The sequence below is a fragment of the Malus sylvestris genome, chromosome 8 (assembly GCF_916048215.2).
Source record: "Malus sylvestris chromosome 8, drMalSylv7.2, whole genome shotgun sequence".
Classification (NCBI taxonomy): domain Eukaryota; kingdom Viridiplantae; phylum Streptophyta; class Magnoliopsida; order Rosales; family Rosaceae; genus Malus; species Malus sylvestris.
The window spans coordinates 16,607,307-16,679,395 of record NC_062267.1 but is presented as its reverse complement, the minus strand read 5'-3'; the positions used below and the strand labels follow the sequence as shown (position 1 = coordinate 16,679,395).

At 36.9% G+C, this 72,089-nt stretch overlaps 2 pseudogenes; one reads left to right on the top strand and one right to left on the bottom strand.

The window, feature by feature from the left end:
* Positions 1-12,657: 12,657 nt before the first annotated feature.
* LOC126631406 (protein translocase subunit SECA2, chloroplastic-like) lies at positions 12,658-26,876 on the top strand (annotated as a pseudogene).
* Positions 26,877-31,304: 4,428 nt separating this feature from the next.
* On the bottom strand, positions 31,305-40,007 carry LOC126631405 (nuclear pore complex protein NUP160-like; annotated as a pseudogene).
* Positions 40,008-72,089: the final 32,082 nt, after the last annotated feature.

Sequence of the window (72,089 nt, the reverse complement as noted above, 5' to 3'; positions counted from 1 at the left end):
GTGCATCCAGATTTAACGCTTCAGCAGAAAAAGAAGTTTTTATCTGATGTCAAGCATTATTTCTAGGATGAGCCATACCTATTTAAGTATTGCCCAGACCAGATTATTCGCAGGTGTATTCCTGAAGCCGAACAGGAAAGTGTTTTAAAGTTTGCTCATCATTTTGCTTGCGGGGGACATTTTGGGCAGAAAAGGACAGCAGAGAAGATTTTTCAAAGTGGGTTATTTTGGCCTATACTTTTTCAAGATGCACATAATTGGTGCAAGGCTTGTGATAGGTGTCAAAGAGTCGGCAACCAGTCCAAAAGGAATGAGATGCCCCAGCAAAGTATTTTAATTGTTGAATTATTTGATGTTTGGGGTATTGATTTCATGGGACCATTTCCATCTTCCCATGGGAACCACTATATTTTAGTTGCTGTGGAATATGTTTCTAAGTGGGTCGAGGCCATTGCAGCACCAACTAATCAAGGATCAATGGTCCTGAAGTTCCTCCAAGGGGTTATATTTCTGTGTTTTGGAATTCCACGCGTTATTCTTAGTGATGGGGGGAAGCATTTTATTAATAAACCGTTTGCTAATTTGTTGGCAAAATATGGGATTAATCATCCACAGACATCTGGTCAAGTGGAAGTTTCAAACAGAGAATTAAAACGCATTTTGGAGAAAACAGTTGGTTCAACACGTAAAGATTGGAGTTCAAAATTAAATGATGCATTGTGGGCCTACAGGACAGCTTATAAGACTCCTATTGGGATGTCACCATTTCGACTCGTTTATGGGAAAGCATGTCATCTACCTATGGAGCTTGAGCATAAGGCTTACTGGGCAATTAAAGAGTTAAATTTTTCGTATAACTCAGCTGGGGAACAACGTAAATTACAGCTCAATGAGCTGGAGGAAATTCGTCAGGGTGCTTATGAAAGTTCTCGCATCTACAAGGAAAGAACTAAGGCATTTCATGATAGTCAAATTTTACGGAAAGAATTTTAGCCAGGGCAAAAGGTGTTGCTATTCAGTTCATGGCGAAAGTTGTTTCCAGGGAAATTGAAATCTCGCTGGACTGGGCCATATCTGGTTACTAAAGTCTTTTCTCATGGGGCAGTTGAAATAACTAATGAAGCTCAAGGTGAATGGGCACAGGCTGAAACCATACGTGGAGTCACCCTTTGATACTGCATACGAGTCTTTGACTCTGAAGGAACCAGTGATCTAGCCACCGGACTTCCGTAACGTCTAGCTACAGACTTAAAATAAAGCGCTAATTGGGAGGCAACCCAACTTTTCTAAACTTTTTCCTAATTTTAATTTTCGTTTGATTTTCTCTTTAATATAAACAAACAAACAAACAAAAAAAAAAAAAAAAAGACGAAAATGCAAAAATGGAAAATTGCAGGTTGATTTTATTTACCGATTTTTTTTTTTTTTTTAACCCATATTGGTTAATTGTAGGTTGCAAACATGGAAAAATAAAACGCGTCCTATGCTGGAATCCTGCACCCGGCAGCAAGTCTAACATTCACATCAACCACATCTACCCTATGCTGGAAATTTAAAGCAGTCAACATAAAGTCATTCACAGATGCAAGTTTGGGGGTGATTGTTGCAGATCCAGCACAGAAACAAAATTTAGAGCAGTTAATTTTCTGCAGCTCAGTTTTGCGATGCATGGAGGAAGCACAATTAAATCACAGATCCATACATCACAGAACTGAGTACAGCTATTATTACCAGATCTATAACAACTACACTTGCAGGGATTCGAAGTTTACCTCCCAAATGCACCGATCTGGGTCATGCGGCCTGTGCTGTTTTCATCCGTTGAGCTTGTGTGTTTACTTCTGTTTCCTTGGCTCTATCATGGATCCGTATACCCCTACATAAAGAGCAAAAATATGAGTACATACAGGTTAAATATGGCATTATAATGAACTGTCGTTGAACATGTAAATGTTGAGTTTAGCAACTGCAGAAGAACGAGATCTTTACCTTCATGATTTGCAGCAGCCGACACATTTGCCGTTTATTTTGCCGTCTGGGACCATTAGACCGGCAACTTAAGCTTGTTTTCTCTCGGTTATACGCTGGATTTGAGTGTCATTTTTCAGTCCCAGTGGTGGTTATATTATTCAAATATCAGATCATCGTCAATCTATCAAAAGGGTTATGGGTTTTACCTCAAAATTTGCAGATCCGTGAGTTTGGGAATTTTTTTTTTGAGTTAGTCTCTTCAGTATCTTTCTAAATCTCGGGTACCTACTACAGAAGAACATCACTGTAAGCTGTTGGAAATGTGCCCTAAAACCAATCATATGATGATACTTTACGGACATTTCACAAGTTAAACTAATGTAGTTTAAATATAAAGGGCAAAGATTATTGTTTTAAGCCGTCTCATATAAATGTTATATGCTTAAACGATAAGTCCAAGGAATATGTGATTGGGAGAATGCAATCTAAAGAAGTTAGATTCATGAGACCATTCTTTCGTATACATATCCTAAACGTTCCTGATCATAGGATTGCCAATTGGGCATTGACAGTCCGTTAAGATCAGTACGTGTTGTGTCTTCTCTCAGGGAGAGTGACTAGTCTCGAGTCATTGGTGTGTGTGACATCAAGACAAGTACGTAGGTGCTCAATAGAGAATGAGTTCACTGAACACGATCAACGAAGAGTTCTCATATTCATGTCACATGAGAACTCATGGTTGGGATAATGCAAAGTAGTCCTTTGACCTAAGGCATCATAGTTGTCTTGTGGTTAAGTCCTTGATCTTTGATTATGTCAAAAGTCACTCCAAAATGAGGGTGTCCACGGCATAGTTGGGGTTAAGCCACTTAGTCATTGAGGCAAGTGAATGCGCAACAAGGGATCTTTAACCTTCAAACTGTTTGAGGGAGAATACTGTATGATATGATTAAGAATCTCTGGCCAGAGTATGAATGAGATTTAGGAAGTCGTTCCAAATCACAATCAAGGTAATCATATAAGCACACGAATCACATTGGATAGTAGACATGAATAAACTATCAAACCAACCAATGTGGTCAAGAGTATTGTATTAGAGAAAGACTGTATTGCATTTGTAATCCTAAATTGAATAGGTTCTCCACCTCTTCTGATTAGCTTGGGTAACCATGATATGCTGCTAGGTGTCACTCATGGTTTGTGGAAGCCCTAAACGCGTATAATCACTAAAGGGAGAATTGAAAGTAAGTTTCAATTCACAATCGATTTGAAATGGTTTTAATCGCCCACTGCCTCGGTAAAATGAACCTAATAGATCGTACACCGTGTAAGGTAGAGATTGAAGAAACAATGGAGATGAGTAAGAATAATTAAATGGTTTAATTATTTATGGCAAGGATTAATTAATATGTTAATTAATCAAACGAATAAGTTCGTTAAAAGACCACGGGTTAGTTTTGGGCCTCAAGGCCCAATGGGCTTCGAACGTTAAGCCCATTGACTTAAGTTGTAAGACAACTTAATGACAAATAATTCACAAAGGCCTTAAAAGCCCAATGAAACCCTATGGCCGGCCATTTAGTTAAAGGAGTGGGTTTTGGACTTATTTACAAGTTTGCCACTCCAATAAATTAAGGTATAAATATGACTTTATAGCCAAAATTCATTTAGGGTTTCTTTTAGGAAATTTGAGAGAACACAAAGCTCTCCTTTCTCTCTAAAGTGGCCGGCCCCCTTGGAGGGATTAGCTAGCAATCCTACTACTCCAAGGTCACTCATTTCTACCTAAATCTAACCTTGGTGTGGAGACTTAGAGGTTCTCTATTTTGAGAACTTGGAGAACCATTTCATCCATCCAAATCCATAGATCTAAGATGCAAGGAATGAAGGCCCTCTCTTTGGGTGATTAGCCTTTGCTTATGCAAAGAGGAATCTACAAAGGTATAATTTCTCAACTCACTTTGATTTGAGTTGAGTCTTGGTTCACCAATCTACTAGGCTTTGAATTTCATGGTTAATGTTTTGTTTTTAAGTGCATGCAAGCATGATTCCGCCTTTAATTGTTAATTGCATGCTTATAGATGTTGCTTAAATGAACATGTTTTTCACAAATCATCCTTCATAAGCTTCTACGTAGACTCACCACGACAATATAGCTTTGAGAGATTTTTCGCAAGCTGAGAGACATGTATATTGAACCAAGTGGGAGATGATTACCGTTGCATATGCGAAATGGTCTCGATCTGCATGCTTAGAACTCGAATCCGTGATGGCGACTTGGGGTATTTTCCTTGTGTTGTCTATCTCGGATTTGCAACGATTGAGGGTCTTCACACAGATAACACCACATGCATGTGTTAGATTTTGTACAGTTTCCTCAAATAAATGAATCTGAGAAATGAAAACAAAAGATTGGAGGATGATTTTACCTTTGGCTGTTAGTTTTTCCGATTTCTACCACGGATGGGCTATTCAACACTGCGGGGCAGTACGTTGTTCAGTTGCAGGCAGAGAAGATTCGAGAAATGAAAGGGTTGCGAGGGTTGAGAGAAATGAAAAAAACAAAAAACAAAAAACGAGAGAGGAGGAGGCTGAATTTCTAAGAGACAGAAGGATCTTGTGTTTCTGAGAGCAATGAAGAAGAGACAGAGAGGTCTTTTTCATTTTCACGAAAAATGGGGTCACAAGAGAGAGTGGGTTGAGGAAAATGGAAGGTTTGTATGCAGAGGGGTGCCAAACTGAGAAGGATTAAAAGCATTTTTAGATTTTCTAGAGAGAGAGAGATGGGCCAATGGATTGATCTTAACCCTTGATTTTGAATCCTATGCAGCTACCCTTCTTGATGCATGACACGGATGCGCATCATCAATTTTTTTTATGCTTCCCTAGGACACGGTTTGAAGAAAGAGGAGAGAGCCGTTTGGGCTCTGTGTTTGCTGACTGACAAAGACAGAAGACTGATGCCTGACGCCAATTTCAACACGGCATGCCAGCTGCATGCCTTTCAAAGAAGGGCATCCAATGTTTTAAAATGTTGGTGCACGCCTGCTGTACACATGGATTTGGTAATATCTCAATCAAGTGGGCGCCATGACTGAAATTTTTTTTTTAACAATTGCATGCCAGCTGCATGCCTTTCAGAGCAAGGAATCCAATGTTTCAAATGTTGGTGCACATGTGCCCTGTACATGGAATTGGCGTGTGGGCCGGTGATGCGAAAATTTACTTGACACACAAATTAAACCCTCTTTTTGACAATTGTAGTATAGATGTAAGTAGGGTATCGTTCTAGGCCGGGGATTAGGAGGGATTGCTAATCTATTCTAAATTAATTTAAAAATATTAAACAAGACTCAAAGACACAAAATTAGGCTAAAAACTCTAATAACTCGAAACACACTTAGAATGACTCAAAATAATGAAAACAATCAAATTAAACACTAGGAACTGAAATGGACGGAAATTAAATTAAAAGACTAACAATAAAGAAAACTAACTAAATAATATAATTTAATAATAGATGGGTGTTTGGTTTTGATGAAAAGTACAGAATTGATAAAAACATAAAATTAAGGTAAAATGATAAATGACGGACTAGCTAGGGGGTTCTTCTCCACACATGACACACTTGTACATGAATTGATTTCCAATTGCTTTTCAATAGATTATGAAACTCAACACCCCAGATTAACCGTGATGCACTAATTAATCCTCAGATTTTCCTTGATTTATTGAATTGGATGAATGCATACGACAATTCAAATTATTCTCCAAAAGTCCTCTACATGAATGCATAATAGAGATACAATCAAAGATCATTACGTTCTATGAAAATCATAAGTGTTAACGAGGCATTCGTAACTATGAATGCATGATACGTTTGCCAAGAATTCAATTAACGCGATTGTGACTAGCAACCTTCACTACCAATGAATATAAACTTGTAACGATTAGGTGAAACTCATTTATATCCTAGCATCAAATTCATGCATGAAAATTAAGTATGCATCCTTAATCAACATACAAGAATTAGTTTTGAAGAAAGTAGTTAATTGAATTGCATTCACAACTTATTAAATCACAACTGAAGGTAATCAATTCATATTACAAATATATTCATGGTTTCGAATTAACCTCTAGCCAAAATAAAATTAATTACACATTATTAAAACACAAATAAAATATGAGTTCGGAAAGATTAAACCGAAAGAGGATCTGCTGCGTTCGTGCCCACTTCTCTCTCCCCCTGCTCGCGTCAGACTTCCTTGCGTCAGTCTCAGCTGCAAGGGCAGCTTCCCCCGTGCTCACCTCTCTCCATACTCACCATGCCGTGCTCTCCTTTGGACTCTCCCCGCTTCACTCTTCTGACCGTCCTTCCTTCACGCTGCCCAAAGGCAGCTCTCTGCCTCCTGCTCTATTTGCGCTGCCTTGTTTCCGCTCCAAGACCTGCGTCTCTGCGAGCTGCCCAAAGGGCAGCTCCCCCCCGCTAAGCTGCCTGTCTTTCCTTCTGCTTTTATTCTTTTTTCTACGCCAGGCAGCCAAATGCTGCTTTTCCTCCACTAGCTGCTGCGCTGGCCTGACTTCTTCTTTCCCGCAGCTTCACGCTGCTCCCGTCTCACCCCTTCTGCTTTCCACGCTAGTCCCCACCTGCCTTCAATTTCCTTTCCGCCTTTTCTATTCTTTTATTCTTTCTTTTCTGCTGTCCTCCTGCCTTTCTTCTTATTTTATATTTTCTTTTCCTTGCTGGTTTCATGCTTTGCAAACATCATAATAATGAGAGGGACAAACATTGTTTATAAAATGTAAATTAGTATTATCATGTGACAATAAAAGGTAAATTTGCATAACAGATCCTATAAACACAAAAATAACGTAAATAGCTCAAAAATATAAGGAACTAACTAAGAAAAGACGAGTGAATTCAAAGTAAAAATATATATAAATATGATCCGATCAGCCGGTTCTCAATGCATGGGCTTTGCGTGGCTTTTGTTCGGCCAACCATTTATCAAACAACAAGTTTCTACTTCCAGCCCAGGATTTGCTAAGTGGGTCTACTCAGCCACATGGGTTGTTTGTCAAGGCCCAACGTCAACATGCCATGCTGGTTTCCTATCAAAAGCCAGGTGTCTTTCTCACTTTTATTTTTGTTTTATTTTATATTTTCATTTTATTTTCTTCTTTTAGTTTTGTCGGTTCTTTTTAGTGATAGGTTTTTTTTTTTTTGTGTTTTATTTTATTGTTCTCTTAGTTTTCTTTTATTTCCCACACCTTAAGGACAAAGTGTGCAATAAGTTTGGGGGTGGGAAATAACATTTTAGGTTTTTAATTTTTGTGTCAGGTTAAAATTTTCATTCTTCTTAAGTTAATATTCATATATTATTTTAAACGTTAGAACAAATGGACATGGTGAAGATTAATCCCACATTAGAGTTTTTGCTATTTATCATTGCTTAGACACTAATTCATGAATTATACTTTGAACTTTGCACATCACACCAACATGGTTTGTGGGAAGTGAGATTGAAACACTTGCTTTTAGTCTAAGTTTATTTTTAATTTTTGTAAAGTCAGTTATTATTGTGAATAAAGTAATAATTGTCTCACTCGAGGTTTTGCCTAGTAACCGGGCCAGTCCTGCCTAATCAGCAATGATTCTCGTGTCAAACGGTAGAGTTTTGGCATGGGGCAGGGTGGTTAGTTGGTTTCGTAGCCTTTTCAGCTCGGGTTAATAAGTCCTTAGGGGTGTTCTACACCTAGTGCCCTAAAGCCCTAGTGGTTTGGGAGTCATTGACCGAAAGCTCGCTACATGGGTTGGATTGAAAGTTTAAGTGAACCGACATTGCACGACCACTACTGTTACTGAAAAAATAAAAAAAAATAAAAAAAATTGAAAAGAAAAAGAAAAAGAAAAAGAAAAATAGTTATATTTAAAGTTAGTATGTGTGAAATAAAGAAGGACGAGAGGTAAGGGTTTTAGTCGAGTCTCCTTAACTATGTGGTTCACTGTACACCAAAGGGAGTTTGTGAATTCTTTTCTAATTGATTCTAAATGGCTTAGACTCTGTGGTGGGATTAGTTGGAACTTTTGAAAAGATGTTCTAGTTTTTAAAATTTGCTATGGATTGCAACTTGAAGGTGGAAGTTTTGTCTTGGTTGAGTTTTAGCTAGTTGTCTAGTTTGTTAAGTTTTTATTTTTGTTTGAGTCTTGTTTTGCTTGAAGACAAGCAAAAAGTTAAGTTTGGGGGTATTTGATGAGTAGATTTTATATTATATATTTTACCCTAATCTTAATATATTTTGGTTAATATATTGGAAAAATTTTGATACTTTGAATTGTATTTTCAATATAGGACTTTCGAATTCCTCTGGAGCAAAACAGGACCAAATGGACGAATTTTGGAGTAATTCCAATTGGAGGACGTTCGTTAGTCACTTAGCGTAATCGTATCAAAATTTGGGATTTTTCCACCAAGCGGTTATTTTCTGGCGATAAAATAAAGAAGCAGTGCGCAGTGTTGGAAAATGACGTTTTTGGGCTTAAATTGCGTTTTTGGAGCCCAAGATGACCTCGGATGGGTTCGTGGCCTTCTGGAAAAGTGTTCAGAATATCCCAAAAATTAAATCCAGCTATATTGGGCCAGTTTTGGAGCAGCTTATGGGTCAAAACGTGGCTGTTCAGATTTTAGACGAATTTTATCATTTAATTTAGGGTTATGTTTCCTAAGTTTTTGGGGGATTTGGATTAATTTTAGTTTCCTAGGGTTTGTGTGGAGGCTTAGCAGATATATTGCTTGGCCGTCTACCATTTTTCTTTACGCTTTCTTTTATGCAATTTTGGAGACAGAGAATTGTTAGGGTTTTGAAGACTTTTTACTTGAAGGTGATTTCAATCCTTTTCTTGAATATATTTTCTATGATTTCAATTATGAATATGTGGAACTAATTTCTTTTGCTAGGGCGAAACCTTGAGCCTTAGCATGAATATGTGATTTTTATTTAATTGCTTATGATTGATTGCATGCATACTTTGAATTGTTAATCACCGGGATAAAAACTATCTAATTGTCTTAATGCCTGATCACCATTAGGATCTTTAGAAAAGTAATTTGATGCAATTTTGGTCGGAAGGTTCCCTGAAATTGACGCTAGCTTCTTGTGATTAATAATTGTAATTTCACTTAGGATGAATATCATGTCTTAAGGATTGCATGGTTTTTCAAAGGATTTTCATAAAGCATAATGAGTCTTTCATGTTCAGATTTGATCCGAACGTCCGGATGGGTTACATGTTAGATATACGTTCTATGTTGGAGGTTCCAAGTAGAATATGAATTAGGAAAATCTAACCTTCAAAGTGGCATGTGTAGATCATAAGTAATTGGTAAAAATTCATAGGATTGCTAGGTGATGGTGGAACCCAGTGCTTTCTTAATTTGATTCTCCCAACACTGTTTTCTTTTCTCTCTAGTTCTAATATTGCAGATTGTTTATTTTAAGTCATTAATTTCGTTTTATTTTAATTAGGTTATAAAATCAATCACCTCAATTTCTACTTTACAATAATTAAATGGAATCTGATTAGTTTCAAATTATTTAATAATCCCTGTGGAGACGACCTTGCGATATCCGTTTATACTACAATAACCTTGTGATTCTTGCAAGTAAAATAGGAGATTTAAGCCCGTTCACATGAGTAGTAAAAATCCTATCAACGGGTAACGGGTCGGGTCATATTAACGGATAATATTAATGGGTCAATTTCGAGTCGAGTCATATTACCTGTTTATTTTAACGGGTGTTACATGACACGACCTGTTAAGTTATTGGTTATGACACGAAAATGACACAAATGAGAGAAACACGACACGAATGCCAGGTTTACGAAATTGTACCTACAAAACAAATAAACACCTTTAATCAAACCACACGCGCCCATGAGGAGATGGAGGCAGGCCCCAGGGTGTGTTGGCCAATGGATCTCCAATGCTTAAATCAGTTTCTCTTAAAAGAGAGAGCGAGTTTAGGGCTTAAGTGTGTAGCAAAAGCTTACCAAAAATTGGTATATATGTGGTATTTATGGAGTTAGGGCCACATGTGTAGGGTTTTGCACTGACATGTGTGGGCATCCGATTGGATAAGGTGAGTCATCTGTAGGATGGATGAGGAAAGAATAATCTCAAAGATATTATTTAGTAAACAATATCGGGGGATTATATTGGAAGTATCATTAATTAGATATGATTGTGATTCCTTGCCTGTTTGAGTTGATCTTCAATTAGGAGAGTATTAAAGATAGAACTTAGTAATTAATCCTATCTTTAATGCCTTTGACTTTTCTCCTTGACATGGGCAAGGGAACTTGATGATGTTGTAATCAGTTGCTCATGCCTTCAAGGATCGTGGACTACACATGGAAAATCTTGTGGACTTCGTCAAATTAGTAACGGCAATCTTGTGTTCTTCGTGAAAAAAACCCACAAGTTAGTTTCAATGTTTTTCGAATTATTTTTTTATTCTACAAATGCCCCAACACCTACTGGGCTGCTCGCAGAAAAGGGCAAAAGGTGTGGAAATCCCAAGTTGAGTGGATAAGCCAAAAGTTGTTTCCTTATTGGCTTTAGATTCTGAGCTTTGACTTGAATTTACAGTCTTTTAGGAAAGAGAAACAAACTGCATCTAGTACTTATTTAAGTGTACCTTAAGTGGAGAATTAAATTAATTCAAAGAACAATTGTTCTCCCCATAAGAAAGAGAGAAAACAAGAGGAAATTGTAGCCCTCCCTTAGTCAAATTATGGGGAATACTAAAAAATAAACTGCTAACCTAGGTGAAATCAACATCTCTAGAAGCTTCCAATGAGCTCATCAAATTATGAAACTCCAACTTCAAAACTTCTTTAAACTCAACATTTTCAATAATTAACCCAAATCACATATCAACATTTTTTGGAACCACACAAGAACTTTTATAGCAAACCTGACAAGTATCATCTGGACAACGATCAAACACGGGAGGAAGATCATGATTTAAGCAATAATCACCTAAAGAAATTTCAAGACATATTGGACCTAAACTATCCAAGCAAGGATCAAATATTGATGAAGATTTATATTTAGACCTTAAGTTATGGATAGCTGCGACATATTGATGTTGTTACCCTTGATATGGTGTCACCATTGGATCAAGCTAACACTCTGATACCAACCGATGCATGGCTCACCGTGGTGAAAAATAAATTGAAAATAAAACGAAAAGTATATGGTAGATAGATAGGGTCTGCTATTTCCTAGTGAAAAGAGAGACCTGAAACCTTTAGAATTTTGCTTCTAGTACTAGCCTACGACGTAGACAACTAAAAGAACAAAGCAACAAACTCTTAAACAAGAGCAAGACACTTAAAAATGAGTTTACAACTCAAATTTGAATATAATAATTCAAACAACTTCTCCTCTTTTTCTGCCTTACAAATATTTGTGTTTATAGGCTTACAATTTGAATTGACAAATATGAAAAGACAAATAAAAAGCTTACAATATAACTCCTAGAAGACTAAAAGATGCTAGAAAAATTATTTAGGTAGAAATCTCATTAGCCACAAATTTTCAGTTGGATACATTGTATTATATCTCAAAAAATGCAGGAATTTTATTATAAAATTTAAATCACTTGATTCCATAGCAGCCATTAATTTCATATAACAATGATTTTAGTCCATGGCCTGCATCAAATATCCTTACATAAGGAAGCACATGTGCACTAGCCAACATAGATATACTAACATTTGCTAAGATCAACTGTTTTATTTATATGTTTTTTAAGTATAACAATATATTTTACACTAAGGAAATGAGAAGTTCGGTTAAGGCACACAATAGACAACCTACTTTGGTATCAAATTTGCCATCTATAAAATTCAAATCTAAAACCTTTCACTTACAAGTGAAGAGGAATACCATTAGACTCATAGTACTGAGTTACACTTTATTTATATGTTTAAGTATACTATTTGATGCCTAAAGCCAACCAAGGCATCAAACCAACCAATTTGAACTCAAATATATTTAAAATTCCATTCACTAATTAAAAAAGACAAACCTAATTAAAATTTCACCATTTTGCCATACACACAAATTCACTTTGGATGATTTTAAACTGACTAATTGTAACGGTACTCTTCAGTTCTCTCGTTTCATGTTGCCGGGAGAATCGTAGCTGCCCTGCCTTCTCTCCAAAACCCCTATTTCCTATCCCTTAAACCTCCCCTGCAAAGCTCCACCTTCGTCTTCCCCGACCAAGCCCGCTCCTTTTCTTCGTTTTCTACTTTGTCTAGGCCTCAACGACGTCGTCTCAGGCTCACAAACAGACCCATTGCTGCCTCTCCTAAGGGAAATCTAAAATCATCTGTCGGTCAATACACTATTCGTTTTACTCGATTGCCCATCTTCTGTTTGATGAAATGCGCGAATGAGTTGTGCTTTGCTTTAGGAAAACTTGGGTCTTCTGAGAAAAACATGGAGTGATGTAACTAGCTTGAACAACTGGGTTGTTCGGGGCTACTACTGTCTTGTGAAGTCCGTAAACGAACTCTGAGCATCAAATACAGAGTCTCTCTGATGACCAGGTTTGTTGGTTTGGGCTCTATTGTTTGTTTGTTGTATTGAATTTCTTTTGGCTGTTTGAAAAATGGGTTGCTTTTGTTTCTTGTAGCTTACTGCTAAAACTGCAGATTTCCGGAAAAGGCTGGGAAAGGGGGAGACACTTGCTGATATCCAAGCTGGCTGCAATCTTCTCTGCTTACTAGAATATTTTCCAATGTTGTAATAGGATTCTAAACTTTTGGAGTAATTCTGTTTCTTCAATTATAATGTTTACAGAGGCTTTTGCCGTTGTTCGTGAACCTGCAAAAAGGAAGCTTGGTATGCACCATTTCGATGTGCAGGTTTCTGATTTCTTGCTCTCATTGTGTTCACAATTACATTTGCAGTTGTACATATAGTTTCTACATATGTAACTTATGTGTATCTTGTCAACTTAATGTTTCTTTTTCATGTTTATATGTGTTGTCAATGTTAATACCAGATTATTGGTGGGGCAGCGCTTCATGATAGGTCCATTGCAGAAATGAAAACGGGAGAGGGAAAAACGTTGGTGTCCACCTTAGCGGCATATCTTAATGCCCTGACAGGTGAAGGCATTCATGGTATATTTTCTGTGTTGGATCTTATAAAAGATTTTTTTATTTGTATGGAAGTGTAGTACAATGGGTGGAATGCCCAATTGCTTGCACTGGTACCTTTTCTTTTCGTGTAGATTTCTCAAAATTTGATTTCTTAATTTGCTCTCTGTTGAAACAATGGTAAACCGTAAATGATTACCTTGCACAACGAGATGCTGACTGGATGGGTCATGGTCATCGCTCTTTGGGACTTACTGTGGGTCTTGTTCAGGTAATTTCCTCTCTATGTTTTTTTTTTTTTCTTTTTTTTCTTTTTTTGCAATAGACTTGATTCCTAATTATGAGAGACATGGCAGCCTGCAACTGTTTAACTTGCTTACTTCACTTCAATTTATTTATGTATGTAATTCAATGTTTATTTTAATTCCTATGTGCAATGTAGAGGGGGATGACAGCTGAAGAGAGGAGATCCAACTATAGCTGTGACATACCGTACACTAATAACTCAGTAAGTCATTTCTACTGCTTGTGTGGTAGTATTTGCATTACTCTTTGTGCTAGTTGCCTAGAAACCTCTTGTTTTTCTTTCTAATGTTTGCTCGTCTGGTGTAGATGTTTACTGGTAAGTTCGTTCCCACCAAAACAAAAAAAGAAGAAAATTCTGTCTTTCTGATATTTCATTCATAGTGATTCCCTCAGGAACTTGGTTTTGACTATCTACAAGATAACCTTGCTGGAAACAGTGAACATCTTGTTATGAAATGGTACTCAAATAATTTAAGTTCGTAAATACTTGTATTTTTAATCTATTTCTAATGTCAGCAGTTTTACTTTGCAAAAACAGGCCAAAGCCATTTCATTTTGCAATAGTTCATGAAGCTGACTCAGTTCTTATTGATGAAGGACGAAATCCATTGCTAATTAGTGGGGAGATAAATTTTTTGTAAGGTTTTTTTATTTTTTTATTTTTTTATTTTTATTTTTATATATACTTTTTATATTATAGTTTAAATGCTAATTTATTTTTCTTTTATCAGTAGCTTAATCTATTATGGTAATGTGTAATTTCATTTGTAAAAAGATCTCGTTGTTGTACATGTTGATTAATAAATGTTGTCCTTCTATCTCAGGCTAGTAAAGATGCTGCATGATATCCTGTTGGTGCTAAAGTGGCTGATTTGCTTGTGCAAGGAATTGTGAGACTAGTCTCTTTCCTATTATTTTCAGATAAACTCTGGTGTAGCTATTCGTTTGTTTTTCCCCATGCATATGTATATATAGGAATAGGAGGGAGAAACTTCAGAAGGGGATCCTGCTCCATTGTTCATGGAGTGGGATACTCTATACGTCATCAATGTGTCATCTGTAATTCTGTGTTATTGATATCATGTCGATATGGTGTTGATATGTTAAGATTAACTTTTATGTTTCATAATCATTGACATTACAGCATTACAATGTTGAACTTAAAGATAACTCAGTTGAGTTGACTGAAGAAGGAATAGCTCTTGCTGAGATGGCCCTTGAAACCAATGACTTGTGGGATGAAAGTGATCCTTGGGCTAGGTATTGACCAAACTCAACCTTTCTTATACAAATTAAGCCCTCTGCTTCATCTTTACACATAATACACCATTTGAGAGATTGGCACATTATAGGCCTTCTTCGTTAAATATCACAAGTGCTTGACCTTCCATCAGCAATTAACCGAGCAAGTACTGACGTTTAAAATGTGGCCAATAGGCATATAAAGCCGTATGCTTTTGTCTCAACATATATATATATATATATATATATATATGCATATATGTATTATGTGGAATATTATTTGGAAAAGATAAACTGTGTTATGCATCATAATTTTAGGTACCCTAAATGAATCAAGGAAAGACCAATTCAATATTTCTCTTTCCTCGATTGATAAGTGGATTGTACCCAAATGCCACTTGTATAAATTGTGAATTGTCTTGGATCTAGTCATTGTGTGTCTTATATTGACGAGGAATAGAATCATAGAAAGAAATGTGAATCATAAATCCATTGATGCTGCACTTTATAAACAAGTAGAAATTATCATAGATATGAGAAACTGAAAGTTCTTAAAATATTTGCAGCGGACTGGCAGAGTTGAGGAGAAGAGAAGGTGGTCTGAGGGGATTCATCAGGCTGCGGAGGCTAAAGAAGGCTTGGAGATTCAGGTACCTCCATGAAGTACCTGAAGTTTTATTTTCACCACACTTCATTACATGAAGTATTACCATCCTAGTTCAAAGTTGTAATATCAGTATACTTGTTAGGCTGATTCGGTTGTTGTGGCACAAATCACTTATCAATCTTTATTCAAGCTCTACCCAAAGCTGTCAGGAATGACTGGAACTGCAAAAACGGAAGTATGTGTGTTTACAAGCATTCCGATGTATTTTTCAAAGTAAATTTTTTGCTTAACTTGTATTCATAATTGCAGATCTCTTGTAAATTTTCCCTTTAATAATTTCAGGAGAAAGAGTTCTTGAAAATGTTTCAAGCGCCAGTCATTGAGGTGCCAACGAATCTGCAAAACATTCGTAATGATTTACCAATTCAAGCTTTGCAGGAGGATATTTAGTGCTCACCCTTAATTATATCTGGCATTTATAGATTCTATGCCTCCAAATTCCAATAAAGTCTATCATCAACTTGACATAAGGTTTCGGTTTGTACTATTTTAGACTGCTCAAGGGAAGTGGAAATATGTTCGTCAAGAAGTGGAATACATGTTCAGACAGGGGCCTCCTGTTTTAGTTGGAACTACCAGGTAAATCTAAGTTAATATATTTAGATTCTTGCACCTGGTTCTGTGATAATAGATTGGCTGCCATGCCATAACCTTCTTATAATCATAAATACCACGCAAGTTAAACTTTAGAAGTTTTGTACTTTGTGACCAAGAGGAGTTTGCATTGTATCATCCCAGATGCAAAATCCTATATCTTTTATATCATCCCAGATGAGGAATCCTATATTTTTTATACCATCCCAGATGCAGAATCCTATATCTGTTTCGACTTTTATTAATTTCCCAGCTGTATATGTTTTCTACTGATAGGTCATGGAGGGATGACAATAAAATATTAAAGATAGTTGAATCAGAAATGCATAAGATCTCGTGTTTCAGATGCTGCTGAAACTTTTTTCAGTCTCTATTTCAAACTCTGTCAACATGGTTATATGGGTGGAGGCATGTTGTTTCATGTGCTTCTGGAGAAATTCTAATGGTATTCGGACCAAGTAGCATATCGTTGATAAAAAATACTTGTTTATTGGATTAAACTAAATCAGGTTTACACTGAATAAGTTTATGCATATGTAGGAGATACTAGTATTTGCTCAACTTCACGTTTCGAGTAACTATGATATGTCATCTTAATATTGCAGTGTTGAGAATTCCGAGTACTTGTCTGATTTGCTTAAGGAACGAAATATCCCCCACAATATTCTAAATGCACGGCCTAAGGTTTATTGAAATTTGACTTGATTAGAGCTTGCATGTGGCAGCCTATCATATTTTTACTATAATACCGGCACTCCATGATCACGTCGAATCCTTATGAAAATGAATCCAGAACAAAATCGCGCTAAAGCTAGGGCGTCACCCGTAAGTGGCGCGCTGTGTGGCCCGAGCACAGTGATAAGTGAGCAAGGGTCGCTGTATCTCCATCAGCACCCGGATGCAGTGTTAAATGAGCAAGGGGGCCATAGAAACTTCTTTTCGAACGACTCCACTCAAAGTTGTTTGGGAGCATATGCTCCTATCAACTTTACCCGGGACACACAAAAGAAGTACTTTGATCCTATTAGACGGGGGAGGGTGAAGAAGCTAGGACAGAAGGGTAGAGTTCAAGAGAGCAAAATGCGTTTAGGAACGTGGAATATAGGAACCTTAACGGGAAAATCTATGGAAGTAGTGGAAGTTATGGTGAGGAGAAGGATAAATATTATGTGCCTACAAGAAACTAAGTGGGTTGGTAGTAAGGCAAAGGATCTAGAAAACTCAGGGTTTAAACTTTGGTATTCGGGCACAAATAGAACGAGAAACGGTGTTGGCATCATCGTGGACAAGACCTTGGTACAAGATGTTGTAGATGTCAAGAGGGTAGGAGATAGAATCATGGCAATCAAGATTGTAATAGGACAAGAACTTATCAATGTGATTAGTGCGTACGCACCTCAAGTAGGGTTGGATACGAGTTCGAAGGAGAAATTTTGGGAAGATCTTGGAGACTTGGTGCAAGGAATTGCTCAGACGGAGAAGTTATTTATAGGAGGAGATTTAAATGGACACGTGGGCAGGGAGACAGGCAACTATGGAGGTTTTCATGGTGGCCATGGTTTTGGGGAGAGAAACGAGGATGGGGAAGCTATCTTGGATTTTGCAATGGCATATGATCTCTTCTTAGCCAACACCTTCTTTAAGAAGAGAGAAGAACATGTGATCACCTACAAGAGTGGGTCGTCAAAAACACAAATAGATTTTCTTCTAATGAGGAAAGGGGATCGTATAACTTGTAAGGATTGCAAAGTTATACCAGGAGAGAGCGTGGCTAATCAACATCGCTTGTTGGTGATGGATGTACATATCAAAAGAGTAAGACAAAAGAACAAGACTTGGAAGTGCCCAAGAACTAGATGGTGGAATCTAAAAGAAGAAAAACAAGCCATTTTCAAAGAGAAGGTAATCACCCAATGTGTGTGGGATAGAGAGGGGGAAGCTAGCCAAATGTGGGATTCCATGGCTAGTTGTATCCGAAAAGTAGCAAAAGAGGTATTAGGAGAGTCCAAGGGCTTTGCCCCACACCAAAAGGAATCTTGGTGGTGGAATGAGGAGGTACAAACAAAGGTGAAGGCTAAGAAGGAATGTTGTAAAGCCTTATACAAGGAGAGGACCGATGAAAATGGTGAAAGGTATAGAAAAGCGAAGCAAGAGGCGAAGAAAGCTGTCAGAGAAGCTAAGTTAGCGGCTTACGACGATATGTATAAACGACTAGATACCAAAGAAGGAGAGTTGGATATCTATAAACTAGCTAGAGCAAGGGAAAAGAAGACAAGGGACCTAAACCAAGTGAGGTGCATCAAGGATGAGGATGGAAAGGTTCTTGCTACAGAGAACGCGGTTAAAGACAGATGGAGAGGTTATTTTCATAATCTTTTCAATGAAGGACATGAAAGGAGTGCTTCTTTAGGGGAGTTGAGTAACTCAGAAGAGTGTAGAAACTACTCCTTTTATCGTCGAATCCGGAAGGAAGAAGTGGTTGTAGCTTTGAAGAAGATGAAGCATAGAAAAGCAATAGGCCCAGACGATATACCAATCGAAGTGTGGAAAGTTTTGGGAGAGACAGGTATAACATGGCTCACTGACCTTTTCAATAGGATTTTGAAAACGAAGAAGATGCCAAATGAGTGGCGAACGAGCACTTTGGTGCCTATCTACAAGAATAAGGGCGACGTACAAAATTGCATGAACTATAGGGGTATTAAGCTAATGAGTCATACAATGAAGCTCTGGGAGAGAGTCATTGAGCATAGATTGAGGCAAGAGACACGGGTTTCGGACAACCAATTCGGGTTCATGCCAGGGCGCTCAACCATGGAGGCAATCTATCTCTTACGAAGATTGATGGAAAGATATAGAGATGGGAAAAAGGATTTACACATGGTCTTTATAGATTTGGAAAAAGCGTATGATAGGGTCCCAAGAGACATTCTTTGGAGGATTTTAGAGAAGAAAGGAGTACGAGTAGCATATATCCAAGCTATAAAGGATATGTATGAAGGAGCAAAGACTGCCGTAAGAACTCATGAAGGACAAACCGAAAGCTTTCCCATAACTGTAGGATTACATCAAGGCTCATCCTTAAGTCCTTACCTTTTTGCGTTGGTAATGGATGAGTTAACAGGACATATTCAAGATGATATTCCTTGGTGTATGCTTTTCGCAGACGATATAGTGTTGATAGATGAAACTCAGGAAGGGGTAAATGCAAAGCTTAACCTTTGGAGAGAAGTGTTGGAATCTAAAGGTCTTCGCCTAAGCCGATCAAAGACAGAATATATGGAGTGCAAGTTCAGTGCAAATGGAGGCCAAAACGAGTTAGGGGTGAGGATCGGAGATCAAGAAATACCAAAGAGCGACCGTTTTCGTTACCTAGGATCTATCTTGCAAAAGAACGGAGAATTAGATGGAGATCTCAACCATAGAATACAAGCTGGATGGATGAAGTGGAAGAGTGCATCCGGCGTGTTGTGTGACCGCCGTATGCCACTGAAGCTCAAGGGAAAATTTTATAGGACGGCAATAAGGCCGGCGATGCTGTATGGCACAGAATGTTGGGCGGTGAAACATCAACACGTACACAAAATGGGTGTAGCGGAGATGAGGATGCTTCGTTGGATGTGTGGGCACACGAGAAAGGATAAGATTAGGAATGAGGATATCCGGGGTAAAGTAGGAGTAGCCGAAATTGAAGGAAAGATGAGAGAAAATCGGTTACGGTGGTTTGGACATGTGCAAAGAAGGCCTACTGACGCTCCGATTAGAAGATGCGACTATGGGACAGAGGTTCAGGGCCGAAGGGGTAGAGGAAGACCTAGGAAAACTTTGGAAGAGACTCTAAGAAAAGACTTAGAGTACTTGGATCTAACGAAGGACATGACACAGGATCGAGCACAATGGCGTTCTAAGATTCATATAGCCGATCCCACTCAGTGACTTGGATTTTCCAAGTCTCCAACCAAGAAGTTTTCCTCACTCGGGAAATTAAGGGAACACTACCCCAACCTACATGCTCCACTCAGAAAGCTTCAACATACAAGCTTCAACAAAAGAAAATTCAAAGAACTTAGCGAAGAAGGCTTTGGTGTATTTAACACAATACGTTGAAATGAAGGAAAGCTTATTTATTGATATCCCCGATAAGCTACAAATATGTACATATACATGAGTCAAAATAAACACACAAGAGGGAGCCTTCACAAAGGTTGCTTAGGAGAAGTCTCAGCAGTCGGTAGATCCCCAGAAAGAGAAGGCACCGGAGGGGGATCATTTGGAGCTTCATTACGCGGTACAGCCCCAGAAGACGAAGGCAATAAATGCCTTTGGAACAAACCCACAAATCTCTGATGATCAAGTCAAACCTGACCATCAGTTTCCTTCATCTGGTCAAGCTTCCTCTTCATGTTTGTAGCATAGTCATGTGCGAGCCGGTGCAACTGTTTATTCTCATGCTTGAGCCCTCTAATCTCCTGTTTGAGACTCATCACTTCAGCCGCCAATGATTCAACTTGGAGGGTTCGAGCAAATAGGCGTTGGGCCATATTAGACACAGAACCTGCACACTGAACACTGAGAGCCAGCGAATCCTTAACAGCTAACTCATCAGACCGTTTGGAAAGTAGTCTGTTATCTTTGGGAGTGAGAAGGTTCCTGGCCACCACCGCAGCGGTCATATCATTCTTCATCACGGAATCCCCAACGGTAAGAGGACCAGTTGGGGAGACGAATGATGGGCGCCATATGTTGTCTGGAGAAGGCGGGGCTGCCTCTTCAACAAGGTTCAAGTCAAAACGACGGTCGGAGGGGCCAGACATTTTCAAAGGTGTTGAAGAGAGAAGAGGTCGGACAAATCAAGATCTTAGAAGTGCAAGAATGAAGCTTCTACTGGTGGAGATTCAAGTATGCTTTGGAACTTAATGCCAGCCTCTATAAAAATCTGCACTCGACGGAGCTTCAGAAATCAAAGAGGCGCCTGCTCAGAAATCGAAGAGGCGTTTGCTTTCTCAAAAGTTGGGCTGCTTAGAGATCACGATGGTTGATCTCAGAAATCGAAGAGCCGTTTGCTTTCTCAAAAGTTGGGCTGCTCAAAGACCACGAAGGCCGATCTCAGAAATCGAAGAGGCGCTCGCTTTCTCAAAAGCTAGGCTCCCTAGAGACCACGAGGGCCGATCTCAGAAATCGAAGAGGCACCTACTTTTCCAGCCTTGTCAGCACCTGTCACACGCACACTCAGCTTTGCGGAAATTATGGGCATTCTGTCAAAGACTTCTGGGGAAGTAGAAAACACATGAATCTTATTGTTCAATTACCCACTTCCCACACGCAACAATAGCTCATGGGTACCACAGATAACTTTGCCAAAGTTCTCTGCCAAAGTTGAGCACGTGAAGCTTGCAGCTCCCACGACATCGCTCTGACCAAGAAGGGTAAAATAATAGCAAAGAAACAGCACTAACAAAGTTTAGACCCATAAATTTTGAAGGTCTAGCTACCATATTATTACCCACAAGGGTAAAGGAACAGTACCACTGCTGGATAATTGGAAAGTCCATGTATGTCAACCTCTGTGCTTCGTGGCAAGGTAGACTAGCAAACATGCCCAACCTTTACTCACATTCGAGAAAACACTCCCAATAAGATTGCTTGCTCCAAAATCGAAGAGGCACCGTCCTCCGAATCTAAAGAGCCAGACTCCCAACATGACTACTTTCTTAAAAATCGAAGAGAGGGTAAAGGAACAGTACCATTGCTGGATAATTGGAAAGTCCCTGTGTGTCAACCTCTGTGCTTCGTGGCAAGGTAGACTAGCAAACATGCCCAACCTTTACTCACATTCGAGAAAACACTCCCAACAAGATTGCTTGCTCCAAAATCGAAGAGGCACCGCCCTCCGAATCTCGAGAGCCACTCTCCCAACATGATTACTTTCTCAAAAATCGAAGAGACACTGCTCCCCGAATCTCGAGAGCCAGACCCCCAGCATGATTGCTTTCTCAAAAATCGGTGAGGCACCGTTCTCCGAATCAATCGAAGAGGCGCTCGCTTTCTCAAAAGCTGGGCTGCTCAGAGACCACGAGGGCCGATCTCAGAAATCGAAGAGGCACCTACTTTTCTAGCCTTGTCAGCACCTGTCACACGCACACTCAGCTTTGCAGAAATTATGGGCATTCTGTCGAAGACTTCTGGTGAAGTAGAAAGCACATGAATCTTACTGTTCAATCACCCACTTCCCACACGCAACAACAACTCATGGGTACCACAGATCACTTTGCCAAAGTTCTCTGCCAAAGTTGAGCACGTGAAGCTTGCAGCTCCCACTACATCGCTCTGACCAAGAAAGGTAAAAGAATAGCAAAGAAACAGCACTAACAAAGTTTACACATAAATTTTGAAGGTCTAGCTACCATATTATTACCCACAAGGGTAAAGGAACAGTACCACTGCTGGATAATTGGAAAGTCCCTGTGTGTCAACCTCTGTGCTTCGTGGCAAGGTAAACTAGCAAACATGCCCAACCTTTACTCACATTCGAGAAAACAGTCCCAACAAGATTGCTTGCTCCAAAATCGAAGAGGCACCTTCCTCCGAATCTCGAGAGCCAGACTCCCAACATGACTACTTTCTCAAAATTGAAGAGAGGGTAAAGGAACAGTACCATTGCTGGATAATTGGAAAGTCCCTGTGTGTCAACCTTTGTGCTTCGTGGCAAGGTAGACTAGCAAACATGTCCAACCTTTACTCACATTCGAGACAACACTCCCAACAAGATTGCTTGCTCCAAAATCGAAGAGGCACCGCCTTCCGAATCTCGAGAGCCAGACTCCCAACATGATTACTTCCTCAAAAATCGAAGAGACACTGCTCTCCGAATCTCGAGAGTCAGACCCCCAGCATGATTGCTTTCTCAAAAATCGAAGAGGCATCGTTCTCCGAATCTCGAGAGCCAGATACCACAGACCACTTTTTCAAAGTGCTATGACAGAGTTAAAACATGTGAAACTGGCAGCTCCCACTACCGTGCTATGACCAAGCAGGGTAAAGGAATAGCATTACTACTTGTTGTTAGGGAGACTCCTATATATGTCGACCTCCATCCCCAACGGACAGGCAGACCTGCAAAAATGCTCAACCCTTCATCATATCTGAGAGGGCACTCCCAACAAAGCCTTTCGAAATATTCAGCTTTCTTTCCCCCCGATAATACCTCTGCAAACAAGCTATACTAGAGCAAGAATATCTCATATCATCAGGGTTAAAAGCAAGAGTATCCCATATCATGCTTTTTCCCTGTTTTTTCTTTTGGCCTTGTTTTTACCTGCAAGACAAGGAGAAAGAGAGCAATCAGTCAGCACTTGGAATCAAGCTTCCAGCCAGGAACTGACTGCCTGGAACCCCTTACCTGATTACTTACCTGACATTGCTCTCGAGTACTCATCTTCATCATCTTATGTTTCCAGGGAAGATTCCGCATCTGCTTGAGGAACAGATAGGGCAAGTGCGAAGGATACAAGGAAGCATGTGGAGACAAGCGTAACAGCACACGTGCCGATACATCCATTACTCTGTCAAAAGCAAAAGTATCCCATATCAGCAGGGTGGAACGTACTCTAGATTTGATGGACTTGTTTTGACCCTCAAATTCTTCAGTCGGCCTTATACTCTGGAGGAAACCAGAAAACCCTCCAGCTCAGTTCAAGAATAAGCCTGTGGAAAGTTACTTTTTCAAAAGCAAAAGTATCTCATATCATCTCTTCTCATCTTTCTTCTCTTTATCCTTCATGCTGCTGCAAGATGGGGAGAAGGTGAACAATCAGTCGGAGCTCTGATTGCTTACCTTGTCTGTCACCTCTTTCAGCAGACCCCCTAGCTCGGCGACTTGGGGGACTCCTACTACATAGTTTGTATCGCGCTTGACCAAGCCTGAAACTACAAGTAAGCTTCAAGTGAAATTGATACATTACCTTGTGCATCTCCACCAGTTAAAGATACCACCCCTGGATGGAGGAAGAGTACTTCCAGAGAAGATGCCACATCTACCTATGAGACAGATAAGGCAAGTCAAGACGACACCACACTCCGATACTTAGAAGTTTCGTGATTACGAGATCATTCTCCCACAATATTTCCTAATGTCATTTGTACTAAATCATTCACTCGTACTCACTAAAGGAGAGCTTGAACCTATGTACTTGTGTAAACCCTTCACAATTAATGAGAACTCTTCTATTCCGTGGACGTAGCCAATCTGGGTGAACCACGTACATCTTGTGTTTGCTTTCCTATCTCTATCCATTTATATACTTATCCACACTAATGACCGGAGCAATCTAGCGAAGATCACAAAAAGCGACCGTTTTCGTTACCTAGGATCTATCTTGCAAGAGAACGGAGAATTAGATGGAGATCTCAACCATAGAATACGAGCTGGATGGAAAGAGTGCATCCGGCGTGTTGTGTGACCGTCGTAGGCCACTGAAGCTCAAGGGAAAATTTTATAGGACGGCAATAAGGCCAGCGATGTTGTATGGCAGAGAATGTTGGGTGGTGAAGCATCAACACGTACACAAAATGGGTGTAGCGGAGATGAGGATGCTTCGTGGGATGTGTGGGCACACGAGAAAGGATAAGATTGGGAATGAGGATATCCGAGGTAAAGTAGGAGTAGCCGAAATTGTAGGAAAGATGAGAGAAAATCGGCTCTGGTGATTTGGACATGTGCAAAGAAGGCCGACTGACGCTCCGGTTCGAAGATGTGACTACGGGACAGAGGTTCAGGGCCGAAGGGGTAGAGGAAGACCTAGGAAAACTTTGGAAGAGACTCTAAGAAAAGACTTAGAGTACTTGGATCTAACGGAGGGCATGACACAAAACCGAGCGCAATGGCGTTCTAGGATTCATATAGCCGACCCCACTTAGTGGGAAAAGGCTTTGTTGTTGTTGTTGTTGTTGACAGTTTGGTTTTACATTGCCGTTGTGTTTATGTACTTTTCTCATCAGTATGCTGCAAGGGAGGCTGAAATTGTTGCCCAAGCAGGAAGAAAATATGCCATTACCATTTCTACCAATTGGCTGGCAGAGGCATTGACATAATTCTAGGAGGAAATCCAAAAGTAAGTGCCTTTGTCTTTTGTTAATTTTTTTCAAAATGAAGCTACCCAGTATTTCCAGGAATCTCTTAGACTTGTACTTCATGTATATGCATCTATCCTTCTCTAATGCATCTTTATCTGGATTTGGTGTGGAGAAGTAGAAACTAAACAGCGGTTTAATTCCTTTTGTACTTGTAATGATTGAAGATGCTTGGAAAAGAGATCATAGAGGACAGTTTAATTTCGTTCTTGACACGAGAAGCTCCTAATATTGATGTTGACGGAGAGGCAATTTCACAAAAGGTAATTCATTTTTTTGTTGAACCACGCTTCATACCAATTTGAATCTATTTTAATTAATCATTTGTTGTAGGTATTGACCAAGATAAAGGTTGGTCCATCATCATTAGCTTTTCTTACACATATCCTAAATGTTCTTGACCATAAGGTTGCCAATTAGACATTCATGATCCGCTTAGATCAGTACTTGCTATGTCTTCTCTAGGGAAGAGTGACTGGTCTCGAATCATTGGTGTGATTCACATTAAGGCAAGTATATATGTAGGTGCTCAACAGAGAATGAGTCCACTGAACGTAATCAACGAGGAGTTCTCATACTCATGTCACATGAGAACTCATACTTAGGATAATGCAAAGTAATCCTTTGACCTGAGGCATTATAGTTGTCTTGTAGTTAGGCTGGCCTCCTATGATTAGTGGGCTAATTTCCTATTTTGTTTTAGTTGTTACACAACTTACACTCAATGGGCCTCATGGACCAAAACCACTTGGGACCTCGAAATCATAAACTAACTTAAAGCCCATACGAACCTTTTGTATGAGTTAATTAATATATAAATTAATCCTCATATACAATTAAACTATTTAATTGTCCTTACTCATCTTCGTTATATCCTTCAATCATTACCTTACACGGTGTGTGATCCATTAGGTTCCTTTTCATGAGGCAGTGGCCGATTAGAACTCGTACTAATCGATGAGTGACACCTAACAGTATTTCATGTCTACCCAAGTTATTCACAAGACGTTTGGAGAACCGATTTAGATTGGCATTAAAAATGCAATACGATCTTTTTTTTTTAATTCAATACTCATGATCACATCGTTTGGTTTGATAGTATATTCATGTCTACTATTCAATGTGATTCTCTTGCCAATATGATTACCTTGAATGTGATTTGGAACGTCTTCCTAAATCTCATTCATACTTTGGATAGAGATTCATAATCATATCACAGAGTATTCTCCCTCAACTGTTTGAAGGTTAGAGATCCCTTGTTGTGCATTCAACTGCCTCCATGGTTAAGTAGCTTAACCCAATTATGCCGTGGGTACCCCTCCAATTGAGTGCCCTTGGCACTGTCAAAGATCAAGGACCTAACTACAAGACAACTATGATGCTTAGGGCAAAGGATTACTTTGCATTATCCTAAGTATGAGTTCTCATGTGACATGAGTATGAGAACTCATCGTTGATTACGTTTAGTGGACTCATTCTCTATTGAGCACCTACATATATACTTGCCTTAATATGAATCACACCAATGATTCGAGACCAGTCACTCTTCCCTAGAGAAGACATAGCAAGTACTAATCTAAGCGGATCATGAATGTGTAATTGGCAACCTTATAGTCAAGAACATTTAGGATATGTGTAAGAAAGAGAATGACCTCATGAATCTAACTTCTTTAGATCGTATTCTCCTAATTACATTTTCTTTAGACTTATCGTTTCAGCGTGTAACATTTAATGAGAGGACTTTAAACAATAATCATTGCCCTTACATTAAACTAGTTTAGTTTAACATGTGAAATGTCTGTAAAGTTTCATCTTATGATTGGGTTTAGGGCACATTTCCAACAACGTTTGTCAAGTAATATTTTTTCGAATCAATGTTACCTAGGGGAGAGGTCGCACTTGGTGCAATGGCAAGTGCCTTCGCCCATGAGCGGTAGGTCTCGGGTTCGAGACTTGGGAACAACCTCTCCATAAATGGGGGTAAGGCTAGCCGACATTCACCTCTCTCAGACCCTGCGTAAAGCGGGAGCCTTGTGCACTGGGTACGACCTTTTTAATGTTACCTAGGGGACTTCTAGCTTTGTCCCACACCTAAAAGCTTGTTCGAGCCAAAGACCAACCTTACATGTATGTTCACATGCACTTTCTACATCGCTTTTGATCCAAAGTTAGGTGCTATCCTGTCCCTAAGGTTGATGTTAGGACTTGAATGTGAGTGCCTACCGGTACTAGAATGAAAACCTACACCTAGCTTGTTGATGTAGCTACTTTTTGCATGACTTGTGTGTCTACATAGATTTATGAACATTGTCTTTATGTTGTGATATATGTTGTATACGCCTCCCATATCCTTTGATTTACTCTATGTGCTAAGTACTATATTGTATGCGTAGTAGTATTTTATTAAAAACTATACCTATTTTACAACGAGGAGTTACACCGTTTTCTAAAATGGTTTTACAAAACTCTATTTTTATTAGCCTACTCACCTTTATTTTTATGAGGTATATAGTATGCAAATTACTGATTGCTCAACATGGTCAGTAATTTAGACTGACAATAAATATCATTGACTATATGCAATGCAATGCATTACCTTGATTCACTGATAAATGCACTTACTATATATCACTTATCATAAGCACCATTGGAATTGCAGCCTTACAATGGTATTATTTGTTTTCAACAAAAACAGTAACTCAAGAAAAAATAAGTACTTATAATTGAAATAATATGTGCTATTTCAATTACAGCCATTTCTCTTATAATAATTCAATAGTAATATCGATAATTTAGTTATATATAAGTACTTATAATAAGAGCAATATCCTATAATTAGGTAAGGTAGTGATCTAACAATTAGGCGAGTATTTCTTGCCTAGATATTAATCTTGTTCAGTAAAACAAAATGCAATTATTTCTTGAGAAATTCATTTCTCTAGTGATATATACTCATTTGACATTAGTCATCATAATTTTTATAGCATGTTATGTAATCACATGTAGCAATGGACTGATTACAATCCATTGACTTGACTCTATGTTTGTCAGCATGGCATGGTCTAATATATTGACTTGCGGTTTCCAATATTAGTGATTCAATACCTATGTGACAGGTACTATATTGTATGCATAGTAGTATTTTATTAAAAACCACCTAATTTACAACGAGGGGTTACACCGTTTTCGAAAGCAGTTTTACAAACTTTATTTTTATGTACCTAGCTTCTCTGCCCTCCCAGTTCCCATACACTCCTATGTCCTCCTATTTTGTACAGTTACGGTTAACCCACGTCTACATTTTATATTGATTTTTTTTATAGAGATAATAAGACAAAAAGCAATAGTGGTATAAAATATTGACGTGGTTTAACCGTGACCGCACAAATAAGAGGGAATGAGAGTGTATGGGAACTGGGAGGGCAGAGAAGCCATGTCCTATTTTTATTAGGAAAACTAATGAAAAGGGCTTGAAAACTTTGAGTTTTAATGATAAGGACAAAATAAAGAGTAAAGTGAATAGTACCAGGATTGACTTTTTAGTGTAAAAATGTGGTTATTCGTTAAAATGAACAGTACCGGGTGCTTTTCATTAAAGTTCCCATTTTTATTAGCCCTTTCACCTTTGTTTTTCAGCTCTCCATGACCCAGAGACTGAGCTACTAGGGAGTCGAGGAAACTTTGGAATTTAGTTGACCGGGCTACGATCAAAGTAGGCTACTTTACTTTTCTGTATTATTAACCATCCTTTCCAGGGTGCGACGACTTTTACCTTACTGCACTATGCTCTAATATTATTGTTGTGTAATATGGATTCCAACCCCTTCACGTTGTGCACTCTTACTTTATTTAGTTCAAGTTCAAATTTATTTGCACTTTTCACATCAACTACACTTAATGGCTTCGTCACCTTTCATATGTCAGCTATCACATCTCGACTTGGGTGTACACATAGATATTTTAGGTCGGGGTGTGTCATAAGTTTAGCCTAAATACCTTTAATTTTGACAATTTGCCCATAGTAATACTTTTACTCCACTTACTTGAAGAATACTGTGAGATTTATAACATGTCAAGTTTGAGTTAACAATTAAATAGTAAGAACCTTTTCACTTTAGACAGATGTGATGCCTATAAATTGACAAAAAAATGCAATTTTATTTATATTTGAAACTTGAATACAATTTGAATTTGTTGTATATTTCCACATGAAATAAGAGATTAGTCATTGTATTTAGAAAAGTTGTTTGGTCACTATTAATATTTTTCTCAAGGTTCCAAAAGAAGTTAGACTCTAGTCAGGCAGTAGATTGGGGCCTAACGCCTAGGCGGTTAGGCGGGCGCCTAGACAAACTAGGCAGGTGCCTAGGCGGATTAGGCGTACTAGGTGGATTTAAGTAAATATATCATATTTTGTGTAAATAAGTGTCTATTTATACTTAAATATATATAATTTCATCATACACTAAGAAATAGAATGACCTATATATTATGAAGTATTAGAATATAATGAAAACATGAAGAACAAGCATATAATGTGTGTTCATTTAAGTATTCAACAAGTCTCTTACAATTTATCGAAAAAAATAAAATGCAAAACGAAAGTTATCTATTTTCTGTCTAAGTGAGTTGCAACCTAGGCGGGTTTGGGTGGGGTAGGCAGGCGCCTTACCAGGTCTAGACGCTCTTTCTTAATTCTCAAACGCCTAGGCATTAATCGGAGCAGTGACCAGCGCCTAGCGCTTATGCGGAAATTTTTAAAACAGTGATTTTTCTTGCACCCATAATTTTTTTTTATTTGAAATAAGTAATTGTAAATGAAATAGGAAATGCCATTAAATGGGGTTGTACCTAATTCGTTGGACATTTTCCCAATTCATATGAAGTGAAGAGTTGTTGGAAGGTTTAAATTCTACTACAACATTCTTAACAAATTTAATAGTTTTTACCATGATGGATTTGTACCAACAATGTATAAAATTATCGGCACGTCTAAAGGGTGTTGAATCCCACATCGATCGTAGAAATTTTTTTTTAGTAGTTTAAATATCCTAATCCCACTGTAACTAACATCGATGTTTTTTGTGATAAAACTCCACACTTGACGGATTGTGCAAGTGGTAATTACCAAGTTGGGGACAATATTAGTGTTGTTGGAAGTGGGCCTTCGGCCCGTCTCTACATGGTATCAGAGCTAGAGTGCGTATCGGAGCCAGAGACCCAGAGCCAGAGTGCGTATTAGAGCCAAAGAGCTAGAGCTAGAGGGCGGACCCGTATTGTACTGCCACATGATGGGTGGATCCCCTTGGCCCCAAGTGATGAAGATGGGCCTTGTGGCCCCGCGTGTAGGGTGAGTTCCCTTGGCTCTATGTGGTTGTCGATATGTGAATCTCCCATGTGTGACCCACTAATTGGGTGCTCCGTGAGGGGACGTGTTGAATCCCACATTGGCCATAGAAAAAGGAATTTAACAGTTTAAATAGTCTAACCCCACTCTAACTAACACCGAGGACTTTTGCAATAAAACTTCACATTTGACAGATTGTGCATGTAGTAATTACTAAGTTGGGGACAATATTAGTGTTGTTGGAAGTGGGCCTTCGGCCCGTCATTTTGATAATTCTACATAGGGATCTTATCAATCTGTAGCTCCTTCATTTTTTGTTGCATTCCTTGTGCTTCTATAAATTTCTTGTAAGTATGCTGAGAACGAAAAAAAAATTATTATTTTGTGAGCATGATGTTTTGTGAATTTAAAATAAGGAAAACTAACGAAAAAAACTTGAAAATTTTGAGTTTTAATCAAAATGACAAAAAGATGTTGTAAGTGAATAGTACAAGGAGTGACTTTTTAGAGTAAAAATGTGGTTTTTCGTTAAAGTAAATAATATCGAGAGTGTTTCCTTAAAACTCCTTTTAAAATAATGTAGAAGAATAACAAAGGAAGAAACAAATTAAAAATTATAAGCACAAATAAATGGTCAACTTCAAAAGCATCATATTTGCAATCAAGTAAATTAAAAAGGTCGGGGCCATGATTCACTTCAAGTAAATTAAACCTTCGTGAAAACGATAAAAGGAAAAGAACCAAAAGCAAACTTTTCAACAAAAATAACAACTAGCTCCCTAACGAACTCCATAACAAAAAAGTCTCTGCATCATCATACTACAGACAGGATTACAATGAAACTTAAAAGGAAAAAACCCTGAAGGCCATCATTTTTTACCATTTCGTCTTCTGAGTCTTCTTTGGCTCAGCAACGCTCCATGTAGCAGATTTTTGAGCATGTTACATCGATATATCATGTGCCCTGAACTGATACATTCCTCAAGTTGGCACCAAAGAAGCTCAACTGATGTGTAGGGAGACCAAACTGCAAATGCCGTCTCATCTTTGCAAATGATCTTGTACTCGAGCAAAAGATTCCTAGCTTCTCTGTATCGACCATAATTAACATACAGTTGGAACAATAATGCTTGATTTGATTCTTGGCCTGTCAAGCCCCAAGTCTTTTCCTTTACCTTTACCAGCCAAATGGGCGATTTGACTTGAGGATCCATACGAAGAAGTTTTTCAGCAACAACTAGTGGTAAATGGGAATGGAACACTCTATATTTGTCAAGATAAAGCTCAAGAGTTCCCCATTGACTAATTCCCTTTGACAATTCATTCGGAGCATTTGGTGCTCTGTGACCGTCCCCAACCAGTGAAGAATCAACTCCATTTGAACAACATTTCAGTGCCGTGGCAAAGAAAGCTCTTTCCAATCCCCTCTTTAACTGTGAACCTTTAAAGAATCTTAAAAGGACTGTAAATGCCATATCATATAAATTTGTCTGGATAAGGAGATCAACAACCTCTAGTGGTGCTTTCTGGGTTCCACTAGGTGTAGATTTGACATGTGCCGGTGAAAGCAAATATTCTGCTGAAGTAAGCACAAACTCGTCCTCAAGTTTCTCAATATCAATATAAGATTTCCGTGTTTGAGGATAACCATCGTCGCTGGAAGCTTGTCTGTCTATTTTAAATTTAGCTATTTTACTCGGATACAGCTCATTGTGAAGAGAACTTCTCTCGAATAGAGGACCAATCCAAGCACAGGCAGGATGTATCAGATGAAGTGCATTGATGGCAGCAGAGAGCCCGTTCAGAATCTCCTTCAGTACCATTGATGTGTGCTGGTAATCTTTCAGAGTTTTTTTTTTGTTCTTAAACGAGTGGAAAATAGATACATGTAGCTCACTGTGTAAGTTGTGAGTGTCAAAGAACATGTGCTTACTGTTTATTGACATACAGTAACTTGGTCAATCCGAGTTAATGGTTGAGAAAATTATGGAGCCTTATTTGGTTAGGTTTAGGAGTCCTTATTTAGTGCAATTAATTATGAAAACCTTATTTAGTTGACAAAGAGTTCGTTACCATTTAGGACTATAATGAAATCCTAATGGATATGGAATATCCCCTTAATCAGTTAATAGGCCGGATTAAAGGGATGAGCGTCTATATATCAGGAGGTCCCTGCACTCACAGCATCATCCTATTCTAGTGCAAAACCCTATTTTGTGCACAAGGAATCTCGGCTGCTAGAGTGTAGAAGTTCCTCCTTGAAACCCTAGCAGTCATGGCTTCTTCTTCTTCCTCCACTTTGGAAGATAAGTTTATTTCCCTTTTAATTGTTTGATTGGTTTATTGTAGTTATATTTGTTTTATCTGTGATTCTAATAACTTGTTGATTTTCAGATTACATCTTACATGTGGTATCAGAGCCTCTCAACTCGCCTAGAATTCAGAATTTCGATCATGGTTGGTTTTGAATATATTGATACAAATCTGCTAGGGAATTTGCAAAGCTTGGGGGTTCGGATTATTGGTAATCTGTTTGAACAAATTCTTAACAAATTAAAGGCATAATTATTTGTTGTTTTGTTTAAATGTCTTTTACTTGTGGATCCTGAGGCTTCCGCTTAATCTTAGAATATTTTTGTAATTGCTTTTCTAACTACAGTTTTGCGGCATGAATCACAAAGATTCATGGCAAAATTTATATTGTGAATGACTGTTGACCAACATGTTCAATTAACTTTATGATTTAGATGCCAAGTTACATCATACGACATATTTATACATAAGATGTATGGTGGGTGAAAGATACATTATTCCAAAGATTTTGTAGTTTTTAGTATTCCTTTTCTATCACATGATATCTCCGATGGAGTAAATTTGTTTGGTTGAAGGATCAGAGAGCTCTAGTATGCTGCCATGGTTCATTACCCATGCACTAGGGTTTATGCATCGAGCTTGAACCCCATTATGAAAAGCTTGCTGCCAAGTCTTGCATAATGAATTATTTGCCATGCTTTATTATGGGTTGAGCTTTACGAGATTTGCATATCTTGCTTTATTTTGATTGGTAGTGTTAGTGTTGGGTTTCCTAGGGCTCGCCCAAAACCCTAGTGAGCATATCCCGTTCAAAGGTGAGAATAAATTTTGACCCAATGGAAGTAAAATTAGTAAGTTTGCTCATATTTTTTGTTGTTGTCTAAAGCAACCTTTTGAAATTCTTTTGAGTTGATGGATTGAATTAACCTTATGGATACTGACTTCGTGGGTGAGCCATTGTATAGGATTTTCATGATTTAAAATTCTGAATTTGGATACCATGACACTAACATGTTTTATGCAGGCACACGTGTTCATTCATAGCTTAGATGAATGTGTGAACTCATTCTGCAGGAATTAGAAAGGTTTGAGATCCCTTTCAATTCTCAAATCTTGCGTCGTAAGGACTTGATCTATATACACATATTAATGCCGTGGCCATTTTGGTGTCACTTTTAAATTGTTTTCTATCTTAAAAGGAGATTTTGATATATCACAATGGACATGCTAAATGTTGTTTTAAAAGAAAAATGAAATTTTAGTAAAGTTATGAAAACAAGACTAGCTATGTTCATGCAGTTTAGCATACCTTGCAATTTGTTCTATTTTAGTCTCTGATTTTGATAGATTTTTCATAACTCCAAATTTTATGAAATTTGATCATGTCATAATATCAAATGGATTGTAGACGTTGGTATTTTTTTCACGTTTCTAGACAAGAAATGGATTTATGGTAAATTTTTAAGTTTGATACCATATTGCTGGAATTCTGCAGACTTCCGCAGAATAGTTTGCTTGTGATATTATTTTGACATATCTATGTGACTCATAAATTCATGAAATTTTAGTATGATATACATTGAGATATTTATTTCAAATCTGGAAATTTTGAAGAGCATTGGTTTGAAAAAGAATTATTGGTGAATTTTTAATCTCGGGACTGTCCTGCAGAATGTATGCGGTTTCAGCAGCAAATTCCATTTCGATTTTATTTTAACCCACTTTTAAAATCGAAAAAATCATGGAATTTTGGGTAACAATAAATTTACATGTCTAATTTATTTCTGAAAATTTTCATACACATTGGAGGAAGATTGAAGTTTTGGTGAATTATTTAGACTCGGGTATGTTTTGCAGAATTTCTGTTGTTTCAGCAGCACAACTTATTTCAAATTTGTTTTTAGTACACTTGTAAAATCTCAAAAATTATGAAATTTTGGGAAATAACAGATTTGTATGTTTACTTTATGTCTGAAAATTCTGATCCAAATCAGTTGAACAATGAATATTTGGTGAATTTGTAATCTCAGGTATGTACTGAACATTTTCTGCTGTTTCGGCAGCACCTCTCTTTTCGAATTCATTTTTGGCTCACTTATAAGATTTTAAAAAATCATGAAATTTTGCAAAATAGTAGTCATATATGTCTAGTTCATACCTAAAAATTTTCATGACAATCTAAAGAGAATTGAGTGTTTGGTGAATTTGCAAACTAAAATAGTACTGCTGAATTTTTTGGTACTTCAAAACTAGTTTTGTTATGTGATATTGTTTCACTGATTTGTGCACATCTATTGGTACCGGTTATTATACAGGTTTATGGTTCCAATATGTCCTTATTTTATGCAAATTATCAACACTAATGAATTTTATAGACAACACTGATTAAATTTTGATTTAAAGATGTATTGGTTTGTTTTGCTTAAACCAATGTTTTGTTTGGTCATCAATTCTGATTATGATGATAATTGTCTTTTGAGAGAAAATTGGAAAGTGGCATCAGTTTACTAATTGATCATTTTGGTCCCTATCGAACAACTGAATAACCATGTTTCCTCTTTCAAGAACTCTATTGTTCAATGTCAACAACGACATACTTTTGTGTCTGATTGAATCTTTTGAGAATCATTGAATATCCAACAAAACGGTTATTTAATACTGTTCTAAAGGATTATTCTGAAAAATCAGAATTCTAATTTATATGGTGAATACTTTGTCCCAATGGGAATTTCAGGAAATCACTCACCAATTATAAATTAGTATTATAGCAAATCATAAAGTACTTCTAACATATTTTCATCTGGCCAAAGTTGTTGAAGCTATATGTATTTTGTGTATTTTATGTTTTGGCTAGCTATGCAGGTATTTTCTTTGCATGATTAGTTTCTGCCCAAAGGTGTAACAATCATGCAATTTGGAGTTGGTTCGATCCTCCACAACTCACTACTTCCATGATGAATCTTGCAGAATCAAGAATGAGTAGGTAAATTTGCCAATCTTTTTCCTTAATTTCTGTGAGTTCTAAATTGGATTAAAATTATTATTAAAAAAAATTTGATGTTGTTGAGATATCTATGTGTTTACTTTAATCGACTTTGTTTTAGAATTAAAACATAAATTTTGAGTTTGGATTCTCTTATTAGGTTTCATTTTTAATTTATGATCTAATATTTAACACATATGTGGGTCTTCTCTCATACACTAAAATAAATTTTGTAGCCATTGGTTTATCTAATCACTTGTCACTTTTAGATCGATTAATAATGTTGAGATATTGTTCCTTATATAAGCCTAATTTTGATACATATAGATTGGTTTATTATGTCCAAACCAACCATTTTGTGACTCAACAAATTTATTTAAGAATTTTTTTTTTTTTTTGTGTTTTGAGCATATTAAAGATTGTAAATTGGTTTTATTTAAATTATGATTAAATCTGAAATTGTGGTAGAGCTTGGGAAATACTGCTGCAATTTTGCACACCTTGCAACGTGTCCTATTTGATTACCATTTTGATAGATTTTCTAACTCCAAACTTTGTAAAAATTTGTCATCTTATATTATATAATGGATCGTGTATACTATCTTTATTTATTCAACTAGCCTATATTTTGTTATATGAAAACCACTTTCTCTAGTGTTTAATCTTGCAATTTTGAGTGTTTGCCCAAGTGGGAGAAATAATGTATTATGGGCTTCACACTCATCAATTTTGCATGCTTTTAATGATCATAGTTTTGGTAGATAAAACGTACATTATCATACTTGTTTATATTTTATTTGTTACATATGCAACTAATCTTGTAGGAAATTCAAGAAGGGTTAATGAGTATATTCTGCTCAAAAGTGTTTTACTTATTAATTCTTATATGTTGTTCAAGAAATTGGACTTGTGATTTATATGTTATTGATGAATAATTAATCTGCTCAAAAGTGTTTTCTTATTCAGTACAAATATAAATCAATGTATAGTGAAACATGAAATTGACAAGATTGCATATACTTCATCTGCTCAAAAGTGTTGAAGTTATATTTGTTTGCCCTTGTATTTTGTGTTTTAGCTATGCAAACCTAATATAATTAGTTTCTGTCCAAAGATGATTATGGAATTATATGCTTTTGATACAATCAGAAAACGTTCCGTTAAAGTTTTCTATTTCTGTCAAATGTTAGATGAACAAAATGGACCAAATGATTTTGTATAGTTTTTCAGTCACAATAGTCACTTCCCTACAGATATCTGGAATAAAGATGTTGAGCTCACAAATTTTATGTTTTAGATCCCATGACTAATGTCTTGCTAATGAGAGTATTGGAAAGGTATCTGTTTCATTTTGTAGACATTTACAAAGTTTTTTTTACTCTCTTAATCAGTGGGAGTAATAATAATTTATATAATTTTGTCTCTTTTAATCAGTGGGAGTAAGAGATTACCTTTTGTGTTTAAAATTTGAAGTGTTAGTGGCTGATATTTTAAGAGTTTTTGTTTAAGTTTTGTTCATAAGTTTAATAAGAGGTCCTAATTTTGTAAATAGTATGTTATATTTTACTTGTCCTCTTATCATATTATAAATTGACAGAAAATATGAGCCATGCTTGCATGAGGCTCAGTTCAGGAGTTGATCTTTTGCTTATCAACTTGAATTTAACGAATGATGTCAAGCAACATTGTGCTCGTAATTTGATATTCGTGGTAATAAAGTAAACATGTAGAAGCAATTACATGTTATTTTCTATAATCCAATATTTAAACTACTAGTGACAAGTTGTTAAAGGTATAGTTGCAAATTTTGTGGGACTCAGTGATCACCTACCACTTAGCCAAATAAGGATCATGTTCTTGGACACTCAAGTGGGAGAATGTAAGTTGTGAGTGTCAAAGAACATGTGCTTACTGTTTATTGACATACAGTAACTTGGTCAATCCGAGTTAATGGTTGAGAAAATTATGGAGCCTTATTTGGTTAGGTTTAGGAGTCCTTATTTAGTGCAATTAATTATGAAAACCTTATTTAGTTGACAAAGAGTTCGTTACCATTTAGGACTATAATGAAATCCTAATGGATATGTAATATCCCTTTAATCAGTTAATAGGCCGAATTAAAGGGATGAGCGTCTATATATTAGGAGGTCCCTGCACTCACAGCATCATCCTATTCTAGTGCAAAACCCTATTTTGTGCACAAGGAATCTCGGCTGCTAGAGTGTAGAAGTTCCTCCTTGAAACCCTAGCAGTCATGGCTTCTTCTTCTTCCTCCACTTTGGAAGATAAGTTTATTTCCCTTTTAATTGTTTGATTGGTTTATTGTAGTTATATTTGTTTTATCTGTGATTCTAGTAACTTGTTGATTTTCAGATTACATCTTACACACTGCTCTTCTCCAGTTATGTCGATGCATTCCAAACGCATAAAGCAACTTACATAGATTTGGGTTTAAAATATCTGAACTATCTGCCTGCATATTAACACAGATAAAAATAATCACGACATAAGAAAATGCAAGAACCTCCATTAAAATACAGTGTCTACTTGGCTCGACAACTAGACCTTACCTTTCTGGCAAGCGCTTGCTTGACCTTCTCTGTAAGACCAATTAATGGTAGCTGACCACCACAAAGCATCTGAAATATATTTATGGCACCACGTTCATAAAGAACGTTTATCAGACGCCTCAAGCAGATGTACTTGCTCTCCTCATCTGGGTTTGAAATAACCGCACAATATACTTTCATCATAGAGATTACGATCTAAGGTAAACTCGAAGACATTTGCCCAAAGTCGTCCTTTGATGGTAGATATTGATTCATTGCCGGAGCCTCAGACATGGTGCTCATCTTGTACATTAAAAGCTTCCTCAACTCGCTCAAGCGCCGCTGCAGCAAACTCACAAGCACCTTTGCAAATATTGTATTGCTCAAATGTCTGCATAGCCCACTGATAATAATGGAGCCTCCAAGCATAAGCTGATCCAATACCTGTGAAACCAAGATTTGGCAGCCCCACTTCCTGAGGTAAACTGAGTAAAGCCTGGGATGACCCTTTTCCAGATGAAGCTCTGAAGAAACAACGAACAGCTGCAGTGACTTTCCTCTCTTTCAACACTCCATGCAACCCACGGTGTTCCTGAGCAATGAAGCAGCATCCTAATAGATGATGAACTATGCAGCATCCTACCTCTGTACCTTGGACAGTATGAGACAGATTCCCCTTTTGTAAATGTCCCTCCACAATAGTAGTGAGTAGGTGTTATGCAGAGTTTAGACAAGTAAGAACAATAATGATAAGTACATAGTTAGATAAAAGTGTTATCAAAGAAACAAAAGTGTAAGGGCTAGAAGGAAAAGTAGAGGTAGACAAACAACCTCAAGCGCATCATACTGCCCATGCCTTTGCAGGATCAAAGCAAAATCTATTGCCCAGTAGGTAAAGGATTCCCTAGAGTTCCATGAATGATCCAGCTAGCAAAGACCAGTATTGAAATGCGACTTTGGTCTCTGGAGGAAGTTCGAATATTTAGTAAGAATATAAAAGCTAGAGGGAACTCACACTTCCCAATCTTCTCGGTCGATGAAATTCTTCCCATGTTCCTATCAATTTGCAAAAAAGGAAGCTGTGAGCTGAAATCTTCGATTGCAACTGATTCAGATGGCGTGGTGGCAAATAAATGTATAAAAAGCCAGTGAGAAATGATTTCTTGAATTATGGGAACCAAATCAAGTTGAATTTTGGATACATTGTCATGCAACATATGGATCTGCCCACTAATGCTCACTAGATAGCTAAGAAATACAAGAATTTCCAGTGCAAACTCAAAAATAACATTTGCAACTTGAGAAGTAGCTTGTGCCAAGATGGAAGCCAATCATATTTCAGCATCAAATTAATGAATGAATTTTTGTGGTAGGAGAAATTTCAGATAACTTTGAATCACATTTAAAAGTAGACTTCATGAGCCAGATTATTCGAGCAAAGCATGAAGATGTAATACAAAAGGAATTGCAACTGTTGAACTATATCGGGTCTCTAAAATCTTCAACAGGCGAGTAGTAATTTCTTTGGATGATATAACTCGTGGGACACTAACAAATGACTCATAGAATGTTGCAGAAACAGTTTTGCCCATGTATTGGCTGATATTAGCAACCCACCAATGATAATTTGACGTCAATATTTTGCAATTGGAAAAGTTTATGTTCTCGCTACTACCAAATTTGGAAGTTATGTCTAACTCAGAAGGAGTATCCAGAAGCATACTCATTTGATCTTAATGTACTCTTTTTCCTACGATTAGGAGCATTTTTCCCACTGAGTTTTTGCTACCGAACGAGGTTTTAACGAGGAACCCATCATGGGATGATCATACTTCGTTCTGTTTGATGTTTGTTTTAAACATTATGCATACTTCTCACTTTTCTCCTTAGCCTATGAGTTTTTCTCCCACCTTGGGTTTTACCATAGCGAGGTTTTGTGAATTTTACTACCAATGCATACGTTCTTTAAATTTGAGACTCGCATTCGCCCGTTGTGCTGCCGACTTCATCAACTGTTTACCTTATCTCCTGAAGATCTAATGTGATGTTTTGTTTGAGTATTTACACACTCAAAGGGGAGTGTTGCAGTCATATTTAGAATAAGAATGTGATTATGTAAATCCTAGTGCATCTAGGGATATCTTTGAATATTCTCTTTAGTAGTTGTAATCTTAAAATGGGGTGATACAACACACACCTCACAATCAAATCTCTCTCTTTTTTCTCTTGTTGCCTCCAGCCTCCCTCTCTCTATTCCCTTAGAATAGCTCAGTTAAATAGGCCTACAACAAAAATATATATTTTTTTCTTTAGAATAGGGACGAAAATTATATAAAAATAAAATGAAAAACAACTTGACATGTCGCTAAAAGCAAGTAAAATATACATCTACTCTTCCCAACTTAAAACTGACATTGTCCTCAATGTTAATATTCATAAGAATAACAAGCAAGAAAGACACGCAAGTTAAATTGAACAAAGATTCAGGAAAGAATACACCTAAAGGTCTAAGAAGGATTTGAAATTCTTCCAGCAACTTGTCAGCGACACATTGACAAACTGAAAAGAAAAAAAAACACACAAAACAGAAAAATAAAAGAAAATATGGGCTAGGAGTAGAGAAATGAGTCTTGATAAACAGGATCCCCTAAACCAATGGTCTCATCCTACAAGGCAATACTTTCCAAAAAGGGCTTAAGCTGATGACAATTAACTGTCAATACATTACCATTCTTTGGATCCTCGACCTCCATGTTGGGAAATCTTTGAATCAAATCCTTGATTGTTGTATATTTACCTTATGTATATTTACTTAGTTAGGAAGTCAACTCCTTCTTTCATGGAGTTAATCATGTATAATCTTTGTATATATTTTACTTCCCCGTTCATACCAATATATACAAAAAATTCCAAAGCTTGGGTTCTTATGATGGTATCAGAGCCCCTTCGTGGTGGCTCCTGGTTTTCCTTTTTCTGTTCATGTGCTTTTGAAGCTTTCATGAGCGAGACATTTTTTTTCCCTTGCCTTGAATCATAGTTTAATCATGGGAATGGAAGAAAATTCAAACATTAACTCCAATTTTATCTCCGATCAGCAGACATTTTTCAAATTGCTTGCTGGGCTCACACTAGAACAACTTCAACATCTTATAGTTATATCCATGGTAAAATTACAAAAATCAGAAAATTGCAATGCATTTGAAAATATGGCAGGTCGGGTTTTATGTGAGTTTCCATCAATTAATTTTGTATTTCTAATACATGGATTTTGGATAGTGGAGCGACTAATCATTTTGCATTTGACTCTTCTCTTTTCACTCAAACACACAGTTCTTCCATGCCTTCAGTTAATTTACTCACTGGTTCATCTGCTCCTATTTCTTCAATTGGCTCAATACTTTTGGCAAGAATATCACTTTGAACAATGTTCTTTGTGTTCCCTTATTCCGTCTTAATTTGATGTCTGCCAACAAAGTCACTAAATCCTCCAATTGTTGTGTCATTCTTTTTCCTGACTTTTGTGTTTTGCAGGACTTGGCTATGGGGAGGACAATGGGCTTGGGTAAACAGCGATGAGGTCTTTATTACATGTCACCACTAAATACAGCCCCCTTTTCATGTCATGTTTCCCACACATCCAGCATATGGCATCGATGCCTTGGTCATCCTTCACCAGCTCGACTCAAATTACTTTCCAATTTGCTTCATTTTGGTATTGTTTCTGTTGATGCACAAAATCAGTGAGGGCTTTGGTACAACATAAAGTGTTAAGTTTGTGACCTTCGCTAGATTGCTCCAGTCACTAGTGTGGATAAGTATGTAAATGGATAGAGATAGGGAAGCAAACACAAGATGTACGTGGTTCACCCAGATTGGCTATATCCACGGAGTAGAGAAGTTCTCATTAATTGTGAAGGGTTTACATAAGTACATAGGTTCAAGCTATCCTTTTGTGAGTACTAGTGAATGATTTAGTACAAATGACATTAGGAAATATTGTGGGAGAATGATCTCCTTTTATAGAAGAGAGTTTCTAGCTTTGTTCTAACATTGACATGTATCGTGTTGTGATTGGCTTCTGATGTTGACACATGTCGTGCTATGATTGGCTTCTGATATCGACACGTGTCACGCTGTGATTGGCCTCCTGGTTGGAGGGAAACTCTTCTGGGTCCTTGACGGTATAACGTTGACCTGTGCTCAGTAGTTTTGGGATTGGTCAAGTATGGTACAAATAGTTTCTATTGAACATAATTGTGATGTTTGTCCCATGGCTAAACAGACAAGATTGCCTTTTTCGTTAAGTTCCATCACTTCTAATGTGCCCTTTGCTTTATTACATTGTGATATTTGGGGTCCTCACAAACTTAAATCTACTTTTGGGGCACGTTACTTTCTTACCATTATTGATGATTGCACTAGGTGCACTTGGATATTTTTGTTGACCCCTAAGTCCGAAACACAATCCCTCATGAAATCCTTTGTCACATTTGTTCGTAGTCAATTTAGTACCACCATCAAAGCAATAAAGTTCAATAAGGGAGCCAAAATTTTCTCATTACGAGATTTTTTCCTTAATAATGGGGTTGAATTTCAACGTTCATGTGTTTACACTCCACAACAAAATGGCGTAGTTGAACGCAAGCATCGCCACATTCTCATTGCGGCTCGTGCTTTGCTCTTCCAAGCCAATTTGCCACTCAGTTTTTGGGGGAAGTGTGTTCGCACTACAATTTATCTTATCAATAGGCTACCCACTCCATTACTATCAAATAAGTCACGCTATGAAAGGTTATACAATCAATGCCCTAAGCTCGTTCATCTCATGGTATTTGGGTTCCTTTGTTATGCTACTATTGTTCAACTACTACAAAAATTTGATTCACATGCCCATCAATGTATTTTTGCTGGCTATCTAACAAGTCAAAAGGGATATAAGCTTTATAATTTGAGGACAAAACAATTTCTTGTTAGTAAAGATGTGAAATTCAATGAAAATATTTTTCCCTATGCATCTCTAACTCCAGAAGACCACCATCAAAACTCAAATTGTTTTACCCATAGTTCACCCTTATTCTCCTAGTCAATATGTGGGCTCCACCACCCCACCCATTATTTCCTCATCTTCTACCCATCCATCACCAACTACATCTCATGATTCAGAGGCCACCACCCCACCCATTTTTTTAGCTACTGTCTCAAGCCACAAAGAACCCACATCTTATTCACAAGCTACCCTAATTGGCAGCAAGCCATGACTGCCGAACTCAATGCTTTGCAACAAAATAATACATGGACGTTGGTTCCTTTACCTACGGGGCATAACCTATTGGATGTAAATGGGTTTATCGCATTAAATATCATTCAGATGGGACCATTGAACACTACAAAGCTCGTCTTGTGGCAAAAGGCTACACCCAAGTTGAAGGCGTCGATGACATTGAAACGTTTTCCCCAACTGCCAAACTCACCACTCTTCGTTGCATTCTCGCAGTCGCTGCTTCTCACAATTGGAATATTCATCAGCTCGACGTTCAAAACGTCTTTATCCATGGCGACTTAGACAAGGAGGTGTACATGGATCTTCCTCCCAAACTTCGCCGATAGGGGGTGCACTTGGTGTGTTGGCGACAGGAGGTGCACTTGGTGTGTAGGCTCAACAAGTCTTTGTATGGTCTCAAACAAGCCTCTCGTAACTGGTTCTCCAAGTTTTCTAGTGCTATTCAACAAGCTGGATTTCAACAGTCTAAGGCAGATTATTCATTATTTACAAAAAGCATATCGAAATTGATTGCCACATTTTTCGAGAGAAGCTACAAGCTAGATTAATTTCTCCCTCCTATGTTCCTTCATGAATTCAATTGGCTAACATATTCACGAAGGCACTAGGAAGACATACCTTCAATTCTCTAAAAAACAAGTTGGGATTTTACAACATTCACTCTCCAACTTGAGGGGGAGCATTGAGAAATCTACGAATCAAATCCCTAATTGTTGTATATTTACCTTATGTATATTTACTTAGTTAGGAAGTCAACTTTTTTTTTCATGGAGTTAATCACGTATAATCTCTATATATATTTTACTTCCTCATTCATATCAATAATATACAGAAAATTCCAAACCTTTGGTTCTTATGACTCCACAGTTCCAAAAAGAAATACTCTTTTCACCACATAAGGACCTGCCCATCTAGAACAAAGTTTACCGGGAAACAAATGCAATCTCGAATTGTACAAGAGTACTTTCTGTAAAGGCTTAAAAGTTTTTCTCAAAATATTTTTATCATGGAAAACTTTCATTCATTCCTTGTAAATTTTAGAACTCTTATAGACATAATTCCTAATTTCTACCAATTCATTCAATTGAAGTTTTCTATTCAAGCTGGCAACATCCAAGTTAAATTTGAACGTCTTAATAGCTCAGTAGGCTTTGTGTTCCATTTCCACAGGGAGACATACCAAGTGGGGTTTTAAAAGTTATACAATAAGCCTATAATGCATCGGTTTGCCAAATAGACCAATTTTGCGATTTGGGTTAACCATTTTCTCTAAAATTTGTTTTATCTCCTGGTTGGCAAGCTCAACTTGGTTCAGAAGAATCATCTAAAACCAATATGGACCAATGATCCGCCACCACATTCTCTACCCCATTTTTGTCTTTGATGGTGATATCAAATTCTTGGAGTAAGAGAATCCACCTGATGAAACGAACTTTCGCATCCTTCTTAGTAAGAAGGTATTTGAAGGCTGCATGGTTAGTATAAACAATAATAGGAGAACCAACAAGATAAGCCCAAAATTTGTCCAAAGTAAATACTACAACACGAAGTTTTTTTTTTCAGTTGTTGAATAATTCATTTGAGTACCATTCAAAGTTCTACTTGCATAGTAAATGACATATGGTTACTTATCCCTTCGTTGCCCCAACACAGCCCCAATTGCATATTCACTTGCATTATACATGATTTCAAAAGGCAAAGTCCAATCATGTGGTTGCTGATAGGAGCATATTTATGCGACTTAATTAGCTTGTTTCCTTGCATTTACTTAATTATTTCTTAGTTATTTTAGTATTTTAAGTTATTTTCGTGTGTTTGTAGGTCTATAGGCCTTATGAAGCAATAAGGTGCATTTTGGAGCAATTTTGGGCTTGGAATGGATAGCACATGCATGGAGCAAGGTGGATGGACGAATTTGAAGACCAAAAGAGACTAGGAATGTGCTAAGAAGATGAAGGAATTAAGTCATGAAGGAGGGAAGAATTTGGAGCCATGTGTTCCATGTCCCCTTGTTGCATCAAACTTTCCCTTTTACTTTGTGTCATAACTTTCTCTTTACCTTTCACTTTGTGTCATAACTTTCCCTTTCCCTTTCACTTTGTGTCATAACTTTCTCTTTACCTTTCACTTTGTGTCATAACTTTCCCTTTCCCTTTCACATTGTATCATAACTTTCTCTTTACCTTTCACTTTGTGTCATAACTTTCTCTTTACCTTTCACTTTGTGTCATAACTTTCCCTTTCCCTTTCTCTTTGTGTCATAACTTTTTCTTTACCTTTCACTTTGTGTCATAACCCTTCCTTGTCCCCTATCCCTTTCCTTCTCCTATAAATAAAAGCCTTTGCCACACCATTTAAATAATCCATCCTTCACTAGATTTCATTCATCCTCCACCACAATCCATTCACCATTCTACACATCCATCCACTTCCAGCCGCAACCATTCACCACCATACATACTTTCAGCCATTCGTCCATAAAAACCACCACTCAAACCTTCACCCAACCCTTGTGCCACAACAAAGAAGAAGAAGGAGAGCCCTTGGACGTGCTTGCTATTCAAGTTAGAGTTGCTGGAACGTTTTAGGTGTAATCTTTCTTTTGTTTTCAATGTTTAAGTTTAATAATCTTTGTTTTGTGAGTATGAGGAACTAAACCCTTCTTAGCTAGGGGGAATTTCGAAACTATGATTTTACTTGCAATATAATTTGATTACATCCAGTTGTGATTCCATAAATTGTGAATTCAATTTACTTATCTGTTTGAATTAAACTTGTTTGTGTATGTGGGTTGAGAGTGCACACTTAATTTGCATGCATAAATCTGATGCTAGGATATAAGAGAGTTTCACCTAATCGTTACAAACTTATATTCATGAGTAGTGGAGGTTGCTAGTCACAATCGTGTTAAATAAATTCCTGGCATAAGTATCATGCACTTTCATAGTTACGAATGCCTTGTCAATACTTATGATTTTCATAGAACCTAATGATCTTTGATTGTATCTCTATTATGATCTTTCATGTAAGGAACTTTTGAAGAGTAATTTGATTACGACACGCTATTTCCGTCCAATTCAATGACATAAGGAAAATCTGAGGATTAATTGAAGCGTACCTAATTAATCTGGGGTGTTGAGGTTCATGGTTTATTGAAAAGCAACTAGAAATTATTTTATATGCAAGTGTGCCATGTGTGGAGAAAGACCTTCTAGCGAGCCCATCATCCATCTAATTCAACCAAATTCGTTCAAAAATCTGTCTAAGTCTTTATTTATTTGTTTCACTTTATTTTTGTCCAAAACAAAATCCCCCTTTACTTTAGAGTGTCTAATTAGTTAGAATATGTCCTAGTTGTGTTTGTAAGTGTTTTGAGTTAAGTTAGTCAAGCAATCATCAAAAGAATCCCCAAACACAGATATATCATCCATAAAATCTTCAAGAACTTGCTCCACCGTATCACTAAAAATACTAAGCATGCATATTTGAAATATAGCGAGAGCATTACACAATCCAAACAACATTCTATGAAAGCAAAAGTACCAAAGGGACATGTGAATGTAGTTTTATCTTGATCTTTAATGGCAATTTCAATTTGATAATAAGCTATATAACCATCCAAAAAGCAATAAAATGCATGCCTAGCCACCCGTTCTAAAATCTAGTCTATCAAAGGCAAAGGAAAATGATCCTTTCGAGTTACAAGATTAGATTTTTTTGTAGTCAATACAAATGCGCCAACTAGAAATGACTCTAGTAGGAACTAATTCATCTTTATTATTTTTAACTACAGTTAGACTAGACTTTTTCGGAATAACTTGAGTGGGACTCACCCATATTTATGCGACTTTTTTATTTTATTTCTTTACATTTATTTAGTTAAATTCCATTAATTGTAGTAATTTAAGTTATTTCATATTATTTTAGGTCCAGTTGGTAAAGATGACAATAAATAGCCAAATGGAGCAATTTGGACCAGTTTTGGACTTAGATTGGATAGCATATAGGCTGGACGTTTTTGGTGTTTAAATGGTGCTAGATATGTGCTAAAATTTGGAGAAATTAAAGTTGAGGCTTGGAAGGCAAGGAATTACACAAGAAAGAGGAATCCTAGTTGGAGAGGAACATTATCTTATCTTATCCTATCTTATCCAACCTTATCTTATCTTATCTCCAGCTGTAAGGAGGAATTTTAATAACATTCCAAAACTCTCTACATGATTCTTAGAGTCCTAAAATAATTCAAAATGCAAAACCTTTTCCTCCTTGGATTCAGCCTTTCCCCCATATATATATGAAATTCCTGCAGTGACTTAGATTATGTTGCACCTGCCATTCATCCATTGAAGTTGCTGGAATTTTTAGATTTTTTCTCTCTTTGTTTTAAGTTTCAATGTTTATTTTAGATTGCTCTTCAGTTACGATGAACATGTGTACTAAGTTTCTTTTTAGCTAGAGGTGAATTCAATCTTTTTAGCTAGAGGTGAATTCAAAGCCATGATCATATGTTTTATATAAATTGATTACATTTAGTTATTGTTTCATGACACATGAATGCAATTTACTTATCTGCTTTATAGAGAACTTATTCTTGTATGTTTATTAAGGGTGCACACTTAGTTTGCATGCAGGGATTTGATGCTAGAATATAAAGGAATTTCACCTAATTGTTATGAACTTATATTTGTAAGTAGTAAAAGTCACTAGTCATGATTAAGTTAAGTAAATTCTTGTCAGGAGTATCATCCTTTTCATAGTTATGAATGCTTTGTCAATGCTAATGATTTTCATAGAACTTAATGATCTTTTAGATGTATCCCTATCATGCTCTTCATAGTTAGGGAACTTGAGAAAAATAATTTGGTTGCGTCGCTAAGTCCAATTCAATGAACTTAGGAAAATATGAGAGTTAATTAGTGTTGTTCACATTAAATTTGGGGCATTGTCATTCATGGTTTATAAGAAGAATAACTGGAAATCGATTTGCATGCATATGATTCATGTGTGGAGAAGAATCCTTTAGCCATCATTTCATCCATATTTCATTCACAACTTAATTTACTTGCTGCCATTTACTTTTGTTTTTATTAAATTCGTCCAAAATCCCACCAGTCATTGTTTTGATGTTAGTTTAACTTAGTTTTCAGTTTTATAAGTTTAATTTGTGTTGATTAGCATCCCTTCTAATCCCCGAAATAGAATGATCCCTACTTACTCGTACTATGATTGCATAATTTACAGGGTTTAATTTGTGTGTTAGTTTCTACCACATCAAATTTGGTGCCATTGCTGGGGATTAGTAAAATTGCCAATCACTACATGTTTCTCATTTGTTTTTTCTTTTGATATTTGATTTTGTTTTATTTCTTTGATTTTAGGAACTAGGGAAGCAAGACATGGCAATTGCTAATCTTCAAGCTCAAATGGCGAATCTTACTTCTCTTATGTCACAATATATTGAAAGATCTACAATGCAAAGTATGGCTACATTTGGTGTGTCCTCTAGGCAAGGATATCAAACTAATCAACATCCTCAATTAATTGAGAATGGAGGTTGGGATAGCGTCAATGCTAGGGGTAATTAAGGCCATAATCAATCAAGGAGCTACTTGTTTTCCAACACTTACAATCTAGGTGGGAGAGATCATTCAAATTTTATGTGGAGGGAACCTCAACAAGTTCAACAAGAAGGATATTGGCAGCCATCTTAGGAGTTCTATTTAAGACCTATGTAGCCACCACAGCCTCCCCCACAACAATTCCAACAAAATTCAAGTATGTCCATGGATCAGGTTAAAATTCTTCGAACACTAAATATTTTTGGTGCTTCTTTGACTCATGATCTAGAAAACGAAGCTAAAGAGATGGTCGAATTGAAAAATCAACTTGGACAGATCGTAAAATTCATGGGACAAATTTGAGAACAAAGCGAACTCTCCAGCTTAACTATTGTCAATTCAATGAGAGATTTTGAAATCATTGAAGCTATCACTTTGGGAAGTGGTATGGAGGTTGGAGCTTGAAGGAAATTTTGTGAAAAACATGTTCATTTAAGCAACATCTATGGCATGCAATTAACAATTAAAGGCGAATCATGCTTGTATGCACTAAAAAACAAAACATTACCTATGAAATTCAAAGCCTAGTAGAAGGGTGAACCAAGACTCAACTCAAGAACAAAGTGAGTTGAGAAATCTTATACCTTTGTTGATTCCTCTTTGCACAATCAAAGGCTAATCACCCAAGGAGAGGGCCTTCATTCCTTGCTTCTTAGCTCCATGGATTTCTTGGATGAGAATGGTTGAAACGATTCTCCAAGTTCCCAAAGTTGAGAACCTCTAATTTTTCTACACTAAGGAGAGACTCGAAGAAGAGATGAGTGACCTTGGAGGAGGGAAGATTGCTAGCTAATCTCCTCCAAGGGGGCCGGCCTCCTAGAGAGAAAGGGAGAGACATTGTGTTCTCATCTTTTCTCCAAAAGAAACCCTGATGAAGAAAAGGCTATAAAGTCACATTTATACCTACCTTCATTGGAGTGGCAAACTTGTAATAAGTCCAAAATCCACTCCTTTATCAATATGGCTAGCCATAGGGTTTTATTGGGCTGTTTGAGCCTTTGTGAATTATTAGTCATTAAGTTGTCATACAACTTAAGTCAATGGGCTTGACGTTCGAAGCCCATTTGGCCTTGAGGCCCAAAACTAACCCAAGGTCTTTAACGAACTTTATTCCTTTGATTAATTAACATATTAATTAATTCTTGCCATAAATAATTAAACCATTTAATTATCCTTACTCAACTCCGTTGTTTTTTCAATCTCTACCTTACACGGTGTACGATCCATTAGGTTCCTTTTAGCGAGGTAGTGGGCGATTAGAACTCTTTCAAATCGATTGTGAAATGAAACTTACTTTCAATTCTCCCTTTAGTGATTATACACGTTTAGGGCTTCCACAAACCATGAGTGACACCTAGCCGTATGTCATGGTTACCCAAGCTAATCAGAAAAGGTGGAGAACCTATTCAATTTAGGATTACAATGCAATACGGTATTTCTCTAATACAATACTCTTGACCACATTGTTTGGTTTGATAGTTTATTCATGTCTACTATCCAATGTGATTATTTTACTTATATGATTACCTTGAATGTGATTTGGAATGATTTCCTAAATCTCATTCATACTCTGGCCAGAGATTCTTAATCATATCATAGAGTATTCTTCCTCAAACGGTTTTAAGGTTAAAGATCCCTTGTTGCGCATTCACTTGCCTCGAGACCAGTCACTACATGAGAACTCCTTGTTGATCGTGTTCAGTGGACTCATTCTCTATTGAGCACCTACATGCTTGTCTTGGTGTCAGTCACCCCAATGACTCGAGACCAGTCACTCTCCCTAAGAGAAGACATAGCACGTACTGATCTTAACGGATTGTCAATGCCCAATTGGCAATCCTAGGATCAGGAACGTTTAGGATATGTATACGAAAGAGAATGGTCTCATGAATCTAACTTCTTTTGATCGCATTCTCCTAATTACATATTCCTTGGGCTTATCGTTTAAGCGTATAACATTTATATGAGATGGCTTCAAACAATAATCTTTGCCCTTTATATTAAACTATATTAGTTTAACATGTGAAATGTCCGTAAAGTATCATCATATGATTGGTTTTAGGGCACATTTCCAACAGAGCTTAACCAAAGATGTCCAAACCTAGCCTAGAAATGGACAAAGAGTTGTTGCTCAAAGAGGAGGAGGAAGACTCAGCCACGACAAGCTTAGAAGAAGCCTTGCCACAACACCTAATCATCTCTAATCCTATTGTTGCAGCTACCCTAGCTCCACCACCATCCAGTTCTAGTAAGGTTATTCCAAATTAAATTTTTTTTCTAACCTTATTCCACTAAATGTACCTTGTCCTCGCAGGTTTATGCACTTTAAGAAAAAAAAAGACTGAAAAAGATATCTTAGAAGCCTTCCCAAAACTTGCAATTAATATCCAGGTTCTTGGTACAATAAAGTAAGTTCCAGAATGTACTGAATTTTTTAAAGAGTTTTGTACAACAAGAAGAAGGATTCAAGAGAAATAAGTGGCTAGGGAATATCTAGAATTCATCAAAGAGGATGTACTTGAGACAACCATCCCCAAAGAAGTTGGATTTTCTAACACATGACAAGTCATTGCCCTTACACCAAATTTGGTTGAGTGCAACATTCCTAAAACTTTAGAAGTAGTCTTTGTCCTTGAGTTCTTGTTGTAGCACATAGGTAAGCCACCTCCTCAAATTTCAATTTCGTTTTCTACTAACATGTTGTTGATTTCAATGATTCAGGCACCCACTCTAGAATTTAAACTATTATCAGATTATTATCAAGTATCTCCTTCCATTCAAAAATCAACTCCATGCCGCTGGTCATAGTCAAGATTAAATGGAGGTATCGTCTGGATGGAAGACGTTAAAGCAATTGCTTCTTGGGAGGCAACCCATGTGTTCAAATAAAGAGACAAAGGAATTTCTGGCTCCTACAACCAGATTTGCTATCTTTTACCTTTCTCTTTATTTTTTTCCTTTGCCATGATTGCCTTGTTCGCTAGTTATCTTTTATTGCTTTCTTGTTTAAGTTTATTTTTGAAACATTGATGACAATGTTGGGTTTATGTGTGTGTGTGTGTGGGGGGGGGGGAGTAAACATATTGTTTTTCATGATTTCTTTTCGAATTTTACCACCTATCACTACTAATGTTGTTAGTCACTGTTTTAAAGTGTTTATTGTGTGTCATAAAAACAAAATTTGAAAAAAATATTGAAAAAGTTTGAGAAATACCATAAAAAGAGTCATTTTTGTTGCTTGTTTGTGTCTTAGGTTACCTTCCAACACAATGATGAGGATTTGGTTTTCAATTGCATGACTGTAAAAGAAAGTTACAAACATGAGTGAAAGTTTGATATGCTCTTTGGTTAATACTTAATTGTAGTTGTCATTTATGAATTCACATGTAAACACAATGAGAAAAAAAATCAGTTTATGTACATGCTTGAAGGAAGAAACTCAAACTAACGCTACAACCCTGTGAGACTTGAGCCTATTCTTTGTTTGGAGAGTTATTAATCTATGATATTCTCATTTTCTAAAGTCGTTGCATGATCTCATTATCTCTTTGATTGGTTGCTACTTAGAATGCTTTTTCATCATTTTAGTTGCAAATACTAGAACTTTTCATTCAAAGCATGAAATTGATTGCATAACAAATAACAAGATGATATTGTTTAGTTACCCCCAGAGCAAAAAAAATCCTTATCCCTTGCACATGTATTGTAGGTTTAACCCTTTTTGAGCCTTATTTAGCCTATTTTCTTTGTTAGTCTACATTATCCCTACCTAGCCCAGTATAGGAATATCCATACCCTTGTTCTTAAAGAATAGTGAAGCATGACTTATTGGGAATTCCTTTTGATTTATGATTTGCAGAAAAACAAGTGTGGGGAAAGAATTTGTTCTTTTGGATCCAGTGAAGTAGAGTGTATGTTTTATGTTTCGAAAAAAGAAAAAGAAAAAAAAAGAAAAGGAAAAGAAAAAAAAAGGTTGAAAAGAAGTGAGAATGAGTTCATAAGTGATGGTTATTGAAAAAGGGTCCAAAAATGTGAATCTGATCTTAAAGTTGTACGAATCTCCCCTTTGTGTTTATAGTTGGGTGTTGCAATCAAAAGTTGAATTCTAAGTGTTGATTTCATTACTTTGCTTACTATCACTTTAAGAAACTTTGTTTATCCCTAACCTTTCTTTGTTAGCCAATACCTTAGCCCCATTACAACTCTTAGACTTTTATCTTGATTGTTATGCGTTTCAATATGTGGATTTTGAAATTGGTATGAGCATATGGAATCCTTGGTTCTCTATATCCGGTGAGGAATTGAGGGAATTCTCTAAGGCATGGTACTACTTTCAAATATTGTTTTAATTGATTACATGAAAGCTAATGAGTGGTTACTGCAGTTAAGTAGAAGCTCAAGAGTAATGATGGCTAATATCTATGTGAGTAGTGATTTTTAACATGTCATGTTTAATTAGAAATCCCTGAGGCAATTGTTGGAAAGTTTAGGTTTTGTTTTGTTTTCTTTGTTTTGCTCAGGGACTTGTGCAAAGAAGGCCTACTGAAGCTCCGGTTAGAAGTTGCGACTACGAGACAGAGGTCCAGGGCCGAAGGGGTAGAGGAAGACCTAGGAAAACTTTATAAGAGACTCTAAGAAAAGACTTAGAGTACTTGGATCTAACAGAGGACATGACACAAAACCAAGCGCAATGGCGTTCTAGGATTCATATAGCCGACCCCACTTAATGGGAAAAGGCTTTGTTGTTGTTGTTGTTGTTGTTGTTTTGCTCGGGGACTAGCAAAAGCTAAGTGTGGGAAAATTTGATAGGACCATATTTATGCGACTTTGTTATTTTTTTTGTTTACATTTATTTAGTTAATTTCCATTTATTGTAGTAATTTAAGTTATTTTCGTATTATTGTAGGTCCAATTGGTAAAGACGACAATAAATAGCCAAATGGAGCAAATTGGAGCAGTTTTGGACTTGGATTGGATAACATATGGGCTGGATGAAGGAAATTTTATGAAAAACATGTTCATTTAAGCAACATCTATAGCATGCAATTAACAATTAAAAGGCGGAATCATGCTTGTATGCACTTAAAAACAAAACATTAACCACGAAATTCAAAGCCTAGTAGATTGGTGAACCAAGACTCAACTCAAATCAAAGTGAGTTGAGAAATTATACCTTTGTAGATTCCTCTTTGCATAAGCAAAGGCTAATCACCCAAAGAGAGGGCCTTCATTCCTTGCATCTTAGATCTATGGATTTGGATGGATGAAATGGTTCTCCAAGTTCCCAAAATTGAGAACCTCTAAGTCTCTTCACCAAGGTTAGATTGGAGAAGAAATGAGTGACCTTGGAGTAGTAGGATTGCTAGCTACACCCTCCAAGGAGGCCGGCCTCTTTAGAGAGAAAGGGAGAGACATGTTCTCTCCAATTTTCTCCAAAAGAAACCCTAAATGAATTTTGGCTATAAAGTCATATTTATACCTTAATTCATTGGAGTGGCAAACTTGTAAATAAGTCCAAAACTCACTCCATCTCTAAATGGCCGGCCTTAGGGTATTATTGGGCTAATTGGGCCTTTGTGAATCATTATTCATTAAGTTGTCATACAACTTAAGTCAATGGGCTTGACGTTCGAAGCCCATTGGGCCTTAAGGTCCAAAACTATCCCGAGGTCTTTAACGAACTTATTCGTTTGATTAATTAACATATTAATTAATCCTTGCCATAAATAATTAAACCATTTAATTATTCTTACTCATCTCCATTGTTTCTTCAATCTCCACCTTACACGGTGTACGATCCATTAGGTTCCTTTTAGCGAGGCAGTGGGCGATTAAAACCATTTCAAATCGATTGTGAAATGAAACTTACTTTCAATTCTCCCTTTAGTGATTATACATGTTTAGGGCTTCCACAAACCATGAGTGACACCTAGCAGTATGTCATGGTTACCCAAGCTAATCAGAAGAGGTGGAGAACCTATTCAGTTTAGGATTACAATGCAATACGGTCTTTCTCTAATACAATACTCTTGATCACATTGTTTGGATTGATAGTTTATTCATGTCTACTATCCAATGTGATTCGTGTGCTTATATGATTACCTTGAATGTGATTTGGAACGACTTCCTAAATATCATTCATACTCTGGCCAGAGATTCTTAATCATATCATAGAGTATTCTCCCTCAAACGGTTTGAAAGTTAGAGATCCCTTGTTGCGCATTCACTTGCCTCCATGGGTAAGTGGCTTAACCCCGACGATGCCGTGGACACCCGCCTGATGGAGTGACTTTGACATAATCAAAGATCAAGGACTGAACCACAAGACAACTATGATGCCTCAGGTCAAAGGACTACTTTGCATTATCCCAACCATGAGTTTTCATGTGACATGAGTATGAGAACACCTCGTTGATCGTGTTCAGTGGACTCATTTATTATTGAGCACGTACATGCCTATCTTGACGTCACACACACCAATGACTCGAGACTAGTCACTCTCCCTGAGAGAAGACACAGCACGTACTGATCTTAACGGACTTGATAGGAGCATATTTATGCGCCTTAGTTAGCTAGTTCTTATGCATTTATGTTGTGTTTTCTTAGTTAAAGTAGTCTTTTAAGCTATTTTCATGTGTTTTCAGGTTTTAGAGACAAAGTGAGCAAAAGGATGCAATTTGGAGCATTTTGGAGCAAAATTGGGCTAGAATGGAGTTCATGCACATGAAGCACAAGGGATGGACGAATTTGAAGGATTGATGAAGCTAGGAATGTGTTTTGAAGTTGAAGAATTGAAGATACAAAGATTCCTAATTGAAGTGGGAAAGTGCTTAATTGAAGATGAAATCCTAGTTGAAGATGGATTCCTAGTTGAAGTTGGATTCCTAGAAGATTGAAGTTTCCTACTCAAACAAGGTTTCCTACTTGAAGAAGGGAAGTTGAAGCCAAAGAATCAGCTCAAGTGAAGAAACCTTATCCAAAACATTATCCAAACCCTATCCTATCCAATCCTATCTTATCTTATCCTATCCTAATCCTATCCTAATTTAATTCCAGCTGCATGGGGGATTTATTTTCAGATTATGACACATTAAAATTGGTTTCTAGAAGCCCTTATCCACTCCTACAAAGGTGCCACACCTTATCCCTTGTTTTTTCTAGAAATCAGCCACAAAACAACCTTTCTAGAAGGCCTTATCCCTTGTCCTACAAAAGTGACGCCCCAAACCTTTCTAGAACTTCTAGAAACCTGATTATTCCTTTCCCCCTTGGTTTCTAAAAGCCTTAGCCTTTTCCTTCAAGGATTGTGTGTTATTATCCTATACAAATTAGGCTTTTAAATCCTTTTCCTTTGCTACATAGGGGCTGCGAATTTCAGCCTATAAATACCATCCTTTGCTGCACCATTTAGTCACCATCCTCTACCATATTTTCACTACACCATTCACCCAAACATACCTTGTGTGCCGTGAGTTTGCAAGGAGAAGAAGGAAGACAACTTGGAGCCGTGCATGCCATTCAAGGAGCTTGGATTGTGGAGCGTTTCTAGGTGTTTTCTATCTTTGTTTTAATGTTTAAATTTATTTATCTTTGTTTATTTGCGAGTATGAGGAACTAAACCCCCTTTGGCTAGGGGGGATTCGAAACCATGATTATGCTTGCTATATGATTTGATTACTTCTAATTGCGTTTCATAAGTTGTGATTTCAATTTGCTTATCTATGTGAATTAAAACTTATTCTTGTATGTTGATTGAGGGTCGACACTTAGTTTGCATGCATGAATTTGATGCTAGGATATAAGGGAATTTCACCTAATCGTTATGAACTTATATTCACAAGTAGTAAAGGTTGTTGATCACAATCGTGTTAAGTAAATTCTTGGCATAAGTTTCATGCAATCATAGTAACAAGTTCTTCGTCAATGCTTATGGTTTTCATAGAACTTAATGATTCTTGCTTGTATCTCTATTATGCAATCATGTAGGGGACTTGTGGGGAATGCTTTGGGTTGCCGTATGCAATCATCCAATTCAATAACATTAGGAAAATCTGAAGGTTAATTTAAGCGGACCTAATTAACTTGGGGCGTTGGGAATTCATGGTTTATTGAAAAGCAATTAGAGATCGTTTTATATGCAAGTGTGACATGTGTGGAGATGAACCCCTTAGCTAGCCTTCCATCCATCCATTTAAACCAAATTTGTTTTAGAGTCTTTTCAATTTACAAAGTTTTGTTTTGTTTTCAAAATTCGTCCAAAATCAATCCCCCTTTAGTTTTAAGTGTCATATTAGTTAGAAACCCATTTAGTTTGTGTTTTTAGGTGTCTTGAGTCAAGTTTAAACCAATTTTCGTCCAAATTCTTCCCTAGTGTCCAAAACTGCCCAGAAAGTGGTTTTAAGGCAGTTTTGAGTGTTTATTTGCTGTTTTGAGTCTTTTGGTTTGTTTTAGTGTTTTAAAGTTTAGTTTTACATTCTTTGAGTCTAGTTAGTGTTTTAAACTTGTTTTTACGTTTTTGAGTCAAGTCCAAGTGATTTTGCAATCCCTCCTAATCCCCGGCCTAGAACGATCCCTACTTACATACTTGCTACAATTGATAAAAAGAGGGTTAATTTGAGTGTCAACATAATTTTCACATCAGGACTGTCAATGCCCAATTGGCAATCCTATGATCAGGAACGTTTAGGATGTGTCTACGAAAGAATGGTCTCATGAATCTAACTTCTTTAGATCGCATTCTCCCAATCACATATTCCTTGGACTTATCGTTTAGGCGTACGGCTCAAACAATAATCTTTGCCCTTGATATTAAACTAGATTAGTTTAACATGTGAAATGTCCGTAAAGTATCATCATATGATTGGTTTTAGGGCACATTTCCAACAATCTCCCATTTGCACTAGAGCCAATCAGCTTGGTCATCAGTGATGATACCTCTTCTGTAGTCATTTCATAAATGGCTGAGTAGTAGGCCTAGACAATGGATATCTATATGTTATCCATAGAAGCAACCTTGAGAATAACGACGTCACCATTATAGATGATTCTTAATCATGTGGTTCAGTCTCTCATATAAGTTCGGATCTTGATGAGACCTTGATTCCTTGGCTTGAGCTATCGCCCCATTAGTGTCGTAGTGTCGGTACACTAGAGACACTTTTTGGTTGGAACCGAATGGAGAGTTCATAAATGAACTTTCCCATCCAAACAACATTGTTGTAAGCTTCTATATGGCAATACATTTTGCATTCATAATGGAACACACTAAAGTCATTACTTTTAATGTTTCCATCCAAATATCTCTTTAGTCATAATAAAGAGATATTTGATTATCTCTTCATTCATAATGAAGAAATATCCAATGATGGATTAGATTCATAATCTAATACATTTACGCTTCCATTACGTTACTCTAATTCTTCCTCATTCGGTTTGAAGAATCTATCCTTTAGTATTTCTTAAATACTCAAGGACTCACTTGACAGTTGCCATGGTTCTGATCCTGGGCTAGCACTGATATCGTCTTGTACCTTTCTAGGTACAACTCATATCAATGTTTTTCATACAATATGAAATACATAAATCACCTTTCTGCGTATGCATAAAGGATTCTATTTACGCATTATTTCTTTGGGAGTCAAAGGGTACGTTCCCTTTGAGAAGGGCAACTTGCTAGTCTCACTAGAGTCGTCCTTCTAATTGAAGTTTATCATCATATGAGAAACTTCCTAGCATCTCTTGTCTATTATTAGGGATTGATATAATCGAATTATATCTTGAAATATATCATTATAGATTTCTATCCCATGTTTTTAGACTATATCTCCCATGTACATTCTATCGTTATAGAATGTTTAAAGTCATAACTTTAACGAAGAAGTATTCTTTTTATTTCCAAAATTAATATATCATATATGTGTATATATATATATATTTAAATTTAGGAATATGATTAACTCCCACTAATCTTATGTAAACCTAGTAAACATCTTTATAAGAAATCAAACGATTTGATCTTTCTCTCATAAGACGCTTATAGCTCCCACTAGCTTGCTAAGATCCATGATGGATGGATCTCTACAACTTACATGTCTTGTGATTCATAGTTTTAGACATATATTATCAAGACTATCTTAATAATGATTTCGGAAACCCATATTATGTCCAAACATTGAATCACCATTTAGTTGTAGCTAGCAATCTTCGAATTAATTGAAAACAAGACTACGTCAAAGATGGTTTCTTCAAAGTCAACCATTCTCTTTGATTGTAGTCACCTTAAGCTACCAATTAGCTATTTAAGGTTTCATTATTTCGGGTCAAATGGTACTTTACCATTTCCTTGAGTATATATCGTATATACACTCAATGTAGTCATAAGGATTTTCATTCTTATTTCTTTCGAATTAAGAGGTGTAACTCTATGACATAGTCATAAAGTTCAAACCATTCAACTGAGACGGTTTATAAATTGATGCGAAAATTACTTGACACACAAATTAAACCCTCTTTTTGACAATTGTAGTATAGATGTAAGTAGGGTATCGTTCTAGGCCGGGGATTAGGAGGGATTGCTAATCTATTCTAAATTAATTTAAAAATATTAAATAAGACTCAAGGACACAAAATTAGGCTAAAAACTCTAATAACTCGAAACACACTTAAAATGACTCAAAATAATGAAAACAATTAAATTAAACACTAGGAACTGAAATGGACGGAAATTAAATTAAAAGACTAACAATAAAGAAAACTAACTAAAAAATATAATTTAATAATGGATGGGTGTTTGGTTTTGATGAAAAGTAAATTAAACTTAATTAAATTACAGAATTGACAAAAACATGAAATTAAGGTAAAATGATAAATGACGGACTAGCTAGAGGGTTCTTCTCCACACATGTTATACTTGCATACAAAATGATTTCCAGTTGTTCTTTTAATAAATTGTGAATTTCAATACTCCAGATTAACCGTGAACAGCACTTTTTTAATCTTCAAGTTTTCCTTAAGTTATTGAATTGGACGGGAAAACGCATACAACAATTCAAAACATTCTTCAAAAGTCCCCTACGTGAAAAGCACAATAGAGATACAATCAAAGATCATTAAACTTTGTGAAAACTATAAGCATTGACGAGGCATTCGTAACTATGAAAAGCATGATACTCTTGCCAAGAATTTACTTAACGTGATTGTGACTAGCAACCTTTACTACTTGTGAAAATAAGTTCATAACGATTAGGTGAAATTCACTTATATTCTAGCATCAAATTCATGCATGTAAATTAAGCGTGCACTCTCAACCAACATACACAAATCAGTTTTTATACGAACGGATAAGTAAATTGAAATCACAACTTATGAAATCACAACCGAAGGTAATCAATTCATATTACAAATATATTCATGGTTTCGAATTAACCTCTAGCCAAAATAAAATTAATTACACATTATTAAAACAAAAATAAAATATAAGTTTGGAAAGATTTAACCGGAAGATAAAGGAGTTTTGCTCTGTCCTTTCCGAGGTGTGCTGCGCAGGCAGCTTTCTCTCCGTGCCGAGGCTCTCCTCTGCCTCTCTCTGCAAAGCCCTGCTATATTTCTATTCTTTTTCGCCCAAAACAGCCTTTGACTTCTCTCCTTCTGCCTTCATGTCTTCTCTTTTTTTATTTTCTTTTTCTCCCCGATGCTGCTCTCTCTGCACGTCCTCACCTCGGTTTCTGCTGCCGCAAAGCAGCCTTCTGCTGCTTCTTCCCGTGCGCTGCCAAGGGCAGCTTTTTCTTTCCCAGCTGCTGTCTCTCCTTGCGTCAGTCCTCACTTCCCTCTGACTTCTTCTCGCTGACCCCGTGCTGCCAAAGGCAGCTCCCTCTCTCGTCAGTCACCTCTCCACTCTCACGCTGCCCAAAAGGGCAGCTCCCTGTGCTCACCCTGTCCCTTGCGTCTCTGCAAGCTGCCCAAAGGGCAGCCCCTTTCTCCCGCTCCTCAGACCCCCCTTCTGTCCCGTACCCCCCTTCTCTTCTTTCTTCGCAGTCCTCTTATTCCCTTTTTTCTCGCTGACCCCCTTTCCAGCTGCGAGCTGTCAGTCTTTTTCCCCTTCTTTGGATTCTTTTTCCATCCCCCGTGTGGACTCCTCCATTTCCTCTGCTTTGCCAGTTGCTGTCCCCTAATTCTTCTGACTTCCTTGGATCCCTTTGTCGCTGACCTGCTTTCCTCCAGCTGCAAAGGCAGCTTGCTTTCCTCTATATTCTCCTCCCGATGCTCTCCTTTTATTTTCATTTAGTTTCTAGCAGCCCCACATAGCAGAAAAATAAGTTCTTTGGATCATGTTACTCCTACAAACACAATATATCAAAAGTATCATAAATACTTAAAGCTTCCAAATAAATTAGACAAGAAAAGAAATATAAAATGATGAAATATATAGTTTAAATATTGGTTTACCATTTAGCGTCACAATGGGTTAGCAAAATTGTAATTTAAATTTGCTTTTCACGAATAAAATTTCACTTGTTCTATTTTTATTTTCTTTGCATAACAAATCCTATAAACACAAAAATAACGTAAATAGCTCAAAATATAAGGAACTAACTAAGAAAAGACGAGTGAATTTGAAGTAAAAATATATATAAATATGATCCGATCATAAATCCTTCTCGACTACCTTGGAGCTTGTGGTATAGGAACTAGGTTGTTATATTTGTTGATCACTATCTTGTTTCTTAAAGAACCATTCTTTGAGTTCTATCCCTCGTTCATTTGCTCTATCTTGGGCAAATCCTAGTGTAGGATTACAATGAACTACCCAACAAACAACATTTGTTAGTTGGTTTATAGAAGTGATATCCAAATGTTAATTTAAGGATATCCACAAGATAATTCTCAAATAAATATTGCTTATTAGCACACAACCCCAAATCTTAACATGATTAAGATTTGTCTTTCTTTCCAACTACATCTTATGGAGTCATGAAAATTTTGGAAGATCTTCTAATTGACAATCATATTGTCTTAGAAGCATATATCCTATATATGGGTAATTGATAACATCCAACGAACTAAATCTTATTCAAGTTCGTTCTTCTCCTAATGGAGAAATCCATTATCTTTTGATGCTTCTTTCCTTGATATTTTTCAAGGAAACTGTTCTAAAGTGTTATCTTTCTTTGGATCAAATCTAAGGAGGCAAATACTTTAGACGTCTTACTCATCAACTTACATTTCTTGAATTCTTTGAAACCTTTTGCAAAGTATTCGGACTTGTGTTTATTCAAAATAAACTATAGTCCAACCGAGAGTGATCTTCGGTGAATGTCATACAACATGAGTAGTATTACGTTGTGGACAAGTGCCACTAACATCTAAGTGAATTAACCTCAACAACTTTGGATTCTTTCTTCTTTCCAAAAGAATAAAGATTCGAACATTTCGCCTCTATACAATTTTAACAAGAAGGTATTGGATCCGGATCTAACGATCCAAAGCATCCATCTATGACCAACTCGTATTTATGTTTTTAGAGGTATCACAACTCAGTTGGGATTAGTCACTATCTTGCAACCTTTTGGGTTTTAAGCATCCTTATATTCTAAACAGTTAACACTACCATATCATCTCTACTATAGAGACAATCAATTAGATTACTATAATCCAATCATTGATTAATAAAGAACAATGTTTTGTCAAACAAAGCATTCATCCATCTCTACTATAGTGACGGAATTAAGTTCCTTAAAATTGGAATGTAAAGACAATCTTTGGTTTTTCCAATTTCTTTGGTAGTTCATATGAGGAAGTAAGTACTATCTGCTTTCGCAGAGATCTTTATTTTATTCACGTTCCGAATGTGAAGCACATTTTTCTTCTCTCATATATCTTCTACTTCTTATTAGTCACACTTTTACAACGATTGTAAAACATAGTTACTAATACGGAATCAAGCATTCAAGTAGAAGAACCAACTGTTTTGAACTATTCAAGAACAATTTACAACACCTTCGAAAGGTGTGTTCTTGACACTTGCAAGACATTTCTTGCAAATACCCCTTCCATTGTCCATCCTTTCATAAAGAAAGTTTGTTCCCTTGGAGTTATTTCGCTTTCTTCATTTGACTTCTCCTTTGTCTACAATAGTCATGGTCCCTAAACTCCCACTATCTCTCTTGAAACTTATTTCAATTGTGTTATACACATCAAACGATTTGGAGAGTGTGTGGTTATTGTTCACTATATAGTTTACAATAAACTTAGTGAACCATTTGGATAGGGACATAAAGGTGAAGTCCTAGCCTAGTTTCCGTCTCGTTAAGTGGTTTAACACTTCAACACTCAATGATTCAAAATCATCATAAGTCCATGTTGATGGACTATTTTTGTCAACCAACCATTATGTTCTAAACATAATTACAAACTTTCAAGAGTTGTCCAAGGAAACTCTCATTTCTTCATACAACAATTTGTAAGTGAAGAATCATGGCACATAAAGTGTCCATGCCCTTGTGCTTTCTTCTCAAGTTCTTTGTTCATTTAACAAAGAAACAAGCACTAGTGTTTGCATTAGCTAAGGGTTGTTCAAAGCAACTCTTATTTCTTTATACAACAATTTGTAATTGAAGAATTATGACATTAAAAGTGTTATCCTCTTTATGATAGACTTTTTCTAACATATTCTTCTAATGATACATTATCAATAGGAAGATTGAGAGGATGAGACTACTTAGGTACATTTACAAGCCATTAAAGACAATCTATGGTTTTGTAGTACCAAGTCCGGAAACTAAAGCTTTCGGCTTTTATTTGTCAAGTGTTGGATAGCGTTTGCAAATATATTGGTAAATAAATACATAACGAATATAAATCGATTGATTTTAAGCCATTTGATCCGGGTCTTTAAATCAAATAGCACCACCCACTATTTTTGGCAAATTCCATATCCCTCATTGGAATTCGAGAGTTTTGGAGGAAACACTTAGTAGGGTATGGGAGACTCACCATTACCAAGCCCACCTCAGAAGAATATCATATTGGCTAGCAACAATAATGATGAGAGGATAACGCTTTAGCCATTTACAACTTTTGTAATTACCCATCTAATTTGGCCTCTAGAAAATGATGCCTCAGAAGAATATCATATTGGCACCATTGCACTTAGTTAAGTCATTCCCACCATGCTAGTTCAAGTAGGGGTTCAAGAATGGCCTCAGAAGAATATCATATTGACCATACTCGTTGCCTACCTTCACTTCATCATATGTTTATAGGCTTCTCCTGAATGTAAGCACATACTTTGCATACCCCAGAACTGGACGAATACTGTGTATGAGTCACAAACGATTGAAGCCCACCATGGTGGAAGGCCTACGAAGAGATGTTCAAAGCATCTCTCGCTTATCAACTTAATAATGGTTTGGTTGAGGGTTTTAGGTCTCATCACATATAAATATTCATTTTAATCTTTATTAAAACAATTTTGGTCCTATTACAACAATTGGTCCATTTGATTGAATTTAGTTGTATATAATACTCCCACTATGCTTATAAAACGGTTTTTAAAGCAAGAGTATATGATACTACTAACATAAACTTTGCATTCATTTGATGGACTATATAGTTGCCTTAGGGCCTTAGGATGACTATGAACCTTTGATTAGATTCAACACGAGCCTAGTGTTGAATCTCGGTCTAGGGATGGTGATTGATTTTAGTTACGCGTTTAATCACATTAAGGCGTGTTGTCTTAGGGGCGTTGGACCCTCTACTCCATTTTCATGCATATCAAATAATATAAGAAAGGAGTACTTCAAAGTAAAGATGAGCTTATGCTCTTTACAACATTTGAATAAAACAAATTACTTTAAAGTAAAGAAGAGCTTATGCTCTTTTACAACATTTGATCAAATCAAATTACAACCAAAATCTAATCTACACATTCCCATGATTCAAACAAATTTGAAACGGCCTTTCACATAGCTCAATTATCGTAGACTTAGGTTCATAATCACCATTTAATTAATTAACGCTTTAACTAATTAAACTTGAATGCAACATTTTCATTTGGTTTTTGTATCCATAAAATTGATTTAAATGGAGCTAAATGAAATGAAAATCCAATTCTCATTTGAAGAGACAAAACAATTTTGTTCTCAACTTAATTTGGGCCAAAATGCAATAACCTCAACTTTTGGGCCATATTGTAAAAACACAAACTTTTGGGGTCACTTTGTAAAAACACAAAAGTCCACAACTTCATGTAATTACAACTAGAACCCAAAAATTTCAATAAATATAAAAGCTTCATTAAAGGAGCAAAACAATTTGTCCTTTAGCGTTTTTAGGCCTTAACGTCAAAACGTAAACTTTCGGGTCAAAATACAAATACACAAAAGTATTAAAACTTTATGTAATTGCATAAAAGCCCCAAAAATACCCTATTTTAATAGGGTGGCCGGTTTTAGGGAGAAAAGAGAGAAAAGAGAGAAAAGAGAGAAAAGAGAGAAAAGATAAGTCTACAAAAATTTGGAAATTTTTTTTCAACAAATTCATAAAGCCTTGCAAGTGGAACCATGCAAGTGGAAATAAGTTGGTGTGTGTGTAAGAGAAGTACTTCTTACACATCCATCAACATTTCTATAACCTTACACAATTTCAATCACATTAAACATTTGATAAAGCACAAAACAAAGACTTTATGAAATTAACCAAAACTTTGAATCAAAACACCAAACTTTATGTTCTTGGCAAGAACATCAAGAACAATGAAGAACATCCATGAAAACCCATAAGAGCTCCATGAACATTTTCACTCAATAAAACTCAAATTTTCATCACTCAAAATGGGGCTAACATCCTAGGGTACTTAGGGGTTCCAAAAGTCACTTTAAAACACTTTTAACAAGTCAAACAAGAACCCAAAAATCCACCCTTTGGATTTGGCCGAATTTTCCCAAAATCATGGCACCAAATTTTAGCTCCAATATTCATGCTCATATGAACTACATCTACAACATTTGAGATGGCAAATTTTCTAACAAAATTTACATTCAAAGAAGCAAGAATAAAGCTTGTAACAATTACAACATTCAAATCATAAACTATGATAATACAAAACCCAAAAGGATTCACCAACTACTAGACCTAGGCTCTGATACCACTTGAAGGAAATTTTATGAAAAACATGTTCATTTAAGCAACATCTATAGCATGCAATTAACAATTAAAAGGCGGAATCATGCTTGCACGCACTCAAAAACAAAACATTACCCATGAAATTCAAAGCCTAGTAGATTGGTGAACCAAGACTCAACTCAAATCAAAGTGAGTTGAGAAATTATACCTTTGTAGATTCCTCTTTGCATAAGCAAAGGCTAATCACCCAAAGAGAGGGCCTTCATTCCTTGAATCTTAGATCTATGGATTTGGATGGATGAAATGGTTCTCCAAGTTCCCAAAATTGAGAACCTCTAAGTCTCTTCACCAAGGTTAGATTGGAGAAGAAATGAGTGACCTTGGAGTAGTAGGATTGCTAGCTACACCCTCCAAGGAGGCCGGCCTCTTTAGAGAGAAAGGGAGAGACATGTTCTCTCCAATTTTCTCCAAAAGAAACCCTAAATGAATTTTGGCTATAAAGTCATATTTATACCTTAATTCATTGGAGTGGCAAACTTGTAAAGAAGTCCAAAACTCACTCCATCTCTAAATGGCCGGCCTTAGGGTATTATTGGGCTAATTGGGCCTTTGTGAATCATTATTCATTAAGTTGTCATACAACTTAAGTCAATGGGCTTGACGTTCGAAGCCCATTGGGCCTTAAGGTCCAAAACTATCCCGAGGTCTTTAACGAACTTATTCGTTTGATTAATTAACATATTAATTAATCCTTGCCATAAATAATTAAACCATTTAATTATTCTTACTCATCTCCATTGTTTCTTCAATCTCCACCTTACACGGTGTACGATCCATTAGGTTCTTTTTAGCGAGGCAATGGGCGATTAAAACCATTTCAAATCGATTGTGAAATGAAACTTACTTTCAATTCTCCCTTTAGTGATTATACACGTTTAGGGCTTCCACAAACCATGAGTGACACCTAGCAGTATGTCATGGTTACCCAAGCTAATCAGAAGAGGTGGAGAACCTATTCAGTTTAGGATTACAATGCAATACGGTCTTTCTCTAATACAATACTCTTGATCACATTGTTTGGATTGATAGTTTATTCATGTCTACTATCCAATGTGATTCGTGTGCTTATATGATTACCTTGAATGTGATTTGTAACGACTTCCTAAATATCATTCATACTCTGGCTAGAGATTTTTAATCATATCATAGAGTATTCTCCCTCAAACGGTTTGAAGGTTAGAGATCCCTTGTTACGCATTCACTTGCCTCCATGGCTAAGTGGCTTAACCCCGACGATGCCGTGGACACCCGCCTGATGTAGTGACTTTGACATAATCAAAGATCAAGGACTTAACCACAAGACAACTATGATGCCTCAGGTCAAAGGACTACTTTGCATTATCCCAACCATGAGTTCTCATGTGACATGAGTATGAGAACTCCTCGTTGATCGTGTTCAGTGGACTCATTCATTATTGAGCACCTACATGCTTGTCTTGATGTCACACACACCAATGACTCGAGACTAGTCACTCTCCCTGAGAGAAGACACAGCACGTACTGATCTTAACGGACTGTCAATGCCCAATTGGCAATCCTATGATCAGGAACGTTTAGGATGTGTCTACGAAAGAATGGTCTCATGAATCTAACTTCTTTATATCGCATTCTCCCAATCACATATTCCTTGGACTTATCGTTTAGGCGTATAACATTTATATGAGACGGCTCAAACAATAATCTTTGCCCTTGATATTAAACTAGATTAGTTTAACATGTGAAATGTCCGTAAAGTATCATCATATGATTGGTTTTAGGGCACATTTCCAACATCTATGAGATACACTAGTGATTGACTTTAGTGCAAGTGGGAGATTGTTGGAAATATACCCTGAAAGTCCATCTTTGAAAGAAACCTTTCAGGACAATGAATGGATGTATAGATGATTCTTGTACATCAAATGGCAAAGATACTAATTAGGACTATCTCAACACACGATATATGTCCTAAATAGTGAATCCATGGACAATGGATTGATGGAAGAAGTAATCTAATGATGTTAGACTATAGAGACCTTCTTCACATAACCATCATGTCCAAAAGGTTCTTGGTCATAGGATTGTCGGAGGGATACTGACAATGCATAGACCGGTACATACTATGTCCGCTTCAATTGGAAGGATGGAAAGTCTCGTCCCATTCGTGTAGTGACACTAAGACAGGTATGTATGTGCTCATTAAGGGAATGAGTTCACTGAACACGATCGAACGAGAGTACTTGCATGGAGGTCTACTCACATGTCAAGCAAGTAACTCTAATGGTTGGAATAATGTAAGTAGTCCTTTGACCTGAGGCATCATAGTTGTGTTGTGGTTAGGTACTTGATCTTTGATTATGTCAAAGTCACTCCATCCGCGGGTGTCCACGGCATAGTTGGGGTTAAGCCACTTAGTCATGGAGGCAAGTGAATGCGCAACAAGGAATCTCTAATCCTCGTTAAGAGAGGATGAATACTCTAAGATATGATTCGGGAATCTTCGGCCGAAGTATCGAGTGTAATAAAGGAAAGCGTTCCTATACGACTCAAATGAATCATATAAGAAGGAATAATCACATTAGGGGTTTGACATAATATATCCATACCCTAGTAATGTGATTGAGAGTATTGTTTTAGAGAAGGATCGAATTACATTGTAATTCCAACTGAATAGGTTCTCCGAACAAATTCTACATTAACTTGGGTAGCCATGATATATGGTTAGATGTCACTCATGACTTGTGAGTTCTTCTAGATGATTAAATGTAGTCGTCAAAGAAGAAGGTGAATTAAAAGTAAGTTTTAATTCACTAAGTGATTGGATTAAAAATAATCAATTGGATTGGTGCCAATCACCTCACTGCCTTGCTAATTAGAACCGAAAATGATTGTTCACCAATACACTCTTGTAGTGAGTAACTAATGGATGATGGAAATAATTAATTGGATTAATTAAGTGTTGTGATTAATTAGAATGTCTAATGAAATCATAAAAGCGATAAAAGATCGTTTTGGGCTTAAAGAAAAGTTCGGGTCTAATTGGGCCCATTGGGCCTAAACCCATTGGGCTTTTATTCAAGCATAGGATGACTTGAAATAATAAAAGCCCAAAGCCCAAACAACACTAAAGGGGCCGGCCAAAGGAGGGAGAGAGAGAGTCAAATGGTGACTTGTTTCTTTTTGGTTATAAAAGGAACTTTATAGCACAAAGTTTCATCAGGGTTTTTTGAAGTGTTAAAACAACAAAAAGAGAAAAAAAAGAAAATATCTCTCTCAACATTCAAAGGGTCGGCTACCAAAGGGGGGTTTAGCTAATCATCTTCTCACCCGTTTGGTTATTCCTTCATCCTTCTCACTACTCTAGTGGGTGAGGATCTTTAGAGGTCTTCAACTTTGGAGACTTAAGGAGAACCAAGGAGCACTCATTCTAACAAAGTGGAGGAGGCAAGGAAGGAGGCTAGGCTCAAGGAGTTCCAACAACAAAGGGCTTGGAGGTGGTCCATCTTTGGTCTAAAGTCTAGATCAAGAGGTATAAAACTACTCCTACACTTTGTTCTTCAATAAATTGTTTTTGATGCATCATACATAAACCTATGCATCTTGAAGGGGATTTGCATGACTATAGCTTTGATATTATTTGATAACATGCTTCCGTTGCTTTCGTATATAAATTTTGAATTGTATATGCATGCTAGTCACTAGAAATCCCACATGAAATCTCACAATTTCCCTTCACTCTTTTAACACCCTAATTTGTTTATCTTCTTCCAATGGATTGAGGTCAGATGCTATGATAACTGGGAAAGTTTCAAATTCAACGAGGTAAGCATATTTTAGATGTGGTTGAAGTGGTTTAAGTTCAAGTTTTGGAGGTTTAACAATGGAAGGGATTATATGTGTGGCCAATGGTTGTAATGACTCTATAAGACATGAAATAGTAGAGGGATATGGTTTTAATGAAGGAAAATTTTGTCCTAGCTAAGAACATGTGAGAACATTTGAACACATATGCAAACTAATAACACATTAAAGTAGGCATGCATTAAAAAAAAAATTCTAAAACCCATGACTTTCAAAGCCTAGTGAATGGTGAACCACAAGACTCTTTAACAATATTAAAGAGAAGGAAGGATTTAGAGATTCATTACCCTTGAAGCTCATCCTTGTTTACGCAAGGGATTCACCCAAGTGGAGGGCCTTCAAGTCACCTCCTAGCTCTTTGGATATTCCTTGTGTTTTTCTTCCTTTTGATTATCCTTTGCTCCTTGAGGATGTGAGGAAAGGATCTCCAAGAACACCAAAGATTTGGTGTCTCTAAGTCTCCACACCAAGGATAAGGTGTGAAGATGAAATGGATGACTTAGAGAAGAAAAGATTGCTAGCTAATTCTTCCCTAAGTGGCCAGCCTCCTTTTAGAGAAAAAGAGAGAAAATGTTTCTCTTCTTTGCCTCAAGAAAACCCTAATGAGAAAAAGCTATAAAGTTGACTTTATACAGCATCACATGTGAACGGCAAACTTGTAATTAATTCAAGTTTGCATCCACTTACCCTTATGGCCAGCCTTGTCTTTGTTATTGGACTAATTGCCCATTTTGTTTTAGTTGTCATACAACTTAAACATAATGGGCCTTGTGGACCAAAACACTTTTGGGCCCCGAAACCCAAAACCAACTTAAAAGCCTAATACGAACCTTTCGTAAAATTAATTAACTAATTAATTAATCTTGACCATTCTCAATTAAACCATTTAATTGCTTATCCATCTCATTTATATTTCTTCACTTTCATCCTTACTCGGTGATAGGAGCATATTTATGCGACTTAGTTGGCTTGTTCTTAAGCATTTATGTTGTTTTTCTTTAGTTATTTTAGTGTTTAAAGTCATTTTCGTGCAATTTCAGGTTTAGAGACGAAGTATGCAAAGAAGTGCAAAATGGAGCATTTTAGAGCAAAATTGAGCTGGAATGGAGTGTATGCTAATGGAGCACAAGGAATGGACGAGTTTGAAGGTCAAAGGAGCTTAAGAAATGAAGAAATGAAAGTGAAGAACAAAGAATTCAGATTTGGAAACCAAAGTTTCTAAAGTTGGAAGTTTCTATTCTTGGAGGTTTCCATTTTCGAGAGTTTCTATTCTTGGCTTTGGGCTTTTAGATGACCTAAACCCTAATTCCTTGTGGACCCTAACCCTAGCCGCACCTAGGCCTCTAGAATATCTGATTTCCTTGCCTTGCAAGGCATTCTAGAAGGCCCATCTCTAAACCCTAACCCTAGCCGCACCTTAGGCCTTATTCCCACTAAAAATCTGATTGTTTTAACCTAATTTCTGGTGGATTTGGGCTTCTAGAAACCCTAATCTGATTGCTAGGGTTTTGAAGTGCCTATATATACTCATTAAACCCTTTTGGCTGGAGATATCACCTCCCATATACATCATTCACGTCAGAAACAAAGAGGCTCTCTTTGCCGCACCTTTCCACCACCATATTCCATATTTTCTGCCCAAAATCATCCCTAGCCGCACCACCCATCAACCTTACACCTTTCCATACCATTCCCCATCCATTCTACACCATAAATACCACCCAAAAATCTGTTCTAAAGTTCTCTGCCGTAGCAAGGAGGAAGGCGAATTCTTGGATGCGCTTGCTGCCAAGTTGGAGCGTTCTAGGTGTTTTCTTTCTTTGGATTTTAATTTCTAAATTTATGTATCTTTGCTTTGCGAGTATGAGGAACTAAACCCCCCCTTG